This window comes from Polyodon spathula, chromosome 2, assembly GCF_017654505.1.
Source record: "Polyodon spathula isolate WHYD16114869_AA chromosome 2, ASM1765450v1, whole genome shotgun sequence".
Lineage (NCBI taxonomy): Eukaryota > Metazoa > Chordata > Actinopteri > Acipenseriformes > Polyodontidae > Polyodon > Polyodon spathula.
Window position 1 is genome coordinate 63,944,927 of NC_054535.1, and position 72,089 is coordinate 64,017,015.

The following is a 72,089-nucleotide window of genomic DNA, read 5'->3' on the forward strand; positions in this document are numbered from 1 at the left end:
CCCAGCCAGCTTCTCCAACCAGCCAGCTTCTAGTCAGTAAGCTAGATTCCAGTCAGCCAGCTTTCAGTCAACCAGCTTCCAGTCAGTCAGCCAGATTCTCCAGTCAGCCAGCCAGCTTCCAGCCAGCCAGCTAGCTTCCAGTCATCCAGCCGGCTATCCAGATTCCAGACGGTCAGCTTCCAGCAAGCCAGCCAGCTTCCACTCAGCTAGCTTCCAGTAAGCCAGCTTCTCCAGCCAGCCAGCTTCCAGTCAGTCAGTCAGCTTCAACTCAGACAGCTTCCAGTATCTAGCCAGCTTCCAGTCAGTTAGCCAGCTTCCAGTCAGCCAGACAGCTTCCAGTATCTAGCCAGCTTCCAGTCAGTTAGCCAGTTTCCAGTCAGCCAGCCAGCTTCCAGTCAGTCAGCCAGCTTCTCCAGTCAGCAAGCCAGCTTCTCCAGTCAGCCAGCCAGCTTCCCGTCAGCCAGCTTATCCAGTCAACCAGCTTCCAGTCAGCCAGCCATCTTCCAGTAAGCCAGCCAGCTTCCAGTCAGCCAGCTTTCAATCAACGAGCCAGCCAGCTTCCAGTCAGTCAGCCAACTGCTCCAGTTAGCCAGCTTCCAGTCATCCTGCCAGCTTCCAGTCATCCTGACAGCTTCCAGTCAGCCAGCTTCCAGTCAGCCAGCCAGCTTCCACCCAGCCAGCTTCTCCAACCAGCCAGCTTCTAGTCAGTAAGCTAGATTCCAGTCAGCCAGCTTTCAGTCAACCAGCTTCCAGTCAGTCAGCCAGATTCTCCAGTCAGCCAGCCAGCTTCCAGCCAGCCAGCTAGCTTCCAGTCATCCAGCCGGCTATCCAGATTCCAGACGGTCAGCTTCCAGTCAGCCAGCCAGCTTCCAGTCAGCCAGCTTCAGCTTCCAGTCAGCCAGCCAGCTTCCAGTCAGCCAGCCAGCTTCCAGTCAGCCAGCCAGCTTCCAGTCAGCCAGCCAGCTTCCAGTCAGCCAGCCAGCTTCCAGTCAGCCAGCCAGCTTCCAGTCAGCCAGCCAGCTTCCAGTCAGCCAGCTTCCAGTCAGCCAGCCAGCCAGCCAGCCAGCCAGTCAGTCAGCCAGCTTCCAGTCAGCCAGCCAGCTTCCAGTCAGCCAGCCAGCTTCCAGTCAGCCAGCCAGTCAGCCAGCCAGCTTCCAGTCAGCCAGCCAGCTTCCAGTCAGCCAGCTTCCAGTCAGCCAGCCAGCTTCCACCCAGCCAGCCAGCTTCCCACCCAGCCAGCTTCTCCAAAGCCAGCTTCTAGTCAGCCAGCTTTCAGTCAACCAGCTTCCAGTCAGTCAGCCAGATTCTCCAGTCAGTTAGCCAGCTTCTCCAGCCAGTCAGTCAGTCAGCTTCCAGTCAGCCAGCTTCTCCAATCAGCCAGCCAGCTTCTCTAATCAACCAGTCAGTTTCTTTTCAAATCTCACCAAAAATGTAAAGTAAACATTGAAGTTTTTTTTTTTTTTATGTTATTTATATATCTATTTAACTTTATTCTTTATTAATATTCATTTAAAGTACTTGTATATGTCCTAAATTAGTACAGTTTAAGGTAAATTAGTTAGTTTGGGTTAGTAGTGAGTAAAATATATTTTTTTCTAAATAAATTGGGCTACATTTGAGCTATTTTTTAATCAGCTTTTGACTATGTGTTGCAGAATTGGAGCTTTTCGCTACAAATGTCATACAGATCAGACAACCCTGGGCTCAAGGCCCCATTTATGGAAGTGCACAGGGCCTCAGAATAGGTTAATCCAGGCCGGAATGTGCTGATATGTTTTCTAGAAAAAACAATGGAGAGCAACTACATATTACTTTGAATTAACCCTGCTGCATTTATTTAAAATTGCTGAAAACAGCTGCGGCGCTTATTCAAGGGCAGCGGTAATTAGAAGTACTATGGTTTTCGAAAAGCAACATTATTATTGCATTTTTTACGGTATTTGAGGGAGGCGTATATTGAAGTTTACTTCTGCAGGTACAACTTAATCAGGATGGCAAAGATGTCCTACCTCTTAACTTTTAAACTGAAAACTGTTGAGCTTACAGATCAGAAAGGGGAAAAAATGTAGGCCTACATGTTTCATTATTGAGAGCGTTGTTTGTTTGAGGACAGCGTCTATTACAAATCTGATATCTAAGTGCAGAGCTTATTCAAGGGCAGCACTTATTCAAAGGAGGCGGTAATGCAAAATAATACAGTAAATATTTAGGGCACTGTGGAAGGGGTGTGGGCAATTCACTGACCAGGAGACAGACAGGTGTACTAGGAAACACCACACAGGTGCCCAGTTTTATTTTAGACCGGTTCTTATTTTTCTCCGGCAGAGGGCACTGTTGACCGTGGGCTGCCTATCAACGATGATAGACAGCACCACGGAAATACCACAGCTGGTACACGAACAGCAAATGCACTCGCAGGTGCTCAAAGAAATAATAATGAAAACAGAAGGCGAAAAGAACAAGGGAAAATAAAACAGTAATAAAACTACAAATAAAAGGTGCTGCACTCGGCAGCGTTATCCCGGTCGCTGCTACCCGCACGACCCGGATCACCGTCCTATTCTGTCGGCTATCTAGCCTGCTCTTTTACAATACGCCGGGGTCTGCCCAAGGGTTCCCCGCTCTCTCTTTCTCGCTGTGAATCTTTCTTTTCTCCCGGCTGATTCTCAGTCCTGAATCAAAGCTTCCGCACTCTTGGTGCGTCTAAGTGGGCAGACCTGAGGAAACAGCAGAGCGTTATTTTATAGGAACAATCACCCAAGACCCGCCTCTCAGCCATTCAGAGAGGGGGAAAGTCCACACACCCACTTTCCCACCTCCCCGTGTCACTGCCATGACTCACAGGCGGTTGTTGGGCGACTGCCACCCTCTTCCTGCAGCCCGTGAACACGCCAGCAGAGTCAACACAGATCTCTCCCTGTTACAGCCAGCTCAAAAATCTGTGTAATTTATGTTAATATGTGGTTGTTTTTAAGTGGATGTCTTTTCCCCTCCAAATATGAATAACAAAAAAAAAAAAAAAAAACAACTTACAGGCTGATAAATGTATACTGCCTATGGAGGTGTATCCTTGGAAATCTGGAATGTATTACAAGATCCTCCCTCCCCCTTTGGAACTGACTAGCCCAACAGCTGAGATCAAATCTTGTCAATGCAATAACTTGCTTCTCAGCTCCAGTCCAGAATATCAATCAGCAGCAAACTTGCTAGGACAGTGTACATGTTTTGGTTTATTTATTCTACTTTTGATGCTGCAAAGAACAACTCACTGGATTTAAACATTGCCTTCACTATTTTTGGACAGTTCAGCAATGCTTCTTTTATATTTATTTGTTTTACATGGTAAGTTTCCACTGCTGACTGATAATATTGATGTGCTACATAAAAAGCTTGTGAAAAAGCCCCTGCAGGACTATATATGGAAAGTTTGTGGTTAGTCTTAGTACTGTATGGAACTTTTCTAATTTGTTCTAGCTAATAAATAAAATGCATAGCAACTACAGGGGGAAATGAATGCATTTACTTTTTTATAAAAGTTTGGAAATAAAATTATGTATACACTATGGCTTGGGAAGCATTTTCTGTTGTGCTTCATACATTATTTGTTTTTATGTTAACACTTCTATTTGTCTTTTCTCCAGTTCTGCAGTCAGTCAGGGCACAGCAGCTGCTTCAAGGATCATGCAGATTTGAACAAGGCACTTGCGGATATAACTCAGATCCTGAATTCTTGAAATGGATTCTTAATGAAGAAGGTAGGAATGTCTTCAGTAACAAAACTGCAGTTGTGTTTTCAATTTTTACATTTTGAAAGGCTGTTTTGTTTTAGCTCTTACAGGGTTTGAATTTTAATGTTGAAAAACTGAGATTTTGTGTTGATAATTATTTCTGTTTTTTTAGCTTCTGTGGTAATTTCTTTATTGCTGCACTGTGTATTGTAGTCTGAAACTGACATGTCTCTGCCACATACACAGCATGAACCAGTGTCAATAATGAATTGCTGTTTATTTTAAAGTGCTTTTTCCACAAACATACTGCGCCAAGGAAAATAAGCCTTTCAAGAGTTCAACTACATGTCCTGTACACAATTCCTTCCTTTTACTATAAAATATTAAACATCTTATAATTTGCTGGCTTGTATTTTCCATATGTCATAGATCTCTTTGAAGTTCTTTTTTTAGCAGCAGCAGCCATTTTTTGTAAATGCGGTCAGTAGTGAATAATGGAATTTGCATCTGTTTTTTTTTTTTTTTTTTACGGCTTAAAGCTGCAGTGCATTATCCACTGACACAGTTGAAGCTGTGATGGAAGTACATGTTTTGTATTGTTTTGCATTATGTGCAGTTTGCTTACATTACTCAAAGGTAGTTTTATCTAAAGGTTTAAATGCCCCTCATTTGCCCTTGAAATCTTGCCCCAGTGTTTATATGAGATCCACATATGCATGCAGCAGCAGGAGTTTATCAATTACATTGACCAACTATTGTAACTATACAGTGCTAAAGTATAAAGCTGTAGTCAGGGGCCATAGTTTCACCACTGTTAATAGAATGACATTGTAGCGCAAAAGGAAGCCGACCCAAACATTGATTCAGGGTAGGGCTGCCTTTAACGAGAGAGCACTGTATTATATAAATATTTGTACTTGTGCATTGTACTTGTCCTTTCATGGCTGTTTATAAACTCATACAGTAAATGTAATGTACAATGTAAAAGGGAATTCTTATTGACCATGCAATGTCTTACCTTTTTATTTACAGATAAGTTGTTTGTCTTCTTGTCATGCTTAAAGAAAGCCAAAGCATATGTTAATTGTCATTTAATATAAAGTCATAAAATAATGTTAACAGGTATAACAAATACCAAATACATTTTGAGCAATATTGATGAAACATTTCTGTTAAATGCATAGGAATATAATGCACGCTATGAATACGAATGATTTCTGGATACAGTCACCAACGTGGCATTCAACTCTTAGGGTAGGCATTAATTATCCTGTTTTTCTCCTAAACTGCTGCAACAACAACAAAAAAGCTTTCCTTTAGAAAAGATAGCTACTTAATGCAGTACCAAAACAAAGTGCCCTCAGTCTTTGGTGGTGTTTCTATGCATGTTTTTTTTTTAGCTTGAGACATTTACACGAGAACAATGTCTTGTGTAGAATACTTTTTTGGGTTTCCATTTGCTCAGTTTATTTTACTTGAGTAAACAGGGCTTTTCACCCGACGTCATGCAAATGAAGTGGAAAGGTGGGGGTTAATATGTAAATTAGCTATGCGTAAAGTGCTCATGCTGTTTTTGAAGAGTACTAGTAAAATTACTAGTGGTTTCCATGCACAGAGAACTGGTACACAAGTGAATCTAAGCTGCTGTAATAAAGCAAAATACCTCATGTCTGGTTGGTTAGTAATATTTTTTAACTTGCCCAAATTGTTTTTTAAATGCCATTGGCAGGGTGGCATGTTGTTAGTATTGAATCAGTTTCAACTAATTTATCTTATGACTCATTTTTTCAAAATTAACTGAGAGGTATAAAATTAAACTGACCAACACAGGTATTGCAGATCACCATAGCTGAAAACTGGTGAAGACGTAGGATTCTAAAGCTCTGTGCCACACATCTTCCACGTATGCTCCCAAGGCGGTCTGGATTGGGAACAGAGGATGTTTTCCCTTTGTTTCGGGCGCTTAAATCTCCAAACATCCTCTACCTTGTTATCTAATGCCAAATGCTAGCAAAAGGACGGTTTGGACACATACTCATTCATCTTGCTGGCAGGAAAAGGTTGTGCTGCATCTCTCTTTCACAGATCTGCAGTGGATAGAGTCCTTTCACGTCACCAGGGCAATATTCAGGACTATAGTGGAACTGTTAAAGGAAGATATGCAGCCAAAAAGGAATTATGTACGGCCTGTGCCAGTGGAAAAAAGAGTGGCAATTACTCTGTATAGGCTGGCATCCTCGGCTGAGTACACGGTAGTGTATAATGTGTTTGGGGTGGATAAAACCACAGTTCTTAGCTGTATTTGCAAGTTTGTCAACTCCCTTGTTCAGAGGCACTGTAATGTACATAGCTATGCCAGATGTAACTGAAGCAAAAAACATTGGTCTGCGGGACTGTCCGGCAGAACGGCACCTCCTTGCTCTTTCCTGCAAGTAAGACTGTTTAAATTTTTAAAATTTGTCCCTAGCTTGTGGGACTGTGTGCTCTATTAATCTTTCTGAGAAAGCATCAACCACTTGTTGGTACACATGCAAGTCACTAACTATACTTATTAATGCCCAGGTTTCCTCCTCACTCCAGCGATTTTGAGTGGAGGGTGCACATGCGCTATCTTTGGACATAACTAGGATCAAAAGCAAGGTTATTCAGTTACAGACATTTAGTAAGCAGCCCACTTGTTCTTCGTGTTTAACTTTAGCATAGTTTTTACAGTAAGGATATTCTCAAACAAAACTTTTAATAGTATAACAAGGGCATAACGCAGTTCATGGTAAGTGGTTTTATACAGAACTGTAAACCCGCAAGAGGTATACAACATGACAGGCCAGACACAGAAAACACAATGAAAAAAAAAGTAGGCCCACATTAACAGTAATGTGAACTACACCACTGCTAATCATAAAACAACCCATCAGCCACTTACTTTCTGCCGTCTTGGAATCCACAGTAACAACTGACCTGCTCCCCTGCAATATTTATAGTGATGTTACTTAAGGATAAACAAGCTCTTAACATTTACACATGAAATGCATGTTTCTATGCAAAACAGGGTGTGGATTTTCCCGTGTTTTTTGTCATTTACATGAGTAAATGAGATTTACCCTATGACCTCTCTTTGGCATTTTTTTTCAGCCACAATCCAGATTTACACGAGTAATTCTCCCAAAAGTGCACGCACATCACCATTTCACTTGTAAATAGCCCTGCATGGAAACTCCATGTTTGACTATAGAATCCAAAAGCTTTTTATGGGTATTTAAAACTTTTCATTGTGGATTATTATCGGTTCATGTCTCAGAAACACATGACACAGTGCATGTGTTGTCTGTCATCCATAATAATAAAAGATAACTTGAGATAACATATCCTTGCACTGATGCCTTTAATAGCGACGATTGTTAAGTGATTTGAGCCCTGGTGCAAGAGCTGCAGTGTTGTAAGTTATTGGTAGATTATAAATCATAAAGAAAGAAAAGGCTCAAGTGTAGTTTTGGCAGACTAGATTCTTTGTAATCTGGAGTGAACCAGAAGGCATCAGTTCAGAAATAGTAGTTTCAGACAACCTTCCAAAAAAAAAAAAATGTGAGGCTATTTTAGATTTGGAGTTAAACCAAAGAGTAACAGTTGCTTATGAAAGATTTTTAAACTGCTGTTAATATAAATGAAGAACAGAAGAAACAATTTGTAAACCTCACGTCAGACTAAACAGCTGCTTTTACATGCCAATGGACTGCCAACTGTATCTTACCTCTTAAGATGACCTTGTTTATTTAACACAGTATTCTTTTTATATCCTATCCAACTGAACTAAAAAAAAAAAAAACATGCCTAGAGTTGAGGTACTATTTTCTGTCTGGTTTCTGTAGCAACACCACAGGTGTGCATTAATTGCTTTTTAGTCATTTTCTGTTCTTAATAATGTTATGTGCTGTCTATATTGTTTACATTTGTCTCATTAAGCTTGACACATTGGCTACAATCATACTCTGAATACTTACCAGACTATAGCAGTCCCCTACCTAACTAGGACAATACTAGGACATTGTGAAGCATTACCATGCATTTTAGCTCAAGAGGGCAGGCATCATCGCCATCATAAGAACATAAGAACATAAGAAAGTTTACAAACGAGAGGAGGCCATTCGGCCCATCTTGCTCGTTTGGTTGTTAGTAGCTTATTGATCCCAGAATCTCATCAAGCAGCTTCTTGAAGGATCCCAGGGTGTCAGCTTCAACAACATTACTGGGGATTTGATTCCAGACCCTCACAATTCTCTGTGTAAAAAAGTGCCTCCTATTTTCTGTTCTGAATGTCCCTTTGTCTAATCTCCATTTGTGACCCCTGGTCCTTGTTTCTTTTTTCAGGCTGAAAAAGTCCCTTGGGTCGACACTGTCAATACCTTTTAGAATTTTGAATGCTTGAATTATGTCGCCACATAGTCTTCTTTGTTCAAGACTGAACAGATTCAATTCTTTTAGCCTGTCTGCATATGACATGCCTTTTAAGCCCGGAATAATTCTGGTCGCTCTTCTTTGCACTCTTTCTAGAGCAGCAATATCTTTTTTATAGCGAGGTGACCAGAACTGCACACAATATTCAAGATGAGGTCTTACTAGTGCATTGTACAGTTTTAACATTACTTCCTTTGATTTAAATTTGACACTTTTCACAATGTATCCGAGCATCTTGTTAGCCTTTTTTATAGCTTCCCCACATTGTCTAGATGAAGACATTTCTGAGTCAACAAAAACTCCTAGGTCTTTTTCATAGATTCCTTCTCCAATTTCAGTATCTCCCATATGATATTTATAATGTACATTTTTATTTCCTGCGTGCAGTACCTTACACTTTTCTCTATTAAATGTCATTTGCCATGTGTCTGCCCAGTTCTGAATCTTGTCTAGATCATTTTGAATGACCTTTGCTGCTGCAACAGTGTTTGCCACTCCTCCTACTTTTGTGTCGTCTGCAAATTTAACAAGTTTGCTTACTATACCAGAATCTAAATCATTAATGTAGATTAGGAATAGCAGAGGACCTAATACTGATCCCTGTGGTACACCGCTGGTTACCACACTCCATTCTGAGGTTTTTCCTCTAATCAGTACTTTCTGTTTTCTACATGTTAACCACTCCCTAATCCATGTACATGTGTTTCCTTGAATCCCAACTGCATTCAGTTTGAGAATTAATCTTTTGTGCGGGACTTTGTCAAAAGCTTTCTGGAAATCTAAATAAACCATGTCATATGCTTTGCAATTATCCATTATCAATGTTGCATCCTCAAAAAAATCAAGCAAGTTAATTAGACACAATCTCCCTTTCCTAAAACCATGTTGACTGTCTCCCAGGACCCTGTTACCATATAGGTAATTTTCCATTTTGGATCTTATTATAGTTTCCATAAGTTTGCATATAATAGAAGTCAGGCTTACTGGTCTGTAGTTACCTGGTTCAGTTTTGTTTCCCTTTTTGTGGATCGGTATTACGTTTGCAATTTTCCAGTCTGTTGGTACCACCCCTGTGTCAAGAGACTGCTGCATGATCTTGGTTAGCGGTTTGTAAATAACTTCTTTCATTTCTTTGAGTACTACTGGGAGGATCTCATCCGGCCCAGGGGACTTGTTTATTTTAAGAGCTCCTAGTCCCTTTAACACCTCTGCCTCGGTTATGCTAAAGTTATTTAAAACTGGATAGGAACTGGATGACATGTGGGGCATGTTGTCAGTATCTTCCTTTGTAAAAACTTGTGAAAAGTAATCATTTAACATATTTGCTATTTTTTTTTCTTCATCTACGATTTTGCCATTTGTATCTCTTAAACATTTAATCTCCTCTTTGAATGTTCTCTTGCTGTTGTAATATTGGAAAAACATTTTGGAATTGGTTTTAGCTCCCTTATCAATGTTCATTTCTTTTTCTCTCTTAGCCTTTCTAACTTCCTTTTTGACTTGCGTTTGCAGTTCTGTGTACTCTTTCTGCGTACTTTCTTTTTGGTCCTTTTTTAATGCTCTGTAAAGTGCCTTTTTTCGCTGAATTTTTTTTTTTAATTGATCTATTAAACCATTTTGGCAATTTAGTTTTACATTTAGATTTGTCTACTTTAGGGATGTAATTGTTTTGTGCCTCTAGTACTACATTTTTGAAGTACAAATTTTGTGAAATTTTTTAATGTGGCAATAACTGCAGTACAATTCAGGATTTGTACTGGCTTACCTTCAAACAGGGGTCAATTTATGTTTAACAATATACCTTCTTGCAAAAAATATACCACAACTGTACATTTATTCAAGTACCAACACACATTGCTCGAAACCTATTTTCATGAAATGAGAGGCAACATTGAGGACTTTTTCTTTTTTTTTTCATTGAAGCAACTGGTTATAGGTAAAATGTTTTGATTGTGAAATATGCTTCACATTCTTCCATAGTCTTCCAACTCTTAAATAGTTGCCTAAACTTGGCAGTCCTTAAAAGATTTCTTGAAAATACAATGCATAAAAATGGGATGTTTGAATTGATTCAAAGTTATGCTCAGTTGATAACTGGGCTGATAGTTGGCTTGCTGTTTTCCTTTTTACTACTCACAATGACCACAATACTTGTAAGACCTAATTTCCACTTGATCCCAGTTCCCAGATAACCACCATTGCCCCGCCCCCAACCCACCACCCATTCTATGAACCCTCCCCATTGCCGACCGACCTTGAAACCAATTATTGATATAGCAAACCCCACTTAATAACTTACAGTTTGAGCAGCCATTCTATGAGGTCCTCCTTCTGTAATGCCTGTAATCTGACCCACCTTGAACCCAATTAATTTCATATAGCAACATGTGAATAGTTACTCTCTTAGCCCTGTAGTTCAAATGAAAAATGTGTATTCCTCTATTAGTACTTCTCTGTATAAATGATTTATAAGGATTTACAAATACAAGCAAAACAAGACACTTTATTGTTTTTCATTTCATTTTCATGGATTAGGGAGTGGTTAACATGTAGAAAACAGAAAGTACTGTGTGGCAGGCTGGCGAGTGGATAGAGGCCCAGAAACAGTCTGCAGCTAAAAAAAAAGTAATTTTATTATAAATAAACAAAAATACAGGTGCACAAGGCCAAAACAAAAAATCTTTAAACACAAATAAAACAAAAAAACAAAATTCACAATAAAGGTTTCCAGGCTGGGCAATGCCTTCACTGGATTCAAAACTTTCAAACTTTCAAAAATACCACAACAAACCACCAACCTGCTTCCTCAACTCCTTCCTCTTTAATGGGAAGCAGAGGCCTCCTTTTATGTGAGGCGGCTTGGTGCCAATTGATCGTTAATTAAACTAATCATCTAATCAACTCCACCCACCTGAACACAATGAACCCAGGCAGGTAGGGGAATTTAACCCCATCCCTGCCAATTTCTAAAGAGCAGAGCTGTGCTCTGCCACATACTGATTAGAGGAAAAACCTCAGAATGGAGTGTGGTAACCAACGATGTACCACAGGGATCAGTATTAGGTCCTCTGCTATTCCTAATCTACATTAATGATTTAGATTCTGGTATTGTAAGCAAACTTATTAAATTTGCAGACGACGCAAAAGTAGGAGGAGTGGCAAACACTGTTGCAGCAGCAAAGGTCATTCAAAATGATCTAGACAAGATTCAGAACTGGGCAGACACATGGCAAATGACATTTAATAGAGAAAAGTGTAAGGTACTGCACGCAGGAAATAAAAATGTACATTATAAATATCATATGGGAGATACTGAAATTGGAGAAGGAATCTATGAAAAAGACCTAGGAGTTTTTGTTGACTCAGAAATGTCTTCATCTAGACAATGTGGGGAAGCTATAAAAAAGGCTAACAAGATGCTCGGATACATTGTGAAAAGTGTCAAATTTAAATCAAAGGAAGTAATGTTAAAACTGTACAATGCACTAGTAAGACCTCATCTTGAATATTGTGTGCAGTTCTGGTCACCTCGCTATAAAAAAGATATTGCTGCTCTAGAAAGAGTGCAAAGAAGAGCGACCAGAATTATTCCGGGCTTAAAAGGCATGTCATATGCAGACAGGCTAAAAGAATTGAATCTGTTCAGTCTTGAACAAAGAAGACTATGTGGCGACATAATTCAAGCATTCAAAATTCTAAAAGGTATTGACAGTGTCGACCCAAGGGACTTTTTCAGCCTGAAAAAAGAAACAAGGACCAGGGGTCACAAATGGAGATTAGACAAAGGGACATTCAGAACAGAAAATAGGAGGCATTTTTTTACACAGAGAATTGTGAGGGTCTGGAATCAAATCCCCAGTAATGTTGTTGAAGCTGACACCCTGGGATCCTTCAAGAAGCTGCTTGATGAGATTCTGGGATCAATAAGCTACTAACAACCAAACGAGCAAGATGGGCCGAATGGCCTCCTCTCGTTTGTAAACTTTCTTATGTTCTTATGTTCTTATGTTCTTATTACACCCACCCCCATTTACACATAATCCTATGCTTGTGAAACACTGTACATTCTTAGTTATACTAACATACATCAGGGCATCCTATTATTGTGTGATATACATTATAGTGTCGACTGAAGTGTGAAGAATTGCTAAATGTCCTATGGTTATATTTATTCAACAGTTTGCAATGCTTTAGTTTAAACATGAATGTACAAATACACAATATATATATATATATATACTTGAATTTAACTCCTGGTACAGAACTTAAATTTCAATTTCCAATTCTGCCTCTCATAAATAGTGGCAGTGATTTCCAAAGAGATGGAGCACACAAAAAGAAGTTTCATTCTTATATAGATCATTTAGTTTTCCAGACTATATTTGAACTTACTCCAGTCATCCATTTAACCTGCCACCATACTGGTCAACAGCAGGACAAGCACACCCAAAGATAGATATGCAGGTTTACAAACAAACCTCGGGGAACAAAACTAAATGTAAACAATACAACACCCAAGCTCAGCTATGCCGGTGCATTTTTTCTTTCTCTTACTTTTTTTCTCCACACTGTACAGGTTGGGCAGCACCTTCACTGAACCCTCTCCACTCCACTCTTCGCTCTCCACTCCTCTCTCTGCTCTCCACTCTCCACTCTCCACTCTCCACTCTCCACTCTCCACTCTCCAATCCTCTCCGCTCTCTCCACACTCTCCACATACTGCCCCTCAACAAACATTTCCTTTTCCTTTTATAAGGTGTGGCCAGAGGTTAATTGGTAATCAGTAATTAAATCACCACCTGTCCACATTCCACAATTTTCATTAATCTAATTTAACATTTAAACAATTAAATAGTTCAACTTATTAATACCATGTGGCTGTGCAAAGGTGGTCATCGTGGCACCAGGCTGTTCCACTGCACCTGGGCCAAGATGGCTGCTAGCCCCTCCCCCACCCACACACACACACTCACACACTCACACATATATGCAGGGATGCAAGCGTAAAAGGCAACCATACTGAGATCATTATTTCCAATTTTTGCTTCAATCGGATAAGCGGTTTCCAAGAAGATGATTGTTTGTTACATATTACAATATTTTTATGACGTTATCCAATCAGCTTCTCATGAACAACAGTTAACGTTGGACTATCCTTCAACACGTATAACAAGTTTCACAACTCTGCAATAAGTAATTTTCGATATGTAGACATTTTAACAACCTCCACAAAATCCAATATGGCTGCCGAACCATGTGACCTACAAAAATAGTTTTTTTTCTTCACCGCCAATTCCAATAGGCATCTACCAACCGTCAAATTTCGTGAGTTTTTTTAGCAACTTTTGGAGGAATAGAAAAAAAAAATAACTAGAGTTGAAAGCAACTTTATGGCTTCCTAGTTCTTATCATAAAATTTACATATATCGATTGGTCACCATCCATGTGACCAATCGATCATTCAATTGTGGGCATTACTTCCCATAGGGTACTACTATACAACAAAGTTTCACAGGTTTTGGTGCAATGGTGGTATTTAAACTTTCTAAGTAGTTATATGGTAGCTTTTTATTTGACCTTAAGGAGAGGTCAAAGGTCACAGGCAATTTTATAAAGCATATATGGTATGTCCATGATGTGACCAATGACCACCATCTAGTGGACATTTTTTCTAAGAGCATACATGTGTTCCTATTTATGTCTTCCATAGCAACCATGACTTGGCTGGAGATGCAGTACTGAATGTCCTGTTGATATGCAGTGCCTCTTAAACCTGTTTTACTGTGAAAAAAAATACTTTTAAACAGTGCATGTAAAATAAACAGCATGTGTGAAAATAAATTGGACCTGATGCTCCTGACAGGTGCTGAATAAATGGACTGCTAAGGGTTAATGTTGGACTATCCTTAAACACGTATAGCAAGTTTCGGAACTCTGCAATAAGTGGTTTTCGATAGGTAGATGTTTTAATAATCTCTGCAAAATCCAATATGGCTGCTGAACCATGTGACCTATAACATTTGTTTTTGTTTCTGGTACGCCGTCCCATAGGCATCTACCAAACTACCAATTTCTATGAGTTTTTGAGCAACTTTGGGGAGGAAGAAAGAAAAAAGTACCAGTACCAGTAACAGTACCAGTACCAAACACTTTAACAAATAGTGCTAGAACATACATTGATTACTATATATGTTCCATAGTAACCATAAGCCTATCTCCACTCGGTAAGGAGTTATAAGCCAGTTTTACATTTGACCTTAGGGAGAGGTCAAAGGTCATGGGCAATGACATTTTTTGATAGAGCATACATTGGTTACTATATTTGTTCCATAGTAACCATGGCTCTATCTGCACTCTATTAGGAGTTATTAGCCAGTGTTGTAAGTTGATGATGTCATCCAATGTGGTTGCCATGTTTTTTATTGTACTTCCCTTGAACAACCTTTAACCCTTTGCAGTCCGACATTACAATTTCCCCTCTCCAGTCTAATGTCGGACCCTGTCTGACATCATCAAAAAGACGTAAAGCACAGGTCTCTAGTTGTTTTTTCTCTGGAAAAAGCCAAGAAAACCTTTCAATGGCTGAATGATACCGATAGGAGCCGAATGAAACTGAAAAAAATGCGTATCTCATGTCCCCATCCACTACAGAGATAACACAGACATAACAAAGGAGGTAGCTGCTTCTGCATCCAGCGCTCAAAGAATATCACAGACATTTGCAGAGAGTATAGTAATAAAATAATGACTTGGATCGCATTATTGAGGAGTCTGGTGATAAAACGAGTGATCAGGAGAGGATTTATCAGTATGCATATCTATAAAGAGATATGTGAAAAATACAGTGAACAAGGGGTGAGGCTTGGCTGTAGATACAGTACTGAGTGTCCTTTTGCGCTTCAAGGCCTTTTAAACCTGTTTTACTCTGAAAAAAAAAAATGAATCCAGTTTTCTATGTTGATGATGTCATCCAATGTGGCTGCCATGTTTTTTTTATTACAGTAACTTCCCTTTAACACCCTTTAAAGAGAACCACACTATGATCATATGTGCCATTGGGTTTGTTTCAATCGGACTAGCGGTTTGGGAGAAGAATATCTTTGTAGTTTGATGTCATGCAGCAATTGTAAATCTCGAAAAACTACTCACTTCTAAATCTTTTGTAGTCATTTTTGTATTACTTTAGTATAAATACATGTTAATTTGGATTCATATGTTGTTTTTTTCTGACTTTATGTGAACGAAAAGACACACATTTGCCCATTTTCCCATTGGAAATAGTGATATTTTGAAATATCACTGTCCTGGTCACAAAAGCAAAGTCTGTGGGGAATAATAGCCATTTTCTATACTTTTGAGGCATAAGCAATTAGGAAATAACACTTACTACCCAGGAACAAAAAAAAAAAAAAAATTGTTACACAGTGTAATAATAATAATAATAATAATAATAATAATAATAATAATAATAATAATAATAATCCTAACAAAAACAATAGGCTTCCCCAGCCTACTTTTTTTTTTTTTTTTTAAACTCTTACAGCATTGACTATTGGATGCCATTTTAAATATTGTAGCCTGCTTGGGGGAAGGCAGCAGCATGGCTGGTAGGTGACGTAATCATACATGAAGACATACGCCCGATATACGCTCCTTGCAACAGAGCCGGCTCTTTTGTACAGTGGTATTGGTGCTATGATTTAGTGCGAGAGGTCCTGGCTTTGCGTCTGCCCTGTTTGTGGATTGCCTCGCCCTGTGTGATGCGCCTGCCTGCGGGAACTGAGGTTCACTACAATATACATAAAACATAACAATTCTTATAAATAAATTAAAGACAGCTATGACCAAAACATATGACTATATTTAATTACATTAGTAATATTAACATTTGCCTAGCAGAATAAGATTGTAGTTGCACACTGGGATTCAAATTAGCATCGGTACATTTTATTAATGTGTACTAGGTTTGGAGCATTTTTGTACAAGTGTAACAGGGTACTTTTTAGAAACGTTTGCTGTTCACCAAAATGCTGTAATTTAAAAAAAAAATGTCCACATCAAGACAGCACATAGAAATAGTTTGGAAACTGTGACAAGCGCTTGGAAACAGTGACAGGCAATACTGATTGGCTTATAAACTAGTATTTTTGTTTTTTAACCAAGACCACAATGTGAAAGTGTTACCATCACACACCACAAAACAAACAGGAAAATAATGATTTAACAAAGAGGATTTTCACAAAAATGTCATCCCGAGTAATCGGATAATATCTAATATAGTTTGCCGCACCCTTGCTTTTTGAGCATTCATGTTACTACACCATATATAAAAAACGTGTGTATTTCTCTCTATAATTAGAATTATATCTTTCATCAGGACCTGCTACAAGCAAAATCTTAATTGTTTTTCTCTGACCTTTCACATAGGAGTAACAGAACAACGCTTCGCTTTGAAATTGTGACTCAATTCCTTTTGTAAAATAATAATAATAATAATAATACCTTATTTCGTTCTTCAGTAACCACTGTTTGTCTATCTATGGTCGTTGTCACAGTCTTCTGACATTTTAACAGAAGCTATGATGGTGAGTTATTGGAAATGCTGGACTTTTTTGCATTTTGCACTTATGCCCTATCTTTTGCCGTTATATTCGGTGCTAATTTTAATTTGTTTCAGTGAGTTTTTTCTGAAATTGCGGAATCCTGGAGGGATAAGGTGCTTCATACAAATACATGGAAATATTTAAAATTAAAGTTAAAAGTACTAGAATACTATGAAAAAAAAAAGTTTTTGTACATAATGTTTATCTGGTGTTGGAATGCCAGGGGCAAAGCCCTGCAAATCCAATAATCAATCAAGATATGTTCTAAAGTCATCATGTTGAAACACCATAGATTGAATTCAAGTCAGAGTAAAGAAAGGCCTACTGTTAAAAAAAGTTAGCCATCTGAGATACATCAACTTGTTGACAGGGGAGTGATAACAGCAATTACTGGTATCAAAAAAAATATTAAGAACAGTCAGCAAAAAGTTATATTGTGAAAAAATAATCTGTTAAATATATTTTTTTAAATTTTTAACTGATGAAGGGTACTTAAAAGCTAGTGTTTTATGTGTATAACATAAAATATCAACTATTTTTGTTGGTTACAAAAAAAACAACAACAAAAAAAACAACAATAGTGTTACTGTTTGATGTCAATTCTGTCTCTTGTTTGCAGGGCGTTACATTACTGCTGATTCAGCCTTTGGAGGAGCAGGTCAGAAAGCTGTGCTTATCAGTCCTGACCTGGAGCTGCTGGAGTGGAGCTGCATCAGGCTGGTGTATCAGATTACTGGCTCTGGTTCTTTACAAATGTATATGAGGCCAGAGGGAGAGAGCTTTGACTACCATTTGTGGTCAGCCCAAGATCCCTCAGACAACTGGCTCATTGCAAGTGTTGACCTGAGAAACGCAACTAACAGCTACAAGGTACTGATGTGAAGAGCAACAGAAGGTCGCTACAAACACAACTACATAGGGTCTTGTTTGTGAGAAGTCAAAGCATTAGTAAGCTGTATTGCAAGTTCCAGCTGACCAGTTATAGTTAGTTAAAGTACTATCTCACTTACTTGTTGTATAGCACAATGTGCTTTGACTTAAAAAAAAAGCACTATAACATACTGTGCATTTGCAAGCACAGTGATAATAATGTATTTGATTATATGCTAATTGCATACTTCCCTCCAACTAAATATTGTTAATACATTTAAAAGTCTAAGTACTTTCAATTAAATAAAACACATTTAACTAAATATAAGCTTTACTACTGCAACTTTTTGAAACAGATATTACACAATGAGCTTTATATATAATTATTCAGTATCTTACATATAAAAAAGAAATATCAAAGGAATGCATCTATCATTTAAAATTCATAAAATGCATTTCTGTCCATATATTTTGTATTTAGTATTACATATACATTTTATCATATACTGTATGGTACTTTTATGTAAAAAATAAATGGACATAATATATTATAATATATAAAAAATATATGAACTGCTACTTCAATATAGTATATTTCCATACATTACAAATACATGGGTCTTCTGTACGGGCCAGCCTCGAAAAAGCAAGGGGACTTTAACTTTAAGTTGGACTGTGCTTGAATACCTTGATAACTGCTGGTCAGTGATTTATTGCTTTTTCTTTATTTAGATTGTTTTTGTGGCTTCACCTGGGCAAAAACCAGACCAAAGCGTTGCAATCTTTGAAATACACGTTGTCTCAGGATACTGTGTTGGTAAGCTGGCTTTCATATTGATAAAAAATAGATTTGAAGTTTATTCTGTCAGCACTGATTAATTAACTTTCAGGGATACAGTAATACACCTTAGTAGTCTGTTACAAATATTATAATAACACAGTGCAAAGATGGTTTACTGTAGGTGTTTATGCCTGTGTGTAAGTTTCACAATTTTTTGTGAAAGTAAAATAAAACTGTTACAAAACATGCAACAAACTGCTTGCAAGGTTTATAGTTTTGTAACATTAAAAGGTTTATTTTCCTTTCACAAAAAATACTACAAATTTTATTTTAGTGTAAGGATCTATGGTTAAAGTTACTAAAAACATTTACAGTTCTCTTTGAATTTTCCCTCAAAGTGTTATTTTTCATTTTTCAGCAAGGGACAGGCCGAAGGGGAGTACGCAGTACTCGTAAAACCTGTCCTGAAACACAAAGCGAAGGTATTTCCAGTGCCCGGGCCTGATGGGTATGTGAATGTAAGCATCCTTCAGGTCCACGGTGGTAAACCAATCGCCCGGCCGAATGGCCTGGACAACATGGCGGTGCGTGAGCTTGAAACGTAACACCCGAAGGTGGTTGTTCAGAAGTCTCAGATCCAAGATAGGGCAGAATCCGTCTTCCTTCTTGGGCACTAGGAAGTACTTTGAATAGAACCCCTCCCTGAAAGAGGAGGGATCTACTTTGCGAATGGCACACTTCAAGAGAAGTGCCAGGATTTCTGTGTTGCCTCATGTTGGAGTGGGTCCTTCACTGCAGTTACTATCATCCCCCAAAAGGGGGGTGGTTTTAATTGGAACTGAAGGCTGTAACCAGCCCACATAGTCTCAACTGTCATTGGTGCTGATTTGCCAGTAAAGTAACTGGGAGACAGGGGTTGAAGGCTGCTGTGGCCCTTCAGGGATGCTGAGCCTTAGGCCGCTTGGGGGGCACAGTCACGGGACCCTTGGGTCGCTGGCGATTGCCACCCCCCCCTAGGGCTCCAGTGGCCCCTCTTTGCAGGCTGACCATGCTGTGGAGCATGTGCTGCCAGGTGTGCCGTAGGAGCACAAGCGGGCCTGGACAGAGGCTGTCGCCCCCACAGGACTTGTCATGTTCCTTAACTCTAGCCTGGGAAAGTCAGAGTTACTGTCTGGTGACCACCAGCACCGCGAGGCATCGGCCCTCCGCTCTGGCCGTGAGTTGGGTCAGTTTGGTGACTGCCTTATAGACCTGTTTAGCTCTCATCTCTGAACAACTGTGATCATGTCAGGGAGCTCCTTGATAAGGGTTGCCTGATAGATAGCGAGCATGCTTGAAATATTAGATAGCCTAGGTGCTTGGGAGCAAGTGGCATAAGCCTTCTTGAGGTGCATCTCTGTTGTCCTACATTGTCTATTTGGACATTGCAGGTCCTTGGCCTGCCCAATGCCCATCATCTGTTCGAGGGTCGCAATGGTGGAGTCCACCTAGGGAAAAGGCTGCCAAGCTGGCACCTTCCACTCCCTGTATGGAAGAGAAAACCTGAGCTTCGGCAAATGTACTAGGTGCTGAAGCCGGATTGGACCAGGAAGATTGGATTTCCCTGACAAAGTCAGGAAAAGGGGGCAGTTTCCTGTTATGCACCGGCATAGCCGAGGGGAACCAGGATCTCTGGGGCTCCTTCTCCCTGGGCCATTCCACCCATTGGCATCGAGCCGCTTGCTCAACCAGAGCCTCAAGCATCGGCCCTGGAGATGCCTCCAGTTCCTGCTGCAGCTCATCCAGTGAGTTGCAAGAACATCCCTCCTGTACAAGCTTCTCATCCCCAAAAGCCTGCAGAGAAAGGATGTCCTCCTTGTAGTCTGAGATGGGCTCAAGAGTCAGACGGGGCAGCCGGGAAACCGGCACAGCTGTGGCGCCAGAGGCTGACAACATGCTTATCATGAGCGACTGTTGCCCCATTACTGCCTCCATAAACTGGCCAATCTGGTTTGTGTGGGCCAAGATCCCACTTGGCTGGTCCCTAGGGGACCTGGAGTGCACTCACTTCCTAGCGAGAGGTGAGCATTCTTCTGAGGGGGAGCGCTGATGCTGCCCTACTCTCCTGGTAGGTGAGAGAAAGCGTCGCTCGAGAGATGGGGAGGGTGACCTGGAGATGTGTAGGTGGCTGGGAGATGGTGCTGTTCCACCTTCAGGTAAAATGTACTACTACACCTTCAGGTGGAACAGACTCAGAGTGGGATCCCCTGCTAGAAGGAGATCCCAGTACCACTACCCTGTTGGCTCTAGCCTTGCGGACCCGTCTCTGGAACTTCCCACATATGGTGCAAAACGTTCTGTCGGTCAAGGCCAGGGCAGCATGTTCTGGTCTGAGGCATGAAACTCAAGAGCCGTACTCGTGGAAGCCTGGTATTGCATGCATGGCAGTGCACATGCTCGGGTTGCATGGTGAGTGCACGCGCACAGGTGTGCACGGGGCACAGGTGGAGCACATATGCGCACGAGGTGAACGATAAGTGCACGGACACAGTATGCACAGAGCTGCACGGGGCACAGATGTGCACCGATAAGTGCACAGGGGTGCAAGGGACACGTATGTGCACGGGTGCATGGGCACCAATGTGCAGGGGTGCACGGATAAGTGCACAGGCACTCGGGGTGCACAGTCACAATCATGAGGTGCACAAATGTGCATGGGGCACGGGTGTGCACGGTCACGGGTGCGCATGTGCGCATGTGCGCGTGTCGCTGCGAGGATGTGGTGAGACACACTTGGGGAATAATCCCTCAGAAAACCTGATTAAAATTTACATTGGGAGATCTAAGCTAACACACAGGGTTTACAGAAACTCTGTGTGCAGCTGGTGTCTGGAGCAGGCTAAGGTCTAATAAAGACCGGTGCTGTAGCTTAAGGTAGGCCGAGGGCCAACACACACACCTCATGTTTCTTCCTGAAAAAAAGAAAACAAAAATGTGAATTACAAGTAAATAACAATAAAGGTTCTCAAAAATAACCAGCAAGGCAGGCTCGAAGAGTTAGCAAGCTGAAAAAAGAGCGAGTAGTGCTCAGTAGTAAGTGACTCAGCCGAGTGCTTAAGGGGAAGTGCCAGTCGACACGACGAATACGAAAGCAGGTGCCAAAATCAACTGAGCCCAGTGATTTTGTGGCCCACACTCATCGAATGTAAACTAGAGTTTCAGTGAGATAAATCCGGGGAAGGAGCAGTCGCCAGCATCTCATGCACAATTAAGGCAACAGAGGGTACAAACACTGAATTTTTTAACTAATTAAGAGTGTTGTAAGACAACAATATAGTTATGCTCAATCCTGATCAGAGGCTAAAAGCAAAAGAGACTTAGCTTCCTATACTCTGCATAGTTATTCAGTACCCAAAGGGGGGGGGGGGGGGGGGGGCGCTGACATCAGAGCTACAGAGGCCTAAAGGTAGCTTTAATATTAAGCTCAGCATAATCCTATCACCTGACGGTGATACTCATTAGTTGATGGCTATTTTCTAATTGAAAGAGAACCACATTGCAAGACAGAGAGACATGGCAGTTGGAGTTGAAACAGCATAGACAGAATCTATGCCGTTTCAAACACAAAACAGAAAGTAAACAAACAGGTTATGTGATGCTACCAATGACAAAGTTCAGTGTCAGTCAGTTCTGAAATTATTGTATCCAGGTCGATTCTGTACATGATCATTCTAATAGGGCTAATTTGCATTGAAAAAATTGGTTCTTGCTGTTGGGATCGTTAAAAACGGGTGTTCGTTTAAGAAGTGTTTATTATAATGAACTTGGCCTGTATTTGTAAAATGTTAGTCAGTTTTTATTAATCTGTTCAATCAATGGCTCTCTCATTTGTCTACTTACTTTGTGATGTTATTGGTAGTGAGTAATAACACTTATTATTCATAAACTGTGCCCTTTGCAGAGTGTAACTTTGAAGAACATCATCTATGTGGATATATGAATTACTGGAATCCCAATGTAAACTGGTACGTAGGTGGAAGTACTATCCGAGATGACCAGTCAAATCTGCCCAATGATCACACAATGAACAATGAGCGAGGTATGGACTCTCTGATTTACACAAACATGGTATTAATACTAAGTAATGAGTGAGAAGTATGTATTTTCCAGCAGCGACTTTATTCTGAATGAACAATGAAACTGCATATTGCACTTTACACACATTCATATTTACATTGTGCAGGTGAAGGGTCCATCCTGTCACGGTCATATATTGTGATAAATGATTATGATCAGGAGCTAAACCATTACCATGAAATAAAAGGTTGCCCAACTTTGGTCACAAATGCTTCAAATGTCTTGTATGGTTAAAGTGGCAACAGCTTTCCCAAACTGGAACTTAGAAATATAAAGTATATTTTGTTTTGCTATGTCTGGCTACATTCAATTAGCTATTTTTGTTTTTCTTTTCCAAGGTCACTACATGTATGTGGATTCTGTCTATGCCAAACACTTTCAGGAAGTAGCTCAGCTCACGTCTCCAATGACAACAACTACGATATCAGGATGTTTGTCATTCTACTACCAGCGTGACCAATCAAAAGGCAACATTTTCACAGTTTTTACCAGAGACAGAATGGGCCATTATGAGGAAATCTGGAAACCTGACATATATGCAAAGTTTATGTGGAAGTTAGTAAAAGTGGATATAAAAGCCCCTCATCCTTTGGCGGTAGGTTTAGGAACTTGTGGGAATTCAGGACTACAGTTATCAATTCTTTAAGAGAAAGAAAACTAAAATCAGTTGGTGACAATTTAGGGGATATTTTTGTTAACCATACTATATGGTAATATTGTTAATACAGTACACTTTTGCGAATCCAAATTGACCAATCCAAACCAAGATATCATAATGAAATGTGTGCACAGGTTTAATGGGTTATGGTCATGGCTCCCATTTGCCCAATAATTACACTACCAACACTACAGTGTTATAAATGGGAAGCACTGAACATAACTTTGGTTAGAGTTGTGTTTACTTACAAAGTGTATTTATTTGAAAAATGAATGAGTACTGCAGCTGTCTCTTTAGGCCATGTACATTAATAGTCCCAGAGCTAAAAATGGCAAGATTAGAAATTTAATTTGTTTTTCCAAGGCACATTAATCCTAGACAACTGCTGCATAGCTCCATCTACTGTATTGTATGGATGTAAGGACAGGTACCTGCAGTGTCACTTCTTTATTTGCTTTTCAAGGTTGTCTTTGAAGTTGCTTTCAACAGTGCTAAGGGAGGCTATGTTGCGATTGATGATATTTCTTTCTCCCCAGAATTCTGCAGCACTGAGACAGGTGGGAGTAATCTTGTGCCATAATGATGAGTGTGTATCAACAAGTTAATTTTGCTTTGTAATTTAGATTTTCAGTACACAAGTTGTTTTGTTTGGATGTAAAAAGTGTTCAAATGTTAGAAATGTGTATGACAACATTAAAAAGTGGATGAAGCCAATGTTATGTAAATATCCACCAGCACAGAAAACTGTTGTAATACTGAAAGATTCTTCAGCAGTATTTTTTTTCCAAAAGGATGTCAAGCAAAGTAAATTTTTTTCTATGTACCAGGCTGTCATACTCTTATTTTGAATTTCAAAATAAGTATTATATAGATTTAACATGTTCTTCAAAATATACCACTGGTTTTATTGTTTTCCACAGAACCTTTCTTTGATCCGTCTGTGGCAAACTGTGATTTTGAAGAAGATTTTTGTCGATACTATCAGGAGCGAACAGAAGGGTCTGTGTGGAACAGGGTTTCGGTGAAGCCTAATGTTTACAGAGTAGGAGATCATACAACGGGGTCAGGTGAGCAAAGAGCATAGGCATCCCAATACGTAAGGGTACCTGTACCCATAAATAACAAAGATGTTCGTGCTCTGCATATCCAATAAATGCTTCTTGCTGCACCGATTTGGTCAACACGTTTAGCAATGTTTTCTTTGTCCACTTTCTGGGTCAAGTAACACTAGAGGCAGCAACATGACATCAAGTCATTGATTTCCCTGACAGACCAAAAGTTGTGCAAATGGGTTTATGAGATACAGCGGTGAAAATCCATAGCGGAGTGCAGAGCTTTCAGTTGCTTGAATAATAAGCATAAAAATAAGACGAAAAAGTTATTTTGTGTGCCAAAGCCTATTAATTCAAAACTGACGATCACAGCAAAAAAAAAATAATACTACATAATTTGAGAATGGGGCATAAACTGAAAACCTTTCCATTCAGTTGAAATTCGTGTGTGAGGACCATTCTGAACCTGAATGCTACGAAAGGAACATGCAGGAAGAGCATCTTGGGTATGAATGCAAGACGAGGCTAAAACTCAATGTGATGCCAACAGTAACAATATTTGCCCACAAGAAGAAGAAAATGTCACACAGCAAAGGCTGACAGCATGGTTTAGCACAACAAACTCATCAAAAGATAGGCCATTGTTGTTGTGCATATTTATCTTTTATATCTGGGATTTATGTTACAACTGTGTCCTTGCCAATTACCATTAAAGAAAATACCCATTATAGCTCATAATGTAATTATCAACCATATTAAACACAATACCTCAACAAGAACTAACGATTCTGGCTTAATTATTCCTAGATTCATGTATGTTTCTGTATTTCAAATCAATTATAAATGTGTATTTGTTATAAGACAACAAAAAAAAAAAACCTTAAAAATCCAAATTATTATTACATTTATTCATATTCTCAAAGGAAGAAGAATAAAGGTTTCATAGTTAAAAACATGTTTAAAGAAGAAACAAAATAAAGCAACTGGCTTCAGTTCAGTATATAATATAATTCAGTTCACAATATAAGTTTGATACTTATTTTGTTGGTGCGATGTTTAAAACAAAGTCTTCTTAACACGGCCGTCCTCTCTGTGGAAGTTGGTTGTGCAGCAGCACAGTGCAGTATCTCCATAAAGTCTGAAGGTGTAGTAATGTGAATGTTTATGTATATAATGCAGTTCAAGTTATGCCACTAGAGGTCAGTAGCACCCTACATACTTACCCTCTACCTAGGATACGGTGGGATCGAGGAAGGCCTTAGACAACACTAATGTGTAGGTTTCAACAGAGATTGTTCTAATAAAGACACTGTGATTAAAGTTATACTCTTGCATCTTGGATCTCGGGTTATTACAGTAGGAAAAAGCTTTCGTCGTTCCGGAGGGAGCCCATCTTCTCCGGGACAGCTTTGAAGATTACATCATTGAGTCTTTGTTGAAGAACTTCAGAGTTTGATGAGTTGAGAGCGATGAGATGTTTTGTAGAAAGAGTGAATCCAGCAAGCAAGAACGAATCCAGAGAGAGCAAAAATCCTTATTTTGAGTTTAAATAACATGATAAATAGGCGTTCCCTTGTACTGTAAACAAGTCCTTGTCTGTCCTTCCATTGGTTCCTAGTATTTGATAGACAGTTGTGTGCCACACAAAAAGGGTGTGTTAGAAATGCAATGTATCCACCTATTTCATTATCAAAGGATTTTACATTTATCATATAAACCTCCTATTTAATATAATTTTAGTTACATTCATTAGAGAAGCATACGAATTTCAGTTTCATTCTTTATATAAAATTACGATTAAAAGTACATAAAACACATCATAATACAATCAAAGGATAATATACAAAAATAGTTATGAGTTTATAACATTCATTTAAAACACAATAAACCTTTCTGGTTTGTTTGGAAACTTATTTAAAATAACTATTAAACTTGTGTCCACAAGTTATGTAAATAAAAATGATTCTTAAAGCATTTTAACTAACTTTTAACAATAATGGTACAACTGCACTGTAGCTTGACAAGTTTTATGACACCTTAGGAGACTAGACAATCAGATAGCATTTTGGAAGGTGAGCTTCAAAGAGCTAACACAGTTTGTGGCCTGTGCCTTTGTCTAATCAACAAGCTTTGAAGTAGATCTGGTTAAGAATGTTCTGGAATTGGTGTTAAAACCCAATCACCACAGCATGTCACACAGACAAGAGTCTGAATTAAACATTTACCATTACTTTAATTAAAATACAATTTCAGTTTTACTCATTGATCCATAAAAAATGTTTTGGACAATTTGTCTTTCAGCAAATGCAATTTTTAACATGACTCATGAAAACATATTGACTCTAATTAAATACTTTGTGAACCTTCTTGTAATGTGTAATTTTTTACAGGTTCAACTGTATCTTAACAAGCTTAGCCATTCAATAAATGTCACAGTATGAAACTTCTCTTAGTTGAAAATCTTGATCAACAGCAAAAGTTGAGTAGTATCTATAGACCATTTCATTAAAAAAAATCTGAATATTGCTAAAGTTCAAACCAAATGAATGAAAAAAAAATATTTGCATATGTAGATCCATAAGCAAAATAAAACTGTTAAAGTTTTTTTTCTGAACAGATTAACTGTACAAACATGCTGTATGGATAATTTGAATTGTTCTGATGTTTTGCAGGTTCATTCTTGATGGCTAACACCAGGCTTATATCCAGGCCAGGCTACGTTGGGCGCCTATATGGTCCTTACCTGCCAGGGACATTGAAGTACTGTCTGAGATTTTACTATGCCCTACATGGGTTCATTAAAACAGACAGCACCCTGGCTGTTTATATCTATGATGAGAACAATGTGGCCCAAGAGAAGGTCTGGACAGTTTCTGAAAGTCCAACAGGCTCCTGGATTCAGGTTGAAATCAGTTACCAAAAACCCATGCCCACAAAGGTAACACTGTTTTGAGCTGAAGTCTATTGGACTGAGGTTTCGAAATTAGGAAACATTCATTGTGTATAGAGGGGAGCTGAACCATTTCTGAAACATTTCTACAATAAAATCTCCAAAACATATATTATTTTATACATTGTAACCAAGTTTAATTATAATTCATATGTAGCTATAATGGACACATTGCATGTAGAGGTGCAATAGATTGACCAAAGCTGAATTCCAGAAGTGCTCTTTGAAAACGTGCAGAAAAATAAAGAAAAACATTTCAAATTAAGGCAAACCATATTAACATTTTAACTTCTTACTTTCTTTACAATATTTGACATTAATTATGACAAATGAAGAAAAAAACAGGCTTAACACATACATTGCCAGGAAAGGCATGATACTTACTGTACAATAACTTTAAGTTTTGGCTCTTTTTTAGGTTGTTTTTGTCAGCATTTGTACACATTTCTGGGACTGTGGATTGGTAGCACTGGATGATATCACAGTGAGTCTTGGGGACTGCCGGATCTCTGCTGGTATGAAAGAATCCTTGTTTGAGTTTAAATTTCTAATCCAGCTTCTGATTCAGGATGCCAATAAAATTAATAATACAAATGCAATCAATAAGATATGCAAGCTCACGAATGCAAGTTTAAAGCAAGCACGGTACTATGAAAGTATTACACAATGATAAGGACAAAATATGATACAATATGGGTATTGGGTGGATAGTAGTTCAGAGGTTAAAGGGCTACTAGAATGCACATAATTTTTGACCTAGAGATGGAACTTGAAACGATGTCTATAAAGCTATGGTTAAAGAAAAGGGTTATTAACCAGGGAGGTCCCTGACTCAAATCCCAGCTCAGCCATTGACTCACTGTGTGACCATGAGCAAGCCATTTAACATCCTTGTGTCTTTCGGGTGAGACGTTGTTGTAAGTAATTCTACAGCTGATGCATAGTTCACACACTTTAGTCTCTGTAAATCTGTTTTTTAGCAAATACCATTGCACCTACAGTATTTTCCCCTTGACAAGAATTTGAACTTAAGATGCAACTGATGAGTTGGTACCTTGGTTGGTCAGCATTTCTTTGGGGATACCTACCCAGGAGAAAACCTTCACTAGCTTGTTGGTGAAAGATCTAGCAGACACAGAGCTGAGTGGGATGGCCTCTGGATTATGCATAGCATAATAAAGAATCACCAATCAGTGTGTGCATCCTGCCACACTCCTATCTAGCGGTCCTGCTATATCTACCCCAATACTCTCAAACAGAGCTTCCACTATTGGCAACAGCACCAGTGGTACTCGTGGGGCGGCTCTAGGGCTGGCCATTTGGCACTCCCTGCAGCATTCGCAAAAACAGCACATATCACCATTCAACCCCAGCCAAAAAAAATGTGTCACAAGCCTTGCTTTGTTTTTGTCCCGTCCCAAATGACCAGATGGGAATAGCATGAGCCAACTGCAATATGTCCTCCCTACAAGGGTTAGGAATGAGCAACTGGTGATGCATTTCCCCAGTCTGGGGTAATTTATCAACCAGATACAAGAGATCTCGACCATTAACCACAGCTGCTTGGTCAAAGAGCTGACCCAGCGCATTGTTACGTCCTTGCTCGAAATCGGAAGTAACGGGACCGGGCTTCCAACTCTGAGTCAGGTCAGTCCTGAGCGGAGGCAGAAGGACCAGGTGCCTGTACTTGCTCATCTGCTTACCCCCCAGAACCTTCACCAACCACCCCCACATGAAACTGATTGGATTCCCCCCATTGCCAGCCCTCATTCTTAGCGGCCCGGCATTCCCGTTTTGTTTTTCAGGGCTTAAATCTACAGCAAAACCTAGCCGGGTCACAGAAGAGGAAAATGTCTCCAATTATTTCATCCTTCTTAGCCAATGGAGGGACTGTGGCAATCACAGCAGCCAACCAATATTTGAACTGTTCGCAGTCCCGCCCTGCCTGGGCACTGGCAAGCGAGGACACAACTCCACTTGTACTCGCATCACTGTCTGTCCAATTTTTTATTTTACTGTAACCTTTGGCTAGGTATGCATTGCCCCAAGAATACATTTAATATTAACCCATCCCGATATTTGTTTATGCCCCAGTGAGATTAACCCTTCTTGTAGTAACGACTAACCACACCCTGAATCCAAGAGAGCCTGGGTTTGTGTACCATCCACTGTCACAGCAAGGACAAAACCCAGAGTGACTGAGGTAATTGAACATTTTTACCTGGGCGGATGAGGCCACATTTCATGGCCTGGCATGTCCAACACTTCAGCGGACCTGTTTCTCGCAATGAAGCTTCTAGGGGAGGCTGGAACACTGGAGCCACCCATGAGGTTCAATGGTAGGGTGGCCGCACAAGACCCCGGTCCGACACCGCAGCAGAGCCGTGGGTAGCCCCACCCTGCCCCGGTTCCTGGGCCAGTAGCTCCCGCTGCCACTCCCATCCAAATACCTGATTCCCTTCCCCCAATCCCTTCACCCGCCATTGGGCAACTTGTTGGGGTGATGCTAGAGTACAGGGTGTTCCTAGAGGCCTGATGGGCATTGGCTCTGCGGCTCTGTATCTTTCCACCAACTCAACCGCCTGGTCTAGCGTTTCGGGTTCCTTGCGTCGAACCCACAGATGAGGTCTCAGAGCCAGGCATTCCAAGAACCACTCCACCACAATGACCTCTACTATCCTGTCCTTGGTCATTGCATCCGGTTTCAAACAGCCCACTGCGTAATCCCGGAGTCGATGTGCAATCACCTGGGGATGTTCAGTGTCCGAGAAGACTTCCTCCCGGAATTTCATTCTATATCCCTCTGGCATGGCTCCTATTCTATTTAGTGGCCACCTTGAGAGTGGGGTAGTCCTTCATGGCTGCAAGGGACAGGCTTCTTGCTGTAGCCTGCACCTCCCCTGTTAACTATAGCAGGAGGTAGCTAGCCCAATGTGCCTGGGGGGCCATTGACCATGGCTTCAAAGACACCCAGGTAGGCATCTGGCTGGTCCTCAGCGTTCATTATTGTTGGACATTGCAGTCTCCTGTCAGGTCCAGCAGCCCCTGTCCCTCCCTGCACTGCCACAGTTTGGAGCAAGAGGTCCATCATCGCAGCAAACTGGGTAGGGTCCATTCTGCTCCTGGATTAGATGCCGTCTTTTGGCAGGGCCAGTGAATCCCATTTTCTGACACAGCGTGTGAGAGGTTGTGGGTGATTCACTAAGACAAGGGAGTCAGAAGTTTTAGTTGAAACGCAACTGGCGTATACTAACAATGCCAGCTGTTATATACTGTAATTTATTTTACTTTTTATATTGTGCATTGCCAGAGAATAGTGTTGTTTGTTTTGAGTGCATAACACATTTCAAGTTGTTTTATTTTTCTGAACTTGTACAGTATTTTGGGTTACTTGCAATAAAATACATAAAAATAACTTAGTATATGCTGGCTGTTATATACAGTACATTGTTTTACATTTCATATCATGTGTTGCCAGAGATTAGTGTTGCTTGCATTGAGCGTATAACGTATTTCAAGTTGATTTAATTTTCTAAATTGTTCAATATTTTAAGTTACTTATAATAAAATAAAGGAAATATAAATGTTATGAATCTGATCAAAATCTGAAAATTTTTTTTTAATGCATTTTAATTCCAGCCTATAAGGCCACAAAAGGTGAACATTTTGAAAAGGGGTGTAGACTTTCTACAGGCACTGTAGATAGATAGATAGATAGATAGATAGATAGATAGATAGATAGATAGATAGATAGATAGATAGATAGATAAGTGCTGGGACAAACATCTGAGTATTCGAACAAATATTTTTTGACATGTATTTGGATACAAAATTCAGGTGTTCGTATTCACTAGAAATTACAAAACAACCTTGCATTTATTTACCACCTCGTCAAAACTTGTGCTACAGTTTCAAACATGGCAAATGAAAAAGACAGCAAAATGTAAACAAACCAGACTATGCACATGCAAGCATACTGTTCTCTATGGAAAGCTATCTGGGTCAAAAAATGCGTTGTGCTGCTTTAGCGCGAATGAGAATCTCATGACCAGGGAGCCTAGTTTTCTGCAATAAAAAAAAAATACAAAAATTCTCCAATAAAAAAATGAAAAAATCTGCAATTAAAATAAAAGGCTCTGCTCGCTCTTGTTCTCTCCTCTGAACACCCACCCTGAGCACAGAAAGCTGCAGGCTTTTATACCAGTGACCATCTCCAGACTAGCAGTAAATTAATCAATTAATTAATCTGGAGATGGTCATCTTCTGCAACGGATTTTTAATATTTATGTGTTCGACAGCAACTCTGTCTTTAATTGAGCCGCTGCCGGCCATGCATTTTCACAAGATGGCAGAACTGCTAACAAATCGCCCCTGCCAGACCACATCCAAACTAACAACAAACAAAATGGCATGTTTTTAACTAAACACAACATACATTCCAATCATACCAAAACATATTCGCTTTAAATAAACACAACACCATACATTTTTAACTCCTATTACATAGTGTCTTTAAAAACAAAAAATACAAAACACCCATTCTAACACAAAAATGATATATATATTTACAAGCAGGGCACAGCACACCTGGCCCCAATGGCCACCTCCACCTTAGTCGCAAATTCCTGGTTAATGTTCCAGCCCAGGAACAGGGGCAGCAATTGGTCCATGGGTGGCGGACATGGTGGGAGATCCTCCTCCCATGCTAACACTAATAGCAGACAGGCTGATCACGCACAAGCTGGCTCCTCTGGCCAAGGCCATCCTGACAGCCGAACTGTGGTGGTCTCCATAGCTGGTGGCTTCCTCCTCTGAGGCTTTGGCCACAGTATCATCCGCAGCGAAACTGCTGCTGGTGGACCCCACAACTCCTTGTGCGGGGATGAGCATGCATCCCCGGGAGGTGTCATGCAGGCATCCCTGGGCGGTGATGTGCAGGTGACCCCGGACGAACAGGCACCCCCGGGCGATGACGTGCAGGCGACCCCGGGTGAGGACAAACAGGCATCCCCAGGTAGTGCAACTCCGCAGCCCTTTGTGGTGCAGGACAGGGCAGGAGCGGTCCCTCCGAAGGCGACAACAGCAGCTGACCCTCGGGGGGGCGACTGATGCGGCTCTCCCTCGGTCACTGGAGACACGTATGACTTTCTTCCCTTTGACTCTGGACATGTGGGCTTCCCCCTCTTTGGCTGCGGATGCTCAGCCTCCCCCTCTTGGGCTCTGGATGCACCAGCTTCCCCCTATTGGGCTGTGGACGATCAACCTCTCCCCTCTTGGGCTATGGATGTACCGGCTCCCCTTCCCTTAGGTGATGGACGGTCGGGCTCCTCCCACTCCAGGTCCATGTCTGAGTCTTCGTAGACCTCTGCGCACATGTCCTCCTCTTGCCCATAACGCATTTGTGTACCACTCCTCCTTCTGGGGTCCTGCTTGCGGGTGGCGGCTCTTCCAGGTTCTCCGGGGTGCCTGGTCCTGGCTCTTTCAGGTAGCCAACAGCTCTCCCTGATATTGGGAGAGGCAGATGGCCACTGTGTGCCCAAATTCACCACAACCAGGGCACCACTCGTCCACAACATAGCCCTAGCAGATGGTCTGTGGTACTCTTGCAAGATATGCCAGGGCTCGTGGACAGCGAAACATCAATCTTGTCCCTCAAGAGAGACCTGGCAGACTTCCCCCTGTTGCTGCGTCTGCTGTTGCATGTACTGCTGCTTCCTTCCCATTCTTCCCACTCTGGACACCACGTGTGACAGGATGGTCAAGGGTTGACGCTGACAGAAACAATGCAAGCAGGTACTCAGGTGAAAAGCGTTCTGCAGAGCCATTTTTAATAAACAAAAAATAAATAAAATATGTTAATAACAAAAACACTGCTCACAGAGCAAAAATAAAAAGTTTAAACAAAACAGATCTCAAACACAAAACAGTTCTGTGCTGGTGCTTCCCAGCATGAGTAGCACTTGTTTTCTTTTTCTTTTCTTTTTACTTTTGTTTCAGATCTTCTCCGCTTGCTCCAGACTAGCAATACATTTATCAATTAATTAATCTGGAGATGGTCACCTTCTGCACAGGGTTTTTAATATTTGTGTGGTCGACAGCAACTCTGTCTATAATTAAGCCGCTGCTGACCACGTATTTTCACTTGATGTCTAGCAGGGACGAACTGCACACAAATTGCCTCTGCCAGGCCACATCCAAACTAATAACAAACAAATGGCGTGTTTTTAATTAAACACAACATATATTCAAATCATACCAAAACTCATTTGCTTTAAATAAGCACAGCACCATACGTTTTTAACTCCTAATACATCGTGTCTTTAAAAACACAAAATACAAAACACCCGATCTGACACAAAAATGATACATGTATTCACAATCAGGGCTTTGTCCTGCGTCTATGTGCAGGGCTTTTTTGCTGCCCTGTTACAGAAGTGTTTAAAGTTAAATTTCAGTTTTTGTTTGGTTTTGTTCAACTACAATAAGGCACAAGTAAACCTTACGTTATTACTTTATGAAGACATGTCTATGGCCACTGCTTATTCTGAAGAAACTGCAATGGCAAGGAATTAAAAAAAAAGTGGCAGAAGTTGCGCTAGCCTTTAAAAATTTGCATTGGTAAAAAGCATACCATCTCAAAATTTATGTTTTCAACCATAACATCTGCATATTTTATCAACAAATATTATTTTCCAATGTAATTTCAGATTAACAAAGTCAACATGCAAAACAGTACACACTATAAATAATGGTAGCAGAAATAGACAAAGACAAGTTTACCATGAAATGTTTTCTTTTGAAAATCCCTCGTTCATGACATAAAAATCAGAGTTGTAGAACATGTACCAATGTCTCTGTGGGTAGTTCTCCACATCATAACTATTTACAGCTTTGCTGTTTAAAAGTTCTTTAAATTCAGTTGACTTTAAAGTAAAAAAATGTATATTTATATTTCGGGAATAAACAAAACAACGTTTAACTTGAACTGCTATTTGGCATCCACTGTTTTGTAGTTAATTCACTGGCCTAAAGTAAGTCCTACACAATGTATTCTTTACTCCTGGGATATTTTTCTACTTTAACATGTTACATATTGTATTTGATCTCTGCCTGCATTCTGCACAACATAATGGCTTTTATTACTTTTTTGCTCAGTTGAGCTCTTGCAATTAGATGTTTGATCTCGAAAAAGGAATTGGCTTCATGACAAAATGTCCTTTTTGCGAAGGTCTAATCTTCTTTCGTCAGAAAAAAATCTTTGTTCATGAGGCAGACATTTTTTTTCAGTTTAAAAATAAAAACCCCAAAATTTCATATGTCTTTAGTAAACCATGACATGTCTGTACAGTGGTGCCTGGTGGCCAAAATTTTGGGGTATTCACACCTCAAATGTAGCTGATGGGGTGGGGTCTGTGGGGGTGGTGTCCAGGGGGCCGACCTCAGTGGTAGATGCACTATCTAGTGAATCTGTTTCTTTCTGGAAGTGATACAAAAAGTTTGCTCTGCGATGTCTTATCGTGGCAAACTTTTCAATTACTTTTTTATTAAAGTCAGGAATGTCAGTCATCATGTCTTTTTCTATTGATAACATGGCTAAAGCATTTGATCGTTCAGTTTTCATACTGTTTCTCAAGATCGTTTCAGTGTTGAGAAGCACCTTTCTGCCTCTGCTGTAGTCACTGGAGAGCTAATAACTATCTTCAGTAGTTTTGTAATTTCTCTGGAAATGTTTTGTCCAAGTTGTTATATATCATCAGTTCAAGCATACTTAATACATTTTCAGCACTTTTAGTTTCATACACTGTTTGTAATTCAATGCATAAAGAGGCATTTCCAAGCACTGGATATGCTTGAACTGTTTCTTCTAGTACACTGTCTGGGAAAGCTACCTGATACTCATCAAAATGGTAACTCTGCAGCAATTTTGCAGCAACAAGGTGCTTTCTGAAGGCAAACAGTTCCTTGGCATGAAAGATTATGATGTCACAAATTTTCAAGGCAGCTGTGTCACAATCTTCAATGGTATTTGGGCCTCTTCTTTTTCGTTTTGGTGGTTGGTTCTCAGGGAGGCTGGATTCTAATGTTCCAACAGGATTTTGTATTTATTTATTAAGCCATTATATATTTTATATTTATTTATTGGCAGAAAAGACTGATCTAATATTTAAAACCGTCTAGAAAAAAATAAAAAATAAAGAAAAAAGACCTGACACGGATCAACAGGATTTAAAAAATATATAGAATATTATAAAAATAAAATACACATATACTGTACGCTATATTTAATAACTGATTATCCTAAACAGGTAGCGGTCGGTACTCGGTAAATTAACAACATAACTGCCAAATGCAGCAAGAAGCACTGCATAAGAGCAGCAGCCTCGGGAGAAAAACAGGACAAATGGCGCGAAATAAAGGCAAATTTAAACTATGAAAACAACAGTACATGTGGAATGTGAAATCAAATGTGAAAATAAAGATAGACAAAGATAGACAAGAACAATTCTACTTTAGATACTTTTCTGTCATGGGTGTCAAGGCATTCAAAACCATCTGGTTTTACTTTTTGAAAGACACCACCGGCGCTACAGGATTTATTCAGTGCTGATGAAGATAAACCACTTGTTCAGTATTTTAGTTTAGACTCCTTTTAAAAGTATTTTTTGTTAGTGGGGGAATTTGTGACAAGAAACCAGTTAGATACAGATAATGGCTTAAGACCTCCCTCTGCATATTCCATTTCTGTTAATTTCATACATAGGATGATATTATGACCCAGTCTGACGCTACAGCTGGCACAGAAATAGTACATGTACTCATATTTCCAATTTTATTTCTTTATGTGTGTGGGCTCCTGTAGCAGGGCTGTAGGAAAGCCCTGCTTAAATGCATTGTGTTGTTTATTTTTAGAACGGTGTCTCCCTCTACTCCCTATATCGTGTTATTTTGTGTTTGTATTATGATTTATTTGTTGTACTTATTTATATATGACTCAAAGTGCCGCGTTTTGTTTTTGTTTAAGTGTGTTGTGGCAGAGGTGAGGGAGCAGCTACTCCTCTGCCAGGAGTAATTAAATAAACGCGTGCAGATTGTGGCCAAGGGGTAATAAAATAATTACTCTACTAGTTAAACCCCTCGGCCATGGTATAAAAAGTCTGCTACGCTCTCTGTTCCGTGTGGGTATTCAGAGGGCGAGACTGCGAGACTTAAAGGATCAGTGAAGGCAATTGCCCAGCCTGACCTGGGTTTTGTTGTTTAGTGTTCATAATTTATTTTTGTTTAAATATTTTGTTCCTCTCTGTGAGCAATGTTTGTTTGAATATTTTTTTTTTTGTTCATTAAAGTAAATGGTGCAACACGTCCTCTTTTCACTGCAGTACTTACCTGTGTGTTCTGTTCCTGCTTCTGGCCTGACGTCACTGTTCAGTGTCATCCTGTCACAGCCCCCTTCTGGCGTCAGGGCCCCAGGCATTTGCACGGGTGCTAATGTCGGCCCTGGCTATTATTTGGCTATTTGCTAAGTTGCTGTGACGTGACAGAACGTATAAGCTAAACACAGAGCTAAACAAGTTCCCAGAGCACATCATAAACACTTGAACAGAATTATTAGTAAAACGTACTTTTCTTTTATGCTTTTTGTAATGCAACGTACGCAACAGCTGCTATCATTCATTTTAAATGTCAACAAATGCAAATTATTACAATAACTTGAGAGAGGCTGTTGCTGTGACATTTTTTTTAAGCAGAACAATTTTAAAACATAGTAGCATTGCAGCTATTGGCAAGAAAACAAGAGAATGTTTCATTCAACAATGTTACATTGTCAGGCTAGTTGCTGCACTTTCTATCTCCTGAAGCATGAACACTTTCCTTTAATCTTTTTAACTTCTCACAGACGCTACCATTTGGGGGCACCCCTGGTGAGCTGTCCCTGTCGCCCGACCCCGCCTGTGACAAAGAGCAAAAGAATCCTAGTCAGAAATCTCCCTGCCTTAACACGAACAGTGTGCACTGAACTGGATGGTTTGACAGTTAATTCCAGGGTCAGTGCCTTAATGCAATAGGCGATGTGTCAGTCATGGATTGGAGGAGACGTGATTGCACTTGCTATCAAAGGGGGCGTGACTGAAGGTATATCTGGGAATGTGGCTGAGCGATCTGTTCCTTATTTGTGGTTGTGAAAGACCTGTAAAGGATGGTAAATGCTAAAAATAGCTAAGTTTTTGTTGTGTTGTACTGTCTATTAATTGTGACTCTTATCATTCATAAAGGACTAAATCTGGGAGCTGTCACTATTTAGCCAGCATCAATCCCAGACTGCACTGCAATACTGTTTCACTATTACTGGACAATTCACCACTTACACAAGGAGCACTGTTGGGATTCGTGACCATGTCTGTGTATAGTGTGTGTTATTATTATTTCGGGACTGAACCCTGTGGTTTTGGCTGGCTTTAACATCACATGTATATTCAGTCCTACTATTTAAATGAACAAATAAAGCTATGTTTTCACCATCAGAACTTTTGTTGGACTGTTGTTATTAATCACTGCATCTATACCTGAGCACTACAAACAATTTTTCCACAATTGTACACCGAACCAGTGTGCTTCTGTTGTGTAATGTTTATGCGACGGCAGTGTAGGAGCTGTCAAAATACTGTAGCGTTGCGTGCAAATGAAGAAGGCTCACTCAGGACATGCAGGTTCTCGAATTCGTAATTTATTAAGCCGGGACTCTACACTGGGCAAGTAAAAGCATGCTGCTTTACCAGCCATGGTACACTTACAGCTGAGCAGCTGAAAGTCCAAAGCACACTGTTTTGGCCGTGTGCTACATCCAAATACGTGAAATCTCTGGTTCCTTTATAGTCCCGCTTCTCTAGCTCTCCTTGGCTGATTCTTCTGCTCTTCTCTGTCTCCCTATCCTTTTTACTCTAGCAGCAGCTTGTCTCTTCATCTCAGCAGTAGCTCAGCAGCAGCAGCCCGCTACATATCCCTGTGTCCAGGGCACCAGCCATCAATCCCAAGTAGACATGGCTTCCCAATCTCAATCCTCTGATTAGTTGTAACATCTCGTCCCCTTGGTTTGTGTTGGTTGCAAGTGGGTACCACTCTCACAGCAAGCCGAGCCCCTGATTGGTGGTTATTCTCCCACTTTGAAGGTATACCTGGCAGCAATACCAAAATTGACTCGGTGTCCCCTGGGACACATTTCCTGGCAGTGTAATTTCTTAAAGGGGCTCAGAGACTTTGTCCTCCCATGAAAAGTATGGTCCCCAAGTGGGATCTAGAACTGGTATTGCGGTTCCTTATGGGTCCCCCATTCGAGCCCATGGAGTCAGCAGAACTGTGCCCTGTTTCCTTGAAGGTGGCGTTTTTAATAGCCATTACGTCTGCCAGATGAGTAAGTGAGCTTCATACACTGTCCATTTATGACGCATGCATGGCTTTCACAGGAAATGACTCGCGGGTAACATTACGATCAAATCCAGCCTTTTTGCCAAAGATGGTATCTTCATTCAAGATCAACAAGCAAGTGGTTTTGGAAACTTTCAGACCTCCCCCGCACGAGTCAGAGGAGGACTGTAGACAGCACATGCAATGCCCGGTTTCGGTTTGTTACCTAGATAGGATGGTGTCTTGGAGACAGTCCAACCAGTTGTTTGTCTGCTATGGGTCCTGCTCTAGAGGTCAGGCCCTATCGAAGCAATGTGTAGCGCACTGGGTGGCAGATGCCGTACGCTTGGCGTATGAACAGACGGAATTCCCTTTACCAGGGGACATTATGGCCCATTCTACTAGGGGACATGCAACTTTGTGGGCTGTCCTTCATGGCGCCTGCTTAGATGGACAGGTATGTACATGGATGCATACCCTTAGAAGTCATGTGGGCTCTGAGGCTATTGCCGTGAGGCTGTGCTGTTGGTAATCTGGATCCACGACAGCTTTGGTACAGCTTCCCATTCGGTAATGGTTGTCATTCCATTGAAAGGGAACGTTAGGTTATTACCATTACCCTTCGAGGTCGTGTCCCCAGCTGACCTCTGATTTCGAAAGAAAATGGCAATACGTTACTATGAGGATGTCCCTCTTCAACAGGAGGTGGGAGGGACTTCCCCCTCACAGCAGGGCCCTGATAGGGTAGCTTTTTTATATATGCTCAGTGATTGACGGTCAAAGAGGGCTCTTTCCTTTTTGGTAATGGTTGTCATTCTCTTTCAGGGAACCAGGGTTATGGTAATATAATATTATACTTAATTAGGTGCAAAAATTCTCATAACTGGCTCATTGTGGGGCTTTTTGTTCTTTTGAATACAGTTCTTGAATACAGTGCTCCCTCACCATAACGCGGGTCTCGGGGGACACACAATATAAGCGTTATAACCGAAGAGCATTATAAATGGGGGAGGGGGCTGGGGGCTCTGTGGGATACATAACACACACATCTGACTAAAATACAAAATAAAATAACTCCCTCTCTATAATGCACATATAGTGAAGCAAAAATGTAACTCTCTGTGAATTAACCATAAATAAAGCACCATGTAATCAATGCTATATTTTTTTACAAATTTATTTTTTAAAAAGATAACATTCCCACTCGTGGTTCATTTTAATTGGCAGTTTTTAAACTATAAATCATTTTAAATAGGAGAAAGCCTGAAAACAGTCACATCTTGAAATCCATAGGCAGATCTGGCATGAGAAAATAGAAAGACTATGAAGGCTGAAAAATTAAGTATTTTTCTAAAATTACTAAAGATAATCATGGAAATTCCAGAGTTCTATATTCTACAATAGAAACACTGTTGTTTCCTGCTGCAACTTCTACCTTGCCAGTTGCCTCTGTTGCTTTTTGTCAAGAGCTTTTATTATTATTCCTCTCTTGAAAAAAACAAATCTTAACAATGATAACAACGTTCTCTCTAATTACAGCCTTATATCAAATTTGCCTTTTTTGTCAAAGATCTTGGAGTGGGTGGTTGCCTCCCAGCTGCAGGCACATCTAGCTGCAAATACTATTTATGAGAAATTCCAGTCAGGTTTCAAACCATTTCATAACACTGAGACAGCTCTTGCTCGTGTCTTTTTAAATGATCTTTTATTGAACTGTGATGCAGGTTCCTGTTCTTTATGGATTTTGTTGGATTTGTCTGCAGCGTTTTAAACTGGTTCCAGTCCTGTCTCACAGGACGTGGCCAATGTGCTTCTGTTGGGGGTTGTTCATCCCATATTGCTAAGCTGACCTCTGGACTACCCCAGGCATCTGTTTTGGACCTTATTCTTTTTCTGATCTATATGTTACCATTCGGTGAATTGATGCAGATAGGGGTGTTGGTTTTCCTATGTATGTTGACCATATCCAACCATACATTTCTGAAAGTGATTTGGATTGACTTTAATCTACGTGCATTGTTTGCTGGTGGAAGGAAAATTCCTCCAGATGTCAACCAGGTCAAAAGTGTTTAATAGTGCCAGCTCTCTAACAGATTGGGGATTGGGCTCCCCGTGGTTTCTGTCATTGTTAAAATCCATAGTGCAGTTAAAATCCCCTCCCAGTATGAGGACATGACCAGTATCACATTGTCCCAGCACCTGACTCGGCTTTTAAAATAAATAAAACTCACTCCCACCCAACAATAAGAGCATAAATATTTACTAAATTAATTAAACAAAAAAAGCCATCATATTTTACCTCTACTTTTAAGAGTCTTCCTTAAACAACTTCATGTATTGCTAAGATTTCTACCTTAAAACCTGGAGAAAATAAAACAGCCACCCCTGTACTGACATTTGAGCCATGATTAAAGCCCCCCCCCCCCCAACTCAGACTGCCAAAGAGACTGGCTAGTGCAGTCTGAATGCATCTCCTGCAATAAAATCATGTTCACTCATTTACTATTTAAAAAATCTAATAGCTGTGCTCTCTTATCTAGTATATAGTTTGCACTGACCGGTTTGGCTGGCCGAGATGTCAGAGAGCTGCGAGGTGTCGGAGAAATTTCGTCTTCGCCCACCTCGTATAATGACATCTCTTCATCCACCGATCCCTCTGCCTCTACCGCTGCTGGCTCCTCTGCCACCGCCGACCCTCTGGGATGAGAGGAGCCACTCGGCACAGGATCCTCCTGGTCAGCATCAGCCGATGCTGTTGCTGGGCTGTGTTGCCCAGTTCCAGACCCTCTGTCTCTTCCAACTGCATTCTCTGAACCACTCTGGCCCCCTCCCCATTACCACTACTGCTACCACTCGGACTTGCTTCTGATTTAACCAGGGCACGCATGCTTGAGGTACTCCTGTTCTCCACAATGAAAACATTTCATTATGTCTGTACTTGCAACCACTACACAGCCCCTGCCTTTAATGTTAAAATACCATGCAACAATGATCAGGGTCCTTCAGAAGCACAAAAACCTGCCTTCTGAAAGACATTACATGTTTCATTTCTGGTACCTTGTAACCGAGTGGAATTTGTTTAAAAGGCAACATTATTTTGCCATATCAAGAGAGCTCTCTCTCAACTACAGCATTATCAATAAATGGGGGAATATTTGTAAGACTGACTTTAGTCAAAGGTGTAGATAGGGGATTGACTCAAATTAATGATCCAAACCCGACTGACTTTCCCACTGCCAACAACGTATCTTTCAAGGAGACATCGGGGTCAGGTATATACCTGAACCCGTGTCTCCGAGTCAGCCCCCCTTTCCAGCGAGTGGGAGCCCATCCCAGAGTGCACAAGCTGACTTAAAAGTTTGCAGATAATAAAACAAACTCATACAGAAAAAAAACAAAACATATTTATTTATATATTTATTTAAACTATTTAAAAGTTACTGATACAGCTGACCGCTCGCTCCTTGCTCACAACCCCCTCCCTCAGTCCCACAATATATATAGAGAGAGAGAGACGCTGCTCTGTATATATTTAAGAAACTCACCATGCGAGACTTGGGTGAGGGATTTTCTGTTTCATTTTGTGAACTTTTTATTTTGGCTCTGTGAGCTGTGTTTTTGTTTATTTTTCAGTTCAGCTCCGAGTCTCCTTCCTACCTCCTGGCCATCTTAGACACCCGGCTATCCTATCACAATGGCATACACTTTATCAAATTTAGAAGATATATTTAGTAACATTACTTTGTAATAAGTGTTCGGAATCAAATATCCTTTGAATCTGAGATGCATTGAAGCAGAAAATGACATGGAAAAACCATTCTACAGAGATGAGAACAGGAATGTTTCATAACATTGTATCACAGGTTATCTTATCCTTTTACAGATGGGTTTCCCTGCCCTCCCGGTGAATGTAACTTTGAAGTGGATAACTGTGGCTATATGCAGGATGAGAAAGACAATAGTAACTGGATACGAAAAAGAGGTCAAACCCCAACATCATTTACTGGACCCAAAGGAGATCATACAACAGGGGTAGGTGAGTCAATCTTTACAGATTACCTTATTTTAAGACTAAGTAGTTGCAATCATATCTCAAAAAGTTTTAAAAATACTATTGTTGGTAGATTATTACCAGACCCAACCAGAACCATTACCAAACCAAAACATTAGCAGAAATCCCAAAACAATGGCTTTGGAACATATATTGTGCAGTGTCTAATATGGTGGCGAACTGGTACTGTTATAGTCCTATGGTATGTGTATATGTTGAACCATTGTAATACCATTGATATGTCAAAATATAAAACTACTGTGCCAATGTTGTAAAGTACAGACCCACTGCATTACTATTGCTTTGCCATTAAAGGTAATGAGCTGTTAATTCATCACCTAATGCAGATGTATTTATTAATTTATTTATTTAACCTATTTTAGGGTACTACATGTACATTGAGGCTTCCCCTATGATCTCTGGACATAATGCTCGCTTACTGTCAAATGCGCTACGAGGCTTCTTGCATCAGCAGTGTCTGGTGTTTTACTATAACATGTATGGTTCTGGGACTGGCCTGCTGAGCATCTATTTAAAGAAAGAAGGACAGAGAGAGGAGGTGTTGCTCTGGAGGCGCAGAGGAGAGCAGAGTATCTCTTGGCTTAAAGGCTTGGTAGAGTACGAGTGTGATAGGAACCATCAGGTCAGTAGCCTAGAATAGGTTTCAGCACGTTGAGATCGGTTTCTGTTCTCTACAAGTAATTGTTTTTAAAGTATCTTTATCAAAGGAAATTAGTGTTGTGTAATCATTGATCACAAGTAGCACAATATGAAAGATTATTCAAACAAAAATGATTCGTAGGAAAAATAAATGTAAAAAGAGTGCTTTTTCAGTATTTTCTTTTTTTCTGCTTGTATTATTTTAAAATACCTTAGTTATGCTACATTTGTGATTCATTCCTTTGTTCAAATGCATACTTTTATTTAGACAGCAGTAGGTGGTGCAGAACTAGAAAATAGCAACTTATGCACTGGTTACTATTGAGTTGAACGTGAATCTTTATCACTGTTCTTTTGTTCCTGAAGACACTTGAGCTTTCAGCCTGTTAAGATGATATCTCCAATACTATTTATTTAAGGGTTTGATGGAAACACAAGCTGTTTTAGCTGTTTTATGTGACTTTAATACATCTGACTTTTGTATGATGGCACTCAGGATTGTGTTCATCAATAGAAGGATAAATGCAGTCAGTATCTCCTGCAGACAAACCTGTCTCACTGCCAAGCTGGAATACTCCCAAAAAACACTTATGAAATCATGTTAACAGGCAATTCTGTTGCAGTAGACTATCAAGTTGAAGGATGTTCTCTGGGACATCTGACCAAAGATATACAGTGAGCAAAGATATACAGGATGGTGGCAGAGCAGCAACTAATACTAAGCAGTGCATCTTGCCATTCTCTATCCGTGTATTGTTGCATCAGCCACAAAAAACACACAAATAAATGTCAAAGTAAGGTGTTCAGATTATTCTTCCAGGGATCTTTAAATATTTAAGATGCACATTATCTAAAGCTGTCATGGGTTAGTGAGTGAGAAGAGTTTCACGTCTTGGATGTTTTTGTTTTAAAAAGAAAGAAAAATAAATGCCAGAGCATCATATGGTTATCCTTTTTGTTACTTCTGCTGCAGATTGTCTTTGAAGGTGTTCGTGGAAGCTCAGTAAGAAGTGATATTGCGATAGATGACATTTTATTTAAAAAAGGACCATGTAAAGGTAATCATTTTTGAATACTTATTTTATGAAGAAATTCTACTTACCTATGTTTATTATACCACAATTCAAGGTAAAAGGACAAGCATTTAGTGAGCTTTAAACACATTTTAATATAACAAAAAGCAAAATACACAATTTCCATTAATTTAACAATAGTCAAAAAACAAACATTTAATTTAAAGTATTTTGTTCATGACAAAAGTATTGGCACCTCTGCTTTAGTGTTTTTTGTGCCCTTCTTTTGCTTTTATTACAACTTTCAGATGTTTATGATCATTCTTAACCAGTATGTTACATCTTGTTGGTGAAGTCTTGGCCCATTCTGACTCACATATTTCCTTCAGCTCAGACAGATTTGAAACACAATACCTGGCTACAGCTTTTTTCAGATCAGTCCAAAGCATTTCTATTGAATTGAGATCTAGTGATTACGAATGCCATTCCAGAACTTATCTTCGTTTTCTTCAAGCACTCCAGTTGACTTAGCTGTAGGCTATGCAATGTCTTTGTAAGTGGTAGATGTAGATGCAGATGTAAGATGCAGCGAGACGGAGTTAAACAACAGTCCAGGTATTGTTTCACTCGTGGACATTTTATTTATTAAAACTAATGTACTCTCCTCCTGGAGAGTGAATTTAAAACACAAATAAATCCAAAGGTGCAAAACCATAAACACAAGATAGTTGTTTGCCAAAATGAGCCAGCAGCTGTGCAAGTTTTCTTCTTCAGTCCCTGAAGCCATTTACTGTTTCGCTCTCCACTTCCATTTGTCTCCTGGCTGGTGTGTTTTTTGTCGAGGTGGGCAACAATATGAAAATTGTATATTGACATTGTGCTAATTATTTCAATATCGATAATATTGAAGTCTAGCAAAACACAAACATAATAACACAATTGCAATATGAAACATATATAAACTTTCACAGATATTTACAAATGAAAAGCAATAACTTACTTTAACTTAGTGGTGCTTTGTTTTAAAATATCCATGGAGAAAAACCAGGTCTTGCAATATTGTTTTACTATTCCATCATCAGCCACCTCAAAACCAAAATATTTCTATACTTCACTGCAAACAGACTCTGGGGTTGTTCATTTTCTAGCCAAGCCAGAGGTAATTGAATCTTCAGCTGCTGCAAATGAATGCTGACTCACGACACCTCTAAAATTATTAAGTATGGCGTCATACTAAATTTTGCATTATTGAGATGTGTTTTGATGTTTTGAAGGTACATTTCATTTATAATATCGAAAGTTCACATTTAAAAAATACATTAATAGCGTAAGTAATCACACGTATATAAAATGCAACAAACTGCTGACTCAAAATAATGCCAATAGAACTTAATGCAGCATGCAAATAGCGTTTGGTACCTAAATGCCAGTCAGTGGAATAAAATAGTAAAATAAGACTTTAGTGTGTGGTCTTTGCCTACCAGGCTAATTGGTGTGTATAGGGTTTGTATCTTAATATAAAATAAACTTGATTATACTGTGTTTGTATTTTTAGCAGTATTGGTAATAAAAAGTATGTCTCTGCGAGCGTACATGATTTTTTTTTTTAAATCCCACAATATCGTGCTATGAAATTATCCATATCAAACAATATCGATTTCATATCAAAATGTGGTTATTAGTGCCCTCCCCTAGTTCTTTCAGTCCTATTGATCACAGGATAAAAACTAATATATTACATACTACGGTCCGTTTTTTGGGGAAAGTTATATTCCTGTTCATATTTCTTGGCATGTTTTATGAATGTTCTTTAAAAGTGGTTTGCAGGACTATGTGCATACAACTCTTCTGTGCTCAGGTGCCTTTATACAGTTATTTTGTGCACTGTTATACCCAATGCCTTTAAATGTTTTTTTAATTCCTGGGCTGTTAATCTTGGATTTTTTTTTAGCTGCCCAGAAGATTATTCTACCTGCTGGATGAGTAATTTTCTTTGGATGTTTTTCAGTTTAATTTCTGTGGTATTTCTTGATTATTGCTGCGATTTTGATATTCTATATTTCTTTGATACTGTTTTGTAGCCATTTCCTTTTTTAAACGTGAATCCAACTCCTTTGTCTTAATCATCATCTTCTTTTTTGACATTTTTTTCTTGAATAGATAATTTCCATTTTTCTAGCTATTGACTTTTATAATGCTAATTAATTACTGTGTAATGGGTTTTCAGTCAATTAATATATTTAATTAGTTCTAAAACATTTTACAGACTTTTAATGTAAAGGCGCCAATACTTTTGTCATGAACATTGAAAATACGTTATTTATTTATTTATTTTACATGAAAATTGTTTTTTAAACTACTAGAAATTGTGTATTTTCATCTTTGCCATACTAATTTAGTGGCTAATGTTCACTAGATGCTTGTGTTTGATGTATTTTCTTGAATTATCTTATATTAAGTATAGGGTGCCAATACTTTTGTCTGTGACTTCATTCTTTCCATTGTGCTGTCACAATGAAAAGGATTCTGACCTTTTCAACACATTCAGCTTTTACATGTATCTAAAAAAAAACTTCTAACTGATTTAACTGCCCACTATAGAAAGATGATCTGTTGTTTTACAGCATGAAAATATCTTTAACAGCATACTTGAATGCAGCTGTTTATGAGTCGTGCTTCAGAGCAATGCCAGCTGTTGCTGATTAAGCAAGACCACATCACTTTGTGAGAATATTAGAACTCTGACTGCTTGGAAGCCAAGCTATTAAATCTCTGTGGCCAACATGTTGTGGTAGACATTACTCTTTGTATACTAATGTCATACTGTTATTCAGGACACAATACTTTTAAGTTGAAAGAAGCTATGGTATTTGTTCAATTCAATTCTGAGTTCCAGAGAGGCAAAATTGGCAGGGACTGAGTCAGTTCACCAGGGCTCAGTGTCCCCTACTGAACCCACTGAGCTGAAGCAGACACCTGCCGGCCTGGCCTTATCATGCTCTTGAGCGTAAAGAGGCGAATGGCTTGGTGGTGGGACTGGAGAACTCACACTGACCTTCAGTCCTGCTGAGCTGTTGTGGGGAGGTGCTGCGGTGAGGGAACACAATTGGATATCGTAAACTGTAGAGAGAAAACATGGATAAAATTATTTGGCACTCTTAATCCAACTCAGCTGTCTAGAAGACCTTCTTTGGTTTATGGTATTGTATTAAGTGTCAATAAGGAGGTCAATGTATTACACTTGATTTCAACTTTTTTTTTTAATTAATTTTCAATTTCAATGTATTTTATTTATATAGCACCACAGTATCTGAAAGCACTTTACATGTTGCTTTAAACAGAAAGAATTATGCCGTATCAAAAACTAGTCAAAGTTACAAAATAACAATCTATAATAATAATAATAATAATAATAATAATAATAATAATAATAATAATAATAATAAAACAAATTCAAAATAAAACAATACAAGAAAACAGGAAATGAATAAGAATGATAGATAAAACACAACATTAAAATAAGTAAATCAGATAGATAAAAACAATTAGATTTGTAAGTCAGATTAAAAAGGCTAAACTATAAAAATGTCTTTATTGCAATTGTTCTGTACTACAGGACATTGGTACAATAGTTTTATTATAACTAAATACACTTTCTCTTTTTCAATTTTACCTTTGGGAGGAACAAAAGGCCAGCGTTAGTTGACCTTCAAGTGTGTAGGGTCAATTGCAGCGTACCAAATTTAGTTCACTTGATGTGTCTAACTAGTGGATTAAGCAGGTTTAGTCCACTTGATTGAACTAAAGTTAGTACACCTTCCAATCCCGATTGCAGCGTACCAGAAGTTAATCATCACAGGTAGATCAGCTGCTAAATCAGACTAAATAAGATCCTGATTGCAGCGTACCAAATCAGATTCATGTTCAAGTGGTTTAACTTAGTACTGTGAATAATAAGAATGATTAGTACGCTTGCTTGTCTTGAGCATTTACTGCTTAAAATTGTTTGCAGTGAGAGCTGCATTTTTCCTCTAAAATGACAAGGACATGTGAAAACTTTATTCTGTACATTTCTTATGTCCATCATGTCTGGGCAGTCAGATCCGTGAGTACTGTGCAATATATATTTATATTGGCCGTACATTTTAAATAAACTTTTTTAATCCTGTACTTTTTGATACTATTTTCAGTTTAACGCAATACAATTTCAGTTAATATGCTTTAATTATAAACACCTGTAGGATGCAGCAGTGCTATGCAGCCGTGTCGGCAGCACTGTGAGTACAGTATGATCTGCCAGTTTGAAATGTGCACAAAAAAGACTTACTTAACTAAGTTTGATGTAATTAAAATGCATCTTTCTTTTTGTACTGTCATCCCTTTATATATTTATCTGACACTGAGTTCCACATATCATTAGTAAAGAATGGTTTATACAGCTAGAAATTTAGGATTGAGATTAAAAAAAAAAAAAAAAAATACGATATGAACATAATTTAGATATTTTATTCAATATGTAGTCAATGAAACTACAACATGATATCGCAGAAGGCTACCGGAAGCCTATAACAATACTATAGTGTTTCACATGTCACATTTTTCAGTTTGTCAGTTTTTTGTTAAGTGTATGGAAAACTACAAAGTGGTATGTTATTATTAATGTAACATTACTTCACTCGACTTTATGAAGCGAAATGTGTTAATTCTTTAGGGTGATGATGCAAAACTTTAGGCTTTAGCTGTAGGTTAGTCCCCATTTTCAGGCTAATTTGATCTGATCAGTTAAACCGATTACTAGGATCATGTGTTTGGTGCGCTGCAGTCAGGATTAAGTACAGATATGCAGGATTTTCTAGAGTGGACTAAATCACTGGTAATGCTGCAATTGAACCAAGAGGTTTACATGGGGACAGAATTTCTCTTAGGTAATCCAGTGCCCAGCCATTTAGTGCTTTATATGTCAATAGTAAGGTTTTAAAATCAATTCTAAAATGTACTGGATACCAGTGCAATATCAACACTGGAGTTATATGAGCCTGTTTCTTTGTTCTATTGAGAAGCCTAGCGGCTGCATTTTGAGCAAGTTGCAAACGTAAATAAGACATGATGCAGAAACCCAGAAAGTAATATATTGCAATAGTCAAGTCTAAAGGAAACAAAAGCATGAATTAACTTCTCAGCGTAAGACAAAGAAAGAAAAGACCACACCAAGCAGTACAGTGATGAGTAGGCTGAGTGGGGAGGAAATAATAAACCAGGGGTAAGGTTCAAACTGTGCATATATTTTCAGTATTTACAATGCTGTGTCACAACAAACGAAACAAAAGAGAGCGGTATGAGAATACACAACAATAACAGACAGTCGGTCTGTTATGAGCCGGCTGCGTCTGAGTTTTTCCAATCCAGACGATTCCACTATGGCATGTATTTTTGTTCCCTCAGCCCTGGTTACACGGGCTGTCCTTTATGGTTCCCGGTCACAGGAAAAAAGGCTACAGGTTAGGATTCCTATCCCATTCCTCTATCTAGTCCCGCTCTCGTCTGTCCCATCTCAGATTTTAAGTTTGACCCAACAAGAAGCCCCCTCCACAATTATTGCAGTTCCCTTTATACTTCCAACCCCACCCGATCCTCACTCGGTCATTAATAAATTGCTTAACATTGTGGTTGATGTATTGGAATCTGGAGCCCCCATGTATCTTCCCTTATGAAGATGGCCACCGCAACCCGACTCGACCTAAGGTCAGTTCAACCTTGATCAATCTTGTCACAATCACGTTTTTGCAATGTTTAGTAGAATCAAATATAACCCTGTGGCAAAGTGGTTGGTAAGGGGAACAGATGTCGCGGTGATGCGGTGCAGGAGTGATGAACAGACAACAGTGATTCAGTGAATAAGTGCTTTATTGCTCTTTTCCAGGTCTGGCGACCGTCAAAAATAATAAATCCCCGGCAATACACAACAATGTGTAAAGCACGGGGATAATGAAAACAAGGGCACAGTCCTGAACATAAACAACGGTACGGTCACCAGTCCTGGGTGATCGAAAACGTACAGGTGCTCAGTGCAGTGGTGCTCCGGATAGTGCTCTCCTTTCGACAGCTCCGGAGATGTGCGTTAACTGTCTAGTGCTGAATACAAAAACAGACAGTTACACGGACAGACACAACAATACAAAACACGAACACAATCCACTCTGAGAGCTCCTCTCTCAGTCCTTCTCTCTCTCCAATCGTTTAACCCAAACGAAGGAGAAGATCAGCGTTACCCTGGCCCCTATATGTAATCCCGCATGATATCGAGATAAACGGTTGCAGCTGCCTTATTACTTGCAGCTGCCTCTCGTTTACCTTTCAAATCAATACGGTCTTACAACAGAGTCGCGCTTCCCTCCAGGCTGACCCACTTCCCTGACCCGGAAACAAACTGTCAGGCCAGCCCTTCCAGATACTTCTCCTTCTGTTCTTTAGCGCCCTCACCGGTCGAGAGAAAAATTCATCACCAGAACTCATCTTTCCGTCACAAACCCCTACATTTCTCACATCAGATTTTATATTAGAGGTCAGGTTGCCCAAATCTATTTTTGCAAGCTCCTGTTGTTGCTGAGAACCTAACAGCAAAACTTATCTTATCTGAGTTCAATAGCAAGACATCCAACTTTTGATATTAGCGAAGGCTGAAATAGCAGTGGTGTCACAAGATTTCACAGAAATATAAAGTGTATCATCAGCATAATAGGGAAAATATATACTGTGTTTGCGAATGATGGTAGCTTACAGTGGTCCAGATAAGCTGCAAATATGCACCAAATTTAAATTTAATACGTAAAAATACACAAAGCAATTTTGCTGTACAGCTTGTCTGCCTCCCCTAAAACATCACTAACAACTACATCACCCAGAATACAGTTTTCAATTACTAGGAAACTGTACACAAGAAAAAAACAACCCAACAAACATTAATCAGTCTCTAGCTAGCCCTTTTGTCTTTGCATCAATCACAGTAAGAATAAGAAAAGTTCAAAGCTACACATGTTGAAGCATAAACACTTCAGTCCAAAAGCTAAAAAAGGTGCCTATAATATTAAACAAACTGTTTTATAACTTTGTGAGGTGTGTGAGTAAAAATGGATTTTCCAGACAGTAATTCACGTGTAAAAAAAATAAAAATTTGATTTAATATACATGGGAAAAAAAAAAAAAAAACAATAAAGAAGGATGTGAGGGAGGGAGTGCTGGAGTAATCAAAATAATAAAGGAACGGAAGCCTCTTAGTTCTCTTCGTGATCTGCTAAATCCAAAATGAAACAAAAGGAATAAAAACAGAAAAGAGCAAAAAGTTAGTAAGGCCTCCGTCCGTAATTAAAAGTAAGTAACACAGTCCACCCCGCATGTACTTCCCTCCAGCCTTTTTTTTTCCCCGCCTCTATTCATCAGGACCAACCCCGAACACAGTAGCACGTTTCCTTTAGTATTCAAACCCCGCCCCGGTAGTCAGTGGATCACCAATCCCAGACTGACAGGTATCCTTAACTTCACTTAACTCCAGTGGCTGGAATTTACATACTCGTACTTCCGCCCATCACCAAGGTGCCGTCCCTCATAAAGATGACTTTTGTCATGGTCACGAGACCTTTGACCCCTTTGACTCATCACATACTCATTAATGCATTTCCTTGTTTTATTTATCTTTATGGCTTTATAGTGAAGTTTTAACATGTTTGCTGAATTTTAAGAATGTAATGTTAAAATATAAGTAATGTAATTATGTTGCAGAGTCAGTGTGATACCTCACAAAATGTGCTGAGCAGTAAAGAACCTTGTAGAACACACATGTGGTTGTATAGAGTTCAAAGTAACATTGCAGTTAAAATGGAAGGCTCTTTTTTAAAGTCTACCCCATTACCATAAAAGATTGTACAGTATTGTGACAGAAATACAATGATTCTTGGTTGTAAATCAGCCTCCCGACCTGTGAGGGCGCTAAGCAGTGAGAACAAAGTTCCTTGTACGGGCTGGCTTGACAGTTCTTTCCCAGGGTTCAAGGGAAGTCGGGCGAGACTCCATTGCAATGATGCATTGACCCGGAAGGGAAACGATGTGGCAGCCACAGATTGGAGAGGCAGTTGCACTCATTTACCAAAGGGTCATGTGTGACAGCATAAAAGGGGACGGAGAATCGTAATCTGTTCCTTCGCATTGGTCTTTGTAAATACACTGAGAAGGACTGTGAGAGACCCCTCGTAACACAAGTGTTGTGTTTGCTTTGTCTTGTAATTGTCTTGCACATTACCAGATAGCTAACACAGTTCTGGAGCTGTCTCCAAGGGCCAGCAGTAAGCCGGAACAGCACTTCACCAATAGTCACTAAATAACCTGTATCACCCACCATGGGCACTACTGCACACACCCAGGACTGGTGATGTGGACTTTGTGGTGTCAGAATACGAGATTATGGACTGCAACACACTGGCAGAGCTACTGGAGGTGCTGGACAGCAGACGGGAGACAGAGGAGAGGAGGGAGGAGTGCTACACTGCACTCATTGAATGGGTAGGGCTGGCACTTTCCACAGCACCAGCCCCTACAGGAATACCAGCAATGTTGGCTCCGAAGGCTTGGGCGATGTAGATATCCGAGGAAGATGACAAAGAGGTGTACCTGGTCACATTTGAGCGGCTGGCTATCATAGCGTGATGGTAGCAGGAGTTCTGGGTAAACCAGCTAGGTCCAAGTCTGATCGGACAGGCTCAGGCAGTCTGCTATTCTATAAGCAACCTCAACACCACCAGTTATGACCTGGTCAAGCTGGCATTCCTCTGTCGCCTCAACATTACAGCAGGGACTCACCGGGTACGGTTCAGGGAGTACTGAAGATCCCTTGAGACGTGCCCCTGGCTGGTTGTGGAGCGGTTGTGTGAACACATGGTACACTGGCTGACCACCAAAAAGAAAACCAACTTGCAAATGGGGGAGACAGTGGCTATGGAGCAATTCTGACATGTGGTTGGTGACGATACCCAAGCCTGGATACCTTGCCACAACCCTGACACCCTGGAAGATGCCGTGAATCTGGCCGAGGATTGATGACTCCTTAGTCTCCCCCTCTTCTCTCTCCTCTACCACCAACACCACCATCAGCCTCAGGATCTTCAACCACTGACCCCAATGGGCTCCCTTGCTTCCCCTTCATGGAGACCAAGGTTGGCCCCGAGCTGGGGTAGAGGTTCTGCCCCTGTCCCGTTGCCATACCAGCAACAAGACATATATCTAACCAATGCCCCTGTACCCCCCCCAACTTGATTTAGGTGCAACCAACAGGGACATCTGGCCAGGTCATGCCCCGCTGCCCTGGAGTGAGATGTGGCCATGTGTAATTGGGCACCTGAGATAGGTAAGTGCTTAGAAAATGGCCGGGAGGGCCTTGTATGATTGATGTGGTTTTAGGAAATGTGAAAACCCACACGTTAGTGGACACAGGATGTGAGCAAACCTTAATTAGAACAGCTCTCTTGGGCAGTGTGTCATGACTGCCACGAGGTTAGATTGCCAACTCCTGCAAATAATGGCAGTCTTAGCCGCACACGTAAACGTGGAAGAAAAAAAGAAAAGGAAATGGATTGGTGATGTGTTTTCTTTTCAAGCTGAAATGTTTTCTCCTATTTTCCATCCTAGAAAAACAAATAAAGAGAGAAGGACCACAAAATGGGAGGGAGCATCACTGAGACTGGGGTCTGGTAGGAGAGCACTCAGATGGTAACAAACACCAGTCAAAGGGAGTTGGAACACAATGTGACCGAGAGGGCGAAGTTACTGGGTCATCCAGGGCAGATGCTACGTCGGCCCCTCTCAATATACCAGACATGTGGTACTCAAGCACGGACATAGTGTGGGGCCAACATAATGACTCATCACTAGTGCACACTTGGGGGCAGGTCTGACCTATTGAAGGCAAGGATGTTGATGGGGCTGGTGCACTAGTATTTCCACACTTCAGTATCAAGGGGCAATTACTATATAGGGTAAATCTAGCCGCAGGCACAGGACAGTCTATAACACAATTATTGGTTCCCCCATCTTGTTGGACCGAGGTCATGAGGCTGGTGCATGATATCCTTTTTGGAGGAAGCAACTCGCAAAAGACAAGACAAGGGAACTGATATTGGCTTGATTCTATTGGGTAGGTCTTCATACTGATGTGTTAAAATATGTAGCCACATGCCCAGACTGAGGTCCACTAGTACCGCTGCAATAACCACAGAGTGCAGCTTATGGCTGGAGTGGGGATCCTCAAGGAGATTTTGACTTATCATGTAACCAACTTCTTGTCCAACACGTTACAGCAAGTATACAAAATACGTCCCATCAGGATGTCTGTTTATCATCCACAAACAGAAGGTTTGGTGGAACTCTTTAATCAGACTTTGACGTCGATACTGAGATGATTTGTAAATCAGGAGCAAAGACATTAGGCATTGCTTCTTCCCTACCTCCTTTTTGCAGTGAGAGAGGTGCTGCAGAGCTCGACAGGGTTCTCCCCCTTTGTGCTCTTGTACGGCTGACAGCCTCGTGGCACTCAATCTCTTGAGAGAGGGGTGGGAGGAGCACAAAGGCTCATCCAAAAATGTAGTGAAGCTTGTGCTCCTACTAAGAGATTGCTTGGATTTGGTCAGTCGTTTGGCCCAGGACAACCTCAAATCGGCTCAGCACCGGCAATAGCAGCATTACAATTAAAATGCACTAATTCGAACCTTTTGACCATGAGACAAAGTAATGCTGCTGCTTCCCTCCTCAGAATTGAAATTATGTGCTAAATGGCAGGGGCCATATGAAGTGATTCAGGCTAAAGAAAAGGTGAATTATGAAGTTAGACAGCCCGATCGGCATAATGAATGTGAAATTTATCATGTAAATTTATTAAAGCCCTGTCAGGTAAGGGAGGTCTTATTTATAGCCCTAAGCAATATAGGGAATGATTTAGGCCCCTGTCCAGAGACTCCTAGCACTATAATAATTTAGATGGGAGAAAAATTGGTTCTAGATTAGCAACAGGTACAGCGTAAGCTTATTGAGGATTTCAGCTATGTTTTTCTGACATGCCCGGCAGGACTAACTTGGTTGAATATGACATTGTCTCTCCCTCAGGAGTCAAAGTACGAGGGAAACCTTAGCAGTTTCCGGAAAGTTGTCAGAGTGGCGTTCGCAAAGAGGTATGGGACACACTCGAACTTGGGGTGATTGAGTCTTTGAGGGGCGAGTGGTGCAGTCCGATTGACATAGTGGCCAAGAAAGACAGCACCAATCGCTTCTGTGTGGACTTCCAGAAGGTAAATATTTTTGCCAAGTTCGATGCGTACCCTATGCCTCAGGTCAACTAACTTCTAGATAGACTGGGAAAGGCAAAGTGTATCTTTACTTTGAACCTGACAAAGAGATACTGGCAGATCTCCTTAACCTGCAGTTCTAGAGAGACAACTGCATTTTCAACACCAGAAGGGCTGTTTCACTTTAATACCTCGCCGTTTGGGCTACAAGGTGTGCCCGCTGCCTTTCAGAGACTGATAGACCAGATTTTACACCAATATACAGCAGCGTATCTTGATGATGTGGTGATTTACAGCTCCACTTGGCGAGAAAATTTGGCTAGGGTTACCGCTGTGTGTTTTGTTTATTGTTTTATATTTGTAAATATGATGGGATAGCCGTGTGTTTTGTTTTGTTATTGTTTTTGTATTGTTTTGCAGTGTGGATAGGAAGCCCATCCACATTAAAAACTCGTGCAGAAGGTGGCCATCTCCCGAATTAATTAAGTGATTCATTTGTTGCTAATCGGGAGATGGTCACCTGTATAAATACCTGCAGCTCTCTGCACTCTGGGTGGGGTGTTCAGAGGCTGAACGAGAGCGAGAGGAGAGATTAATTTAAAAACGTTTAAAGAACCTATAAAGGCTACTGCCCAACCAGACCTTAACTGTGATTATTGTGTTTGTGATTGTTTTTGTTTGATTATTTATTTTTTTGCTCTGTAAGCAAGTGTTTATATTTTGTTTAAATATTTTATTTATTTTTGTTATTTAATAAACGGCGCACGCCGCGCCTGTAAACTGCGTACACTTTTGTTGTTGTTCATCCTTCTTCTGGTCTGACGTTAACACAACGCCATTTCCTCCTACAAGACCTCACCAAAAAGAGTGTTCCAAAATTAAGTAAGTGGTCAGCTTACTGTCCAGGGCTTTTCATACTATCAAGCGTAAACTTTGCCAGGCTCCCACCATTATCACACCTGATTTCACAGAGATTCATCCTTCACACTGATGCGTTGTTTGGGTGTAGTCTTGTCCCAAGAGGTAGATGGAGTAGAACACCCGATACTGTATCTCAGCAAAAAGATGCTACCTCGGGAGCGTAACTACTTTGTAGTTGAAAAGGAGTATTTGGCCAATAAATGGGCTACTCACTCTTTACGATATTACCTGCTGGAACATTAATTTGATCTTGTCACAGACCACGCCACTCAAGTGGTTAAGCACAATGAAGGATAGCAATGCCCAGATAACTCAATGGTATCTGGTGTTGCAACCCTTCATGTACCACATGATACACCATGTGAGGAAAGATCTTCAAGATGCAGATTTTTCCAGGGGGAGTGTTCCTTCGGCTCCACTCTGAGCGGTGGGGTGTGAGAAAGAAATACAATGATTCTTGATTGTAAATCACCCTCCTGACCTGTAAGGGTGCTAAGCAGCAAGAACAGAGTTCCTTGGACTGGTTGGCCTGACAGTCCTTACCCAGAGTTCAAGGGAAGTCGGCCAGCCAAGAAGGGGGTGAGACTCCACTGCAACAACACATTAACCCAGAAGGGAAACGACATGGCAGCTGCAGATTGGAGAGGCGGTTGCACTCAGTTGCCAAGGGGTCATGTTTGTCAGCATAAAAGGGGACGGAGAATTGTAATCTGTTCCTTCACATTGGTTTTTCTAAATAAACTGAGAAGGACTGTGAGAGTCCCCATTCCTAAAATAAAAAAGTACCATGAGTGTTTTGTTTGTTTTGTCTTGTAATTGTCTTGTCTTGTCTTGCACATTACCAGACAGCTAATACAGTTCCGGAGCTGTCGCCAAGGGCCAGCACTAAACTGGAATGGCACTAACCTGTATCACCCAACACGAACACTACTGCACGCACCCAGGACTGGTGACTGTGTATGTATTACTGTGGGTCAGATATTGTGCTTATTAGTTAGGACTGAAATCCCATTATTGTTTACCCCGTGCAGTACACATTGTTGTGTATTGCCGGGGGATTATTGTTTAGGTCACCAGAAAATTTATAAAAATAAATGTCACTATTCCAAACTGGATTACAATACTTTGTCTGTTTAATTACTGCACTGCATCACTCCTGCACCTGTTCCCACTCAGCCACTCTGTCACAAGTATTTATCAAGATTACTCATGACTTCAAGGTAATGTTGCATTTTAGAGTCCGCACTCATCAGTAAGTCATTAACCCATCTGATAAGGGCAGTCCTGTACTCTGAGCACATTTAAACCCCGACTGAAACATTTCAGGGAAACCAACAGGGTGTGCTTTCTGAAAAGAGAGTCTCAATCAGAGAAATATTATCAACACTGAGCCAGAATTTAGTTAAGATATAAAAATAAAGGTTGTGATCTACAATAAAATACTTAATAAAGGAAGCTTATTTGATAGAGACGTAATATTGAATAAAGCTAGATGGAAATTAATCAGCTGAAAAAAGTTAAACAGTGTTGATTGGAATAATTATAAGATTGTTATTAAAGCAGGGGGGGGGACTCTCGAGTGACGCATCCAGTAAGGGCACTCCACCCAGAGTGCAGGATGCGCCCTATAGCTTGGAGATTGGCAGTTTGAATCCAGGGGGCAGCGCACAGTTAGCCAAGCACTGCTCGGGCAGGGAGGGTTTAGGTCGACTAGGGAGTCCTTGGCTCACCACGCACCAGCGACCCCTGTGGCTTGCCGGGCACCTGTAGGCCTGCCTGTGTGCAGTTCGGAACTGTGTGGTCCTCCGATGCTGTCATTCTGTAATGTCTTGCAGTGCAAAAAAAAGGCGGACTGCTGACGGCATTCATTTCAGAGGATTCGAGTGCTTGTCCTCGTGTCTTCCGAGTTAGTGCGGGTGTTGCAGCAGTAAGCCAGCTTGAATAATTGGGCATTAAAAAAAAAAATGGGAGAAGAATCGAGGGTGAAATAATTGGTGATTCCAAATAAAAAAAAAAAAAAAAGATTGTTAAAGATTGTTATATGTTTTGTTGCTGCATATTGCACATTTTTGTGTATGCAGGGACAACTAGAGCATATGTTTATTAATCATTTATTGTGTTTTCTTTTCACAGAATTGGGAGAAACATCAATTCTTTACTCTGGATTCACTGAAAATGACAACGATATTGATTACTGAAAACAACATAGCCTTGGTGTGTCAGGGACCAGAGAAAAACAATGGGAACGTACATAAAAAATATTGAAAAGGCACAATTTGTTACCATCTGTACTAAAAGCTGAACACATATTTTCATTGACTAATGTTGAAAACTCATTCCTAATATTGTGTTTCCAAAGAACATGCATACACAACATAGTAAATAGAGTACTAACCTGGCTCCAACTATTGCAGTATGTCAGCAGTAGGAAATATGGACTTGTCGTCTACTGTTATATAACTCCTTACTGGCAACAGCACATAGGTCCCATACAAAGACAAGAAAAACTAATTGGATCATCAATACAACTCTAATAGGATGAGCACATGCACTGACAATCAGTAATTATTTTAACTTTTATTATGACTGCTTATGTTATTCAAACCTTATATATAATCAATATCAGAAACATCACTGGTAACCAGGAGAAGTAACAGATTGCAGCTACAGGTGTTGTTGTAACCTGAGCTATGTGTTCTCTATGTTTAATAGGTAAAAGAACAATTATTTAGATAACAGAGTGGGGGTGTGTCACAAAGACGGCCAAGTGGGCGGCGTCAGAACCAGGAAAAGGAATGAAATACACAAAAACGATGATGTGAAATGAAATGATGAAGACGCCTGTTGGCGCCGGTTTATTACAAAATAAAAGGTTTAAACAAACACGAAAACACAGGACACGGCACTCTATGCCAAAATAAATAGACAAACAAAAACAGACTAAACTTAACAAAACGGTGCACGGACAGACACTGACAAACACGGTGAGCAATTACTTTCTCTTATTATTATTATTATTATTATTACTACTATACTTATTTCCTCCGTCTCCAATCCCGTTCTCCGCTCACCGAACACCCAACCCCAGTATGTGACAACGTGCATCTATATATACTATTGTGCTGGGATTCAATTACTAATTAATTATTCACTTGAATCCCAGCACGTGAACCAATAAAGTGCAATTCCCCGTGCTCACATACCACTACACCCCACTTGCACGTGAAGTGCCGCGCAATCCTCGTGCCCAAACACACACACACATTTTCAAACACTCCTGTCACACAGACCCGTCTATATCCCGTGTACCAATGTCTATACACCAACATTCAAACACACCACACGCAACACATAACAGACAATATACACAGGGGCGGGCACTTTGTTACAGGGTGTAAGGGAAAAAATGGATTGACATTAATTGACATTTCACGTACTATTTCACTGCCTGCTTTTGTTTATTTATTTTTTATTTTTTCAATCATAGCCTCGAAACAAACAAGTTAGGAAAAACCCCACTTCCTATAAGTTCTCTAATGCCACAGCTGCATGCTGTTTGATCAGTCCCTAGTACTAGGTTATACCATGCTGTAGGGTATGCTTGCGGTTTCTGGAGTTCTGACAATTAAGCTGGAGCTGGACTCCAATGTATATGTACTCCAATGTTTAGTTTGCCTTTCATGGTGTTCCCCCAGTTTGCCAATAGTTTTGTCACTTGCTTCCCACTCACTTTGAGCAATATTATAGATTTATTTATTTTGCTTTTTCAACAAAGGCAGCACAGCAATATATGGCAACAACGTGAAATTGTGTTTACCCTTATAAAATTATAATGACTTTATTTGAAAGAGTGTTGCAATTTTGAGGAGGGGCACCTACCATATATTATTAGATTTAGTAGAATGCTAACTTTGTGTAATTAAGATTTATCACTTGTTTTTACAGTAATGGTTTCCATAATATTTTCCACTTGTTGGGGTATAATGTTAAAGCAAATCCACAGCATCCTTGTCATTATTTAGTTCTCAGTAGGATGCTGACTCAGGACTTTATATAGTTTGTTTTGCAGCACTTAAACACAGTAACTGCATGTGATACTGTTTATGAATTTCAGAGAATGCTGTAGTTTACATTTATTGCAAATGTGATTCAGTTTAATAAAACTAAATAGACTTCCTACTCTGTTTTTCTCTCTTTTTGTATATCAGAGGCCCATAACTGAAAATGAAGGACACTGAATTTGAGTACAAAATGGTTAAGGAAACATCTGTTTTTGTTTTAAATGTGCACAGTGTACTACTGTAAATGTAATCTGAAAGGTTAAAGAGGTTTGTGTATCTTGTACTAATTTGTTAAGATATTTAATAATTCTGCAGTTACATTTTCAAACTGAACTTCAAAGACCATGATTCAAAAAGGCCTTTCTTGATGCAATTAGCTTAACAGTATATGACATTTTCAAGATTTCTATTTTTTTTTTTGTAAAATCAAAGCTGTTGATTTGGTTGTTTGATCTTTAAGCAAGGTTGGATTGTATTGTATACAATGTATTGAGTGGCTTTAAGAGCTGCTAGAACAAAAGCTGCCTCCAAGTTACTTTGTGTGTCATGTCTTTGGTGGAGTGTAAGTTTATTATAAAACTGGCACCATTATGACCCCTCCCTCCCCACTTTATCAAAGCTTGTTAGCAATTTGTGAAAGGAAACAACTTGAGTCAAAATTTTGATAAAATTGAGCTTATGTTCTGTATCCCATTTAAGGAAGCCCAAGAAATAAATTTTCTAGGATTAAGACATGTATGCATCTTGACTACATATGAAGGACCATTAAGCAAATCTGAAAAAAACTGCATCATAGTCTTGACAGTGCTGGAATGTATATGCATATGCATTAGTTTAAGAAAAATATAAAAAAAAAAAATCTACATCCCCTTTCAAAATGTTCACCTTTTATTGCCTTATAGGCTGGAATTAATATGCATTATTTTATTCATTTGCCTACACATCCTACCCAACAACTTCCAAGTGGAAAAAATATTCTAGAAATTTGTAGAAAATTAAAAATAAATAAAATAAAAATAAAAGCTGAAATTGTTTGGTTGGATAAGTGTCCATCCCCCCTTGTAATAGCAATCCTAAATTATCTCAGGTGTAACCAATCGCCTTCAAAATCACACACCAAATTAAGTGGCCTCCACCTGTATTAAATTGCAGTGATTCACATGATTTCAGGATAAATTCACCAGTTCCTGTAGATTCCTCTGCTGGGTAGTGCAAAGACTCAACCACGAGCACCAAGGCACTTTCAAAAGAACTCCGGGACAAAGTTGTTGAAAGGCACAGATCAGGGGATGGGTATAAAAAAATATCAAAGGCCTTAAATATCCCTTGGAGCACAGTCAAGATGATTGTTAAGAAGTGGAAGGTGTATGGTACCACCAAAACCCTGCCTAGATCAGGCCGTCCCTCCAAACTGGATCACTGAGCAAGAAGGAGGCTGATCAGAGAGGATACCAAGAGGCCAATAACAACTTTGCAGGAGCTACAGGATTTTATGGCCAAGACTGGACAAAGTGTGCATGTGACAACAATATCCCAAGCACTCCATAAATCTGGCCTGTACGGTAGGGTGGCAAGAATGAAGCCATTTCTCAAGAAAGTCCACCTTGAATCCCATTTGAAGTATAAGTTTGTAGACTTTCTATAGGCACTGTACATTCTAAGTGAACACTTATAGCATGTTGAAATAGTTAAAGGTCTTGTAAACAAAAAACTAACTTTTTTTGATGAATGTATAAAAAATGCTAGGCGAAAATAAGGTATTTTTTTTCCTTTTTATTGTTTACTCTTTGGTTTATTGTGGATTTGTAAACAATATACCATTGATTAATTTTGGGTTGCTTTGCCCTTGTGATGAGGTCAAAGCTTCGACAAGTTTAATAATACTCCTGCGTTTATAATGGTTCTTTCTTACTATTCTCTTCCCTCTAACATTTTTTCTTAACATACCTGGTAATGAAGGAGCATAAAAAAGAAGACAGGGAGCAATTTGTATATCATCATTTTCACCCTGGTATGTGGTATGCAGTATTACTCTTTGGATGCTTACAGTTGGTTTTACAATCCGCATTACCACTAATCCTGGATCTTACTTAAGGTAATATGAGGTGGTCGAAGAATACTGCCAATCAGGGTATGTGAAAGTAGCTAAGCCCTGTGCTTGTGATGAGGCAAAGGGGTACGATCTGTAATTCAGCCTCCTGGCAGTGGAAGGCACCAAGCCAACTCAGAACTTCCATTACCAAGAGTGGTGTCACCTTGGTGAGAAGCGGATGTGTGAGTATGTAGATCCCGGTCACTCAAATCAAGTAAATTATAGCAACATTTGTCAGGATTGGTGTTTCACTGACTACAGGGGCGGGGCTTTGCATACAACAGGGTACGTGCTACTGTGTTCCAGGGAGTCTTTGAAATACAGACGTGGCTATGAGGCTAGAGGGAGTAGTAGTAAGAAAGAAGTGTCTGTGCCATAGCGGTTTTGTATTCCGTTAACTTTTGTTTTTCTTTTTTATGAACGGTGGCCGATCCCTAGAGGAATGAGAAGGTCGAAGGTGTATGGAGTCGTACAAGGAAGAATATTGCTTTTTTTTTAAATCCGCCCTCCCCCCCTTATGCCAGTAATTTAATTTTTTTTTTTTTTTTTAAATCATTTTTTGTTTAATGTATTTTCTGTCTGGAAATTCCATTATTTTACTGACACACCTCACAGTGCTTTATAAAAGTTTACTGTGCAATTTTTTTTAATTGCAATTTTGTTTTTAATATACTGCAGTAAACATGTTTTAGTTTGTAGGCATCTATCTTTTTTGTGATTTATAATTAATGTAAATGTTATCAATGCCTACAGCTAGTGTTACATGTGAAGCGCGTGTTGTTGCTTACAAAAATGTTCATAGAAATTGTTAGAAATTATATTAGGGGGTTTATTCAATTGAATAAAAAATGTATTGACATTCACAGAATCACACAGGAATAAAAATCAAGTGTCTTCAGACCTAGTCAAAAGCAGAAGTCTAGTAACCGCTCAGATGTGGATTAGTTTTCATCAAGAAAATGCGAAGTTGTGGCCAGAGAAGCGCTTTTGATTTGTAAACAGTGAACTGGGCGTAAATAACTTATTTTGTTGTACCTTCTTTTCCAAAGGCTAGAATAACCATTTTGTCCTTTGAGTGATATATTTCCATAAATTGTTAAATAATAAATAAATAAATAAATAAATAAAGTATGTGTTATTGCAATGAATACGTTTAAGCATTGTACAGGTTCTTGCCACTGTTTGCAGCTATGGAAGTTGAAGGTGATAACTCTCCTATTCGAGAGCGTAGGGGAGGTTGAGGCCTCTCACGTTCCATCATCATCCCTAATGCATTCACTAATGTTGATCAGGAATGGGGAGACTGGATAGAACATTTTGAAATGGCTGCTGGGATTAATGGGTGGGACAAAATTTAAATTGCTGTCATTACTACTGAGAGAGAAGGCCCGTGAAATGTATAGGGGATTAACAGCTGATGTTAAAGAAGATTTTGAATTACTCAGGGATACCATGAAACAAGGGCTGGAGCCACTCGTATGTGCTGACTGGAACAGAAATACTTTCTTTAATAGAAAGAAAAACAACAGTGAAAGTGTTAGAGAGTATGGTTATTCGCTTCGATGCCTTGTTTTAAAACCTTTTCCCAATGCAGACTCTCAGACACAGGACACCCTGGCTAGGGACCAGTTCATCACCAATATCGAGGGGAGGGGGGGGGGGGTCCAACTCAGGACTGCTAAATCGAAGGATCTAGAGAAGGTAATTACCCAGAACAGTTTATTTCCTAGGCCTAGAGCATCAGCAGAGCAGAGGTCTAAGTTCAAAGCCAACAGATGGCATGGAAACAGTTCAAACCAAACGGGACCTGTTCAAAATCAGTCTTCTGGACAAGAAACTGAGCTCCAGGCTTGCTGGTTATGTAGTAGCTATGTACACCTTAAAAGGGAGTGTCCTCAACGTAAACACCAAAAGAAGCAGGGAAACTAATACTGGCAGGCACCAAGGGCCAGGAGCCTGCCAGCAATTGTAAGGCCCAGACTGAAGAGGTTATACTTGTTGACAGTGTAGGGCTGGGGTATTATCTGAGTGGTAATAGACATACTGTGACAGAAAGATAATGAGTTCTGGTGATAAATCTCCCTCCCGACCTGTGAGGGCGCTAAAGAACGGGAGGAGAAGTATCTGGAAGGGCTGGCCTGACAGTTCGTTTCCGGGACCGGGAAGTCGGTCAGCCTGGAAAGAAGTGAGACTCTGTTGTAAGACCATATTGACCTGAAAGGTAAACGAGGGGCAGCTGCAAGCAATAAGGCAGCTGCAACCATTTACCAAAATGTCATGTGGGATTACATATAGGGGCCAGGGTAACGCTGATCTTTTCTTTCGTTTGTGTAAAAGCTCAGGAAAGAGAAGGACTGAGAGAGGAGCACTCATTAAGAGAAAAAGACGATGTGTTGTGTATTGTGTTTTGTGTTTGTTTAGTAATTGTCTGTCTCGTAATTGTCTGTGTTTTGCACCACCAGACAGTTAACTCACAAATCCATAGCTGTCGCTGAGGGTCAGCACGATCCGGATCACCACTGCACAAAACCGTCACGAAATACCCGTGTCTTCACTCACCACAAGCACGTCTGCACTCACCCAGGACTGGTGACCGTGTGTTTGTTTTCCTGTTCAGGACTGTGCCCTGTTTTGTTATCCCCGTGCTTTACACATGGTTATGTATTGCCAGGGATTTATTATTTAAACAGTCACCAGACCTGGAATTCAAACAAAATGCACTTTCTAAAAGGTTACTATTGTCTGCCTTTCACTCCTGCACCGCATCACTGCTACACCTGTTCCCCTTCACCAGCCACTTTGCCACACATACCCTGTAAGTTCTTAGTCGATTCAGGTGCTCAAGTGTCCGTTGTCCACCCCCATCTGTGGAAAGATAATGAATACTCCTTAATGTCATTCAGTGGGACAATCAAAGTTACCAGTGGTGAAAAGAAGGATGCCATTAACATTGATAATCTGCAGCTTGCTTATGAATTCCTTGTGGCTGAAGATGCTGGACAACAGGTGTTACTAGGAACTGATATTGTACGTGTCTTGGTTGCATCGACCATGGGGAAAATCCAACATGGATGTGTACTAGTGAGGGTTATGAATCTGACTTCCAAGCCTCAGACCTTGCATCAGGGCACTGTAACAGGAACCTTCAGGCCAACTGTGACTGTAGTGACTGATGAATCAGATGGAGTGCCTAATGTAGAAGTCAGCAGTCCAGGTGAGCAACAGGGACAGGAATTGTCCAGTAAACACAAATTTGGATGGACTGTGGAAGGTCTAGTCAAGGAACTGGAACTAGAGGGCAGAGGACTTAATGCTGATCAGATCATAGCAGTGAAAGAATTGTTGCATAAGCACTGGGATGTATTCAGCATATCTGACATGGATCTTGGATGTACAGGCTTAACACAGCACCATATCAACACAGAAAATGTCAGACCTATAAAGATGGGGCCAAGGAGGATCACAATTCACCACCACAGAGAATTTGAAGAACAGCCCCAACATGTGAAGGAACGAGGCATCATCCAGCCCTCAGCCAGTCATTGGGCAGCCCCAGTTGTCCTGGTACATAAAAAGGATGGAGGAGTGAGAGTGTATGTGGACTATAGGCGTCTCAATGAAGTAACCATCAAGGATACATATCCTCAACCCAGGATCAATGACACACTGGACCTGCTAGCCAGAGCCTGTTAGTTTTTGACACCTGACCTGGCCAGTGGCTACTGGCAGGTTGAAGTTAGTCCACAGGATCGGAAGAAAACAGTGTTCACTACCAGACATGGGCTGTTTGAGTTCACAGTCATGCCGTTTGGGTTGTGTAACACTATAAGCACATTCCAACTGCTTATGGATGTTGTGCTGGCTGATTTGCAGGGAACCCCATGTCTAGTGTACCTAGACGATATAATTGTCATGGGGACCTGTGAGATAGCAGGGAGGGGGTTAAAATCCTCCCTGCTTTAAAAAACATGTGAGAATGCACATTGGGTGAATGGGCTAAGGGTTTTTATTGTTTAATTATTTAATTGGGTAATTGGGTAATTGTTTTATTGTTTAGTTATCCCCTGCACCTTGTGGTAAATTAGAGCCAGGTGCAGGGTATTTAAGAGAGGCAGCCAGTCTGTTCTGGGCTGAGAGAAGAGCCCGACTGTGTGAGCGAGCAGTTGTATCGAGGTATTGTGTGAGTTTGTGTTTTTGAATGTTTGTGGCAGGTAAACGGCTTAGCCGTCCTGCGTGATAGTTAGGTTCCTGTTTGTGTTTAGTGAGAGCTCCAGAAATGGAGGTAGGTTTTTGTTTCTGTTTTGTTTGTTTTAAATGTGTGTTTAATTAAAAAGTGCGCATCAGCGCTATTTTTCTTTCAAACTTGTGTGTGGATCGTGATTTTTAGAAGGGAAAAGAACCCAAGCCGGTCTGTTTGGTGATTCGGCCGTCACAGGACCCCATTCCAGGAAGACCTTAACAAGCTAGCAGCAGTCCTTGAGAAGCTCCAGAGTGCCAGTCTCAAGGTAAAGCTTGTCAAATGCAATTTGTTCTCCACCCAAGTGAGGTACCTGGGATATCTTATCTCAGCTGAGGGCATCACAGCTGACCCAGACAAGATTGAGGCCATTCAGGTCCTGGCAGTCCCCTCAGGTTACTTCTGAAGTCAGAAGTTTTGTAGGACTCTTCTCATATTATTGGAGATTCATTGCTGACTTTGCTTCAATAGCCAAACCCAACAAAGGTTGATGTCTGCACCGATTCTGTCATACCCTGATCCTCCTGATTCCTTTTATACTCAACACAGATGACTGCGATGTTAGCATAGGAGCTGTTTTGTCACAGCAACATGGGGAGAATGAAAAAGTAGTTGCATATGCCAGTCGAGCCCTTACCAAAACAAAAAGAAAGTATGCAGTAACAAAAAAGGAGCTTATAGCAGTTGTTGTCTTCACGTGACACTTTAAACACTTCCTACTAGGATGTCCATTTTCTCTGCGAACAGACTACAGCTCGTTAAGATGGCTTCACAGTTTTCACGAGCCAGAGGGCCAGTTAGCGAGATGGCTTGAACAACGAGCATAGCTCCAGTACCATATTGTTCACAGACCTAGAAATCAGCATATCAATGCTGACGCACTGTCCAGGAGGCCTGGTCTGGGAGGTGGTACTGAAGTTAGATAAGGCAAGTGGAATAATGGACACCATTACTGTGGATGTAATCCATGAAGCTGACAATGAAAGTGAGAATGACTTGGCTTTGAAGATGCTGCAGGATTTGAATCCAGATTTGTCTAAGCTTAAAATGCTGAAGGGCAATGGATGCCCCAATTTTCCTTCTGAAGCCAAGTTGGATGCTGGTCTGCATAAATTCAAAGACACTTGGCCATCACTTTATTTACAGGATGGACTGTTAGTCAGATGGATTGAGCCTACAGATGGTGCACCCACCATTGTTCAAGTAGTGGTCCCCAAACCCACTGTTTCCAAGATTCTGGAGGTGTTGCATAATGCCAAGACTGGCGGACACTTCGGTATGGAAAAATTGTCTTAAAAGGTAAAAGCAGGGTACTACTGGCCAGGATGGTGCAGATCAGTCTGGGACTGGTGTCGAACCTGTTTAATATGTGCTGCAAGAAAGTGTGTTGGAACTGCACCCAGAGCGCCTATGGTAATTTCCACCTCAAGGCGTCCTTTAGAAAGAGTAGCATTAGACATAGTTGGTCTGCTCCCAGTTACTAAAAAAGGGAAATCACTATATACTAGTGGTAATGTACTACTTTTCCACGTGGGCAGACGTGTACTCATTGCTCAATCAAGAGGCCCAGACAGTGGCAAGAATCTTTGTAGAAGAGTTTGTTTGTAGATTTGGTGCCCCAACGTCAGTGCATACCGACCAAAGTATGCACAGACGTTGTGGCACCAAATCTACAAACAAACTCTTCTACAAATCTCGGCTGTTTAGGGAGGTCTGTAAGTTGCTAGAAATAACTAAAACCAGTACAACCCCTTACCATTCTCAATCTGACGAGTTAGTTGAGAGGCTAAATAGAACATTGTTAGCTGTGCTGGCATCCTTTGTAGAGTCCAACCAGTTGAACTTTGACAGTCTCCTCCCGCGCGTTATGATAGAATACAGGAGCAGTGTCCAGGCATCAATAGTTCACCCTGCAAAGTCATGTTTGGTAGAAAGATAACATTCCCCTTTGAACTTCTGACCAATACTGAATAACAGGAAAGATACCCCTTTTCCACAGATTATGTCTCCAAATTGGCCTCTGAAAAACAGAAAGAGATGTATGCTCTTAAGATTACATAACAGATTTATACAGAAGGAGAACTAGTGTGGGTCAGAAACCATACCAGAAAGAAAGAACTGTCCAAAGTTACAGAAAATGTTTAGGAGTTCCTTTAAGATTGTTAGAAAAGTCTCAGAAGCACATTACGAGGTTGCACCTTTTGAGGGGGGTCCAAAACAGGTTTTGCAATACAATCGGCTCAAGCCCTACATGGTAGAATCCTGTAACAAAGCGCCCGCCCCTGTGTATATTATCTGTTATGTGTTGCGTGTGGTGTGTTTAAATGTTGGTGTATAGACATTGGTACACGGGATATAAACGGGTCTGTGTAACACGAGTGTTTAAAAATGTATATGTGTATTTAGGCACGAGGATTGCACAGCACTTCACGTGCAAGTAAAATGTAGTAATATGTGAGCACGGGGAATTGCACTTTATTAATTCACGTGCTGGGATTCAAGTGAATAATTAATTGGTAATTGAATCCCAGCACAATAGTATATATAGATGCACGTTGTCACATACTCGCGGTTGGGTGTTCGGTGAGCGGAGAACGGGATTGGAGACGGAGGAAATAAGTATAGTAGTAATAATAATAATAATAATAACAGAAAGTATCTGCTCACCGTGTTTGTCAGTGTCTGTCCGTGCACCGTTTTGTTAAGTTTAGTCTGTTTTTGTTTGTCTATTTATTTTGGCGTAGAGTGCCGTGTCCTGTGTTTTCGTGTTTGTTTAAACCTTTTATTTTGTAATAAACCGGCGCTGTGGCAGAGCAAAGCTCTGCCCTTTAAATTGGCAGGGATGGGGTTAACTTCCCCTACCTGCCTGGGTTTATTATGTTCAGGTGGCTGGGGTATTAGAGTGCAGCGCCCAGCCACCTGACCTGTGTTCTGCTTCTCATGTTTGTTTAAAGCAGGTTTTATTTTGTAATAAACCGAGGGGGGGGGGGGTAGAAAGTTTGAATCCAGTGAAGGCATCTTCAGCCTGGAAACTTTATTTTTTGTAAGTTTTGTTTTTGTATATTTCATGTTTAAATTGCTTTGTTTTGACGCCGCCCACTTCGGCCGTCTTTGTGACACGTGGTGTCAGAATTGGGATTTTTTTGACAGCGCCTCCAAGCGTCAGACCAGGAGAGCCTGCCACATTTGTGGGAAAAAAAAAAAAAAAGGTGCCGTGTTCACCCCGGGCATGGATAAGGACAGCTAGAAGGCAGCAACCACAACACCAGCTGGAGGAAAAGCAGCCCGGGTGTTACTGCTGCGCGGAGCCGGGGCATTCTAGCACCAACTGACCCTGGTACCCCCTTGGACAGCTACCCCAAAGATGCCCCATCTGCTGGAGGTGAGCACTACGTGGCCCGCTGCCCTGTCCATCAGGAGAAGGAGGAGCAGGGGTTCCTGCCTCAGTCTTCCCCCACCATCAGCTTGGCCCCAGGTTTTTTTAAGGAACCTCCTACAACCAGAGCCCAGCAGAGTTGCAGTCCTCACTGTGGGGCATAGGGGCTACACCACTACCTCCAGCATGCCCTACGCCACCGTCCCAGGAGAGAGGGAGGTTGACACCCTGGCCCACGATCTCCCCAGAGGAAGGCTGTGGAGTCAGAGCAGAAGAAGTGGGAAAGGGAGACGAGGAAGGCAGAGGTCCCACCGCTGTCTCCAGAGGTTGCACTCAGTCTCCTGCAAGACCTGAGGGAGAGCCGCACCAGTCCCCTGCAAGAGAGGGAGAGCCGCACCAGTCCCCTGTAACAAGGGGAGACTACACGCCCCAGCTCCCACCTCCACCGAGGGAGGAGACTACACGCCGCCGTCACCTCCACCGGCAGGAGCAGAGCAGCAGGAGCTGCCTCTGCCTCCGCCACCTCCAGGCAGAGCAGGCAGCAGGAGCTGCCTCTGCCTCCGCCAGACCGGCAGGCGCAGAGCAGCAGGAGCTGCGGTAGCAGGAGAGTAGTAAAGAAGGTCGGGTAGCAGAACACGGAAACCAGGGACAGGGTGGCGTCCAGGTGCCAGCGTCACGCGTGACTCGGACGAAATGCGCGGAGGTCGCGTTGGTACTCCCGAACCACCAGGCGAGTTTACCGTAGTGGGGACGACTGCCCTGGGCTGGTGACGAGCAACACTCACCAGCAGAGGGTGAATGCCTGCCTCGCTGTCCACCAGCCAGAGAGGGTGAATGATTTTATTAAAGAAGGTGGCAGAGTTGATGTCCGGGCTGTGGGGCATTAATGGGCACATCAGCGCCATATGCCCTACGCAGTATAAAGAGGAGGAACTGCTCCCCAGGAGAGGAAGGTGAGGAGAAGGAAGCAGAAAGATGGAAAGGAGGATGGCGAGGAAGGCAGAGGTCACAACACCAGCTGTAGGAACAGCCCTGCTGTCGTCCCTGTCCAGCCAGCAGAGGGTGAATGCCTGCTGGTATCACTTCCCCCACCAGCAGAGGGTGAATGCCTGCTGGTATCACTTCCCCCACCAGCAGAGGGTGAATGCCTGCTGGTATCACTTCCCCCACCATCACGAGGAGAGGAGCTGGAGCTTCCTCTGCCTCCACCTCCATCAGGGGGAGAGGAGCAGGAGCTGCCTCTCCCTGCACCAGAAGGGCCAGGACTAGATGCTGGCGGTCCTCAGCAGCCCTTGCATAGGCTGCTGAGGGAAGCACGGGGAAGAACTTCCTGGCTGCAGTGGCCGAAAAGAGGGCCAACACCCGCACCCCAGCTTGTCCTGACTGCCAGCCTCGCTTCGCCCAAGGATGCCAGCCTCGTTCACCCAAAGATGCCAGCGTCGCTTCGCCCAAGGATTCCTCTGCATCGCCTGGGGTTGCCCGCCGCTCTGCATCGCCTGGGGTTGCCCGCCGCTCTGCATCGCCTGGGGTTGCCCGCCGCTCTGCATCGCCTGGGGTTGCCCGCCGCTCTGCATCGCCTGGGGTTGCCCGCCGCTCCGCATCACAGCCGGAAGTACTGTGGCCGGAACCCCACGAAGGGGAGCTGCCGGCCACGAAGAAGGGGGAGGAGGTCTGGAGACCGCCAACCCCAGCAGCAGTTTCGCTGCCGGAGAAGGGGGAGGAGGTCTGGAGACCGTCAACCCCA

General features: G+C 40.9%; 1 protein-coding gene across 2 annotated transcripts; it reads left to right on the forward strand.

Moving 5' to 3' along the window:
• The first annotated feature begins 3,027 nt into the window (after nucleotides 1-3,027).
• Nucleotides 3,028-59,394, forward strand: LOC121299090 (MAM domain-containing protein 2-like). Of its 2 annotated transcripts, XM_041226616.1 has the most exons (14): nucleotides 3,028-3,342; nucleotides 3,642-3,755; nucleotides 17,403-17,653; nucleotides 18,386-18,470; nucleotides 22,375-22,512; nucleotides 22,889-23,145; nucleotides 23,672-23,765; nucleotides 24,129-24,275; nucleotides 26,933-27,198; nucleotides 27,629-27,725; nucleotides 42,494-42,646; nucleotides 43,045-43,304; nucleotides 44,295-44,379; nucleotides 58,713-59,394. In XM_041226616.1, the coding sequence occupies exons 1-14, from the start codon at nucleotides 3,312-3,314 to the stop codon at nucleotides 58,775-58,777; spliced, it is 2,043 nt and encodes a 680-aa protein (XP_041082550.1). In that variant the 5' UTR covers nucleotides 3,028-3,311; the 3' UTR covers nucleotides 58,778-59,394. The 2 variants fall into 2 exon arrangements, with proteins under 2 accessions (XP_041082550.1, XP_041082561.1); XM_041226627.1 differs by lacking the exons at nucleotides 44,295-44,379; nucleotides 58,713-59,394 and having other exon boundaries at nucleotides 42,494-42,642; nucleotides 43,045-43,160.
• The last annotated feature ends 12,695 nt before the right edge of the window (nucleotides 59,395-72,089 follow it).

Excerpts from the sequence above, each read along its gene's own strand:
- LOC121299090 (XM_041226616.1), top strand. The coding sequence starts at position 3,312 with ATGCTTCTTTTATATTTATTTGTTTTACATG. Across the intron at positions 27,199-27,628 it reads AAAAACCCATGCCCACAAAG|GTTGTTTTTGTCAGCATTTG; the intron begins GTAACACTGTTT and ends GCTCTTTTTTAG. Across the intron at positions 44,380-58,712 it reads TAAAAAAGGACCATGTAAAG|AATTGGGAGAAACATCAATT; the intron begins GTAATCATTTTT and ends TTCTTTTCACAG.